This window comes from Mytilus trossulus, chromosome 6 (genome assembly GCF_036588685.1).
Source record: "Mytilus trossulus isolate FHL-02 chromosome 6, PNRI_Mtr1.1.1.hap1, whole genome shotgun sequence".
Lineage (NCBI taxonomy): Eukaryota > Metazoa > Mollusca > Bivalvia > Mytilida > Mytilidae > Mytilus > Mytilus trossulus.
Window position 1 is genome coordinate 64,592,818 of NC_086378.1, and position 72,089 is coordinate 64,664,906.

The 72,089-nt window shown below is 33.8% G+C and overlaps 3 protein-coding genes, 2 long non-coding RNA genes and 1 pseudogene across 5 annotated transcripts in view; 4 read left to right on the forward strand and 2 right to left on the reverse strand.

Annotated features, from left to right (window-relative positions):
* The window catches only part of LOC134721677 (tyrosinase-like protein 1), a 6,148-nt gene extending 3,284 nt beyond the window's left edge, over positions 1-2,864 (forward strand). The window contains exons 3-4 of the mRNA XM_063584834.1: positions 258-367; positions 1,011-2,864. Of these exons, the coding sequence (XP_063440904.1) occupies positions 258-367; positions 1,011-2,517 (1,617 nt within the window). The 3' untranslated portion in view covers positions 2,518-2,864. The remainder of the gene's footprint in view (positions 1-257; positions 368-1,010) is intronic.
* Positions 2,865-12,623: 9,759 nt separating this feature from the next.
* On the forward strand, positions 12,624-13,817 carry LOC134722905 (uncharacterized). The gene has a single exon (XM_063586539.1). It carries the CDS (start codon positions 12,624-12,626, stop codon positions 13,815-13,817), a length of 1,194 nt encoding a protein of 397 aa, XP_063442609.1.
* Positions 13,818-25,193: 11,376 nt separating this feature from the next.
* LOC134723663 (uncharacterized) lies at positions 25,194-30,693 on the forward strand. The gene is made up of 3 exons (XR_010108146.1): positions 25,194-25,398; positions 28,106-28,497; positions 30,591-30,693. It is a non-coding gene; the product is annotated as an uncharacterized LOC134723663 (long non-coding RNA).
* Positions 25,420-28,084, forward strand: LOC134722241 (uncharacterized; annotated as a pseudogene).
* Positions 30,694-33,688: 2,995 nt separating the features above from the next.
* Positions 33,689-34,831, reverse strand: LOC134722906 (uncharacterized). Its single transcript, XM_063586540.1, has one exon. The coding sequence runs from the start codon at positions 34,829-34,831 to the stop codon at positions 33,689-33,691; it is 1,143 nt and encodes a 380-aa protein (XP_063442610.1).
* A 23,119-nt stretch (positions 34,832-57,950) lies between these two features.
* On the reverse strand, positions 57,951-63,399 carry LOC134723664 (uncharacterized). The gene is made up of 2 exons (XR_010108147.1): positions 63,293-63,399; positions 57,951-58,502 (listed from the first exon to the last, which is right to left on the reverse strand). It is a non-coding gene; the product is annotated as an uncharacterized LOC134723664 (long non-coding RNA).
* Between the last annotated feature and the right edge of the window lie 8,690 nt (positions 63,400-72,089).

Below are 72,089 nucleotides of genomic sequence, written 5' to 3' on the forward strand. Positions count from 1 at the left end.
TAGATAGGCAGAAATATACGGGGAAAAAAATGCCCACAAAAATACATGAAAAGATTAGTTATAGTGTCGCTCGGCTATTTATCTTTATTCCGAAAATCGTATATTTTACAAAATCTGGTGTTCAAATTCAGAAAGCATTTCTTCAGAAGCAAAATAAATCAACAAACAGAAATAATATAAAAAAAAAAAACCAACGTGATATGGGCTGACGTACATGAAAGTATACACAAGTTAAATGTTCTGTACTTTTATTTCAGTCGGTTAGACCAAATCGATATGATGCTCTTGGACTTCTTCATCAGCGACTGGTAGACGATATACACCACGGGGCAGCCTTTTTACCTTTTCATAGAGTTTTGCTTGTAGTGTAAGTTTACGTTTATTAAAATATTGTTTTACATTATTAAAGAAAATACCTAGTAATAACATTAACGGTACCAATTTTTCTGCACCAGTAAGTTACTATGCGGTGTGGAATTTGTTCATTGTTGAAGGTCGTACGATGACCTACATTTGTTAAATTCTACGTCCTTTCGTCCCTAGTTGCAAGTTACCTTTTTGATAATTTAACCACATTTTCATACTGTTATATTAAAACTGGAAAATGTTTTTTTCCTGCTCCAGAGTAGACATACTTATCGTGATTATAAAAACTTTAAGAATTATGTTTAAATCTTGTATCGAAATGACATTTTATATTGTTTTTTTTCCTACAAATTTTATCATGTGATAATTTTATAATAGACATATTGACTAACTTGTATACAGTATAGCAAAAAAATGTACAATAGAATCAATAAATTATATAAAAGCTCATTTAAAACATATTTGACGTACTAACTGTCAAACTATTATGATTTTAACTGTTAATCGTCCGACTTTAAGTTTGTGATATGAATTGAAAATCACGTCTTAATATAAAAATCGTATACACCATTTAACCACAATTAAAAATTGTAACGGAAGTATAACTAGTGCAAGTATTATGTTGTTTTCTTTTATTTCTTCAGGTGTGAAAATGCATTGAGGCAAAAAATCCCAGGAGTGACTATCCCTTATTGGGATTCACGATTGGACAAACCACTGCGTGATGCTACTAGATCTATAATGTGGTCTAATTCATTTATGGGGTCAGTTAGAGGACGGGTTAGGAATGGTCCTTTCCGAAATTGGAATACACCGGCAGGTCCCTTAGTAAGAAATGGAGGACAAATAGGGGATTTGTTTGATCACAGCACAATCAGAGCTATACTAACAAGAAGCCGTTTACATGAAATAGCAGAGCCAAATGCAGTTCCACCTTACGATTATGAGATAAGACATGGTGATGTTCATCAATGGGTTGGAGGCCTCATGGAACCTGCCGAAACAGCCGGTTTTGATCCTATATTTTATTTGCATCATAGTTTTGTTGATTATGTTTGGGAATTGTTCCGGAGAAACCAACAGAGGCGTGGTGTCAATCCTACAACTGATTACCCATCGGAATACGGGCCCGCCTCCCAAGGCCCTAGACAACCAATGCGATTGGGAAGACTTAGAAACATTCACGGAATGAGTAGTATGTATACCTCTAGAATTTACTCGTATGAGCCGGCTCCAACTTGTTCGTACACAAACACTAATTGTGGCTCTAAATATCTCCGCTGTATAACAAGGAGTGGCACACCAAGATGTGTATCTGTCGAAATAATTAGTAGGCGTCAATCAAGAAGAACTCGTCGACGAAGAAGACGAACAAGGAGGACTAACAGATCTAGATCTAGACGTCGTGGTAAGCGACAAGCATCAAATGAAACAGCCGTTGCGGAAGTGGACACTTTTTCGGACGGTTATGTTGGACCGATTTATACTGACCAAATGATTAGTCCAGTAAACGATATTTGCCCCTCGACCAATCCGTACAACGTTATTCAGAATATGTATCTGATGAACGGTTTGTCCGATACACGTGTCTGGGTATATGTACCTGTCAAAATTGTGTATAAGCGACAACCAGAACAAATGCAGTTCGACTCCTTTCCTGTGAAACGAGGACAGTTAGACGCATTTCAAGATATTTACGATCCTACTGGCTACAGCAGCTTGATAGATCTATTTCCAGTCAAGGCACAACCTCGAACATGTGGAGAAATGGACAGCATATTTACCAAAGTTGCAGTACATAGTGATGGGCTAAACTACCATGGAAGCTACAGAGAGTTTGCTTTGTTAGACGCACGTCAGCCATTTGATTCATCCATAATGTATGTTGCCGTGAAAAGTCCTCAAATGGGTCCAACAGACGTGGTTTTAACAGCATATGGTCCATGTGGAAACGTGTGTAAACCACATTGTAGAGATTTAATGGGTGGATACAAGCATTGCGATGGTTCAATAAAATTAACTAACCGAGGTCCAAAAGGTTACGGCGAAGACTATGGCGACGCTGTCAGAATGTTATGGAATGCACCAGGTCCAGACCATTTACCTACAATTAATGAGTCCGATATCTTTTTGCATTTTGTATGTGATTAAACAATGGCTACATACAATTCATATTAATTTATTACATAAATCGGGAAATAAATGTGTTATCAATAACAATTTGTTGAAAAAGTACTTTTAAATGTACATTGTGTATATAGAAAAAAATATTCCGATGCCCCGAGGGCCTTTTATTACTTTTTTTACCAGTCTCCAGCAAATTATTGTATTTACAGACTCTTCATATATATACATTATTAAATTGTCTTTTGAAAATGTTTGACAACCGACAATCTTGTGGATGTGGACAATAAATTTCAACATTTTACCTATTTCCTCTTTTATCAGCAATATTTTCTATGTACACCAAAGTTCAATTAAATTTGGAGGTATTTTTACGTATTGCTATTTTTCTATTGGTTTACACATGCATGGTTTTTGTCAGTTCAAAAAACTCAAACATCAAAACAGTATTTAAAGTTCCTAATCAAATGGCAAAACATCAAACGAATGGAGAAGACCTGTCATATTCTTGATTTGGTACAGGCATTATAAAGTGTAGAATATGGTTAATTGAACCTGGTTTTAACACGCTAAACCTCTCACTTGTATGACATGCGCTTCAAATTTCATTATATTTACAACGATGCGTGAACAAAATGACATAAAAGGTTAAATTGTCAAAATGGGATACAGCAGTCAAACGGATCCAGTTACCGCTCGATTCCGTCTATCTGTCTTGACTTCTATGAGAAGGAACGGTTTTATATTTAATCTGTTTATTGTTTTACTCAAACCATATCATGTTTTTATTAGAAATTTACAATTTTACAAAGTAAAACGCAAATCATTCAAAACATTTACAACATTAAAGATAACGATTTCCAATTTTCAGAATTGATTAGATAATAGGAGTCACAGCAGTTTCTGCAAAACTAAACATTGATTTGCTATCTATCTCTCTTTCTCTCTGGAATTAAAAAATTCTCTGAAACTGACATTATTAAATTGCTCGATTTCTCGATTAACAGCTTATTTGTTACGTTTGGAGGACGTGTTTTTCAACAGACTATTGGAACTCCAATAGGAACCAATTGTGTACCTCTTCTTGTCGACTTGTTTCTTTATTATTATGAGGCTGACTTCGTACAGGAACTTCTTAGAAAGAAAGCAATATTCTTTAACTTTACGATTAGCCATGTAGATGATGACTGTGCTCTCACTAAATAATACAGCATACTATGGATACAGTTGTCTGCCTCATATCTTGACTTACATCTAGTAATTTACAATATGGGTCGGTTGAAAACAAAACTATACGACAAAGATATGATTTCAACTTCCCAATTGGGACCTTTCCATTTTTATGTAGCAACATTCCAGCAACGCCTGCATACGGAGTATGTATCTTCCGATTTATTCGATATTCCTAGGCTTGTTTTTTCTAAAACGATTTCCTTGTTAGAGGACAAGGTAGTAATCAATAAACCAAGATTTCCAAATGGTGAAGTTGAAATCATACTTTCGTAAATTTTACGGACGCCATCACGAGTTGGTTGACCGTTATAGAATAACCCTACGTTAAACAGAAGATATCTGATATGTTCCTTTTGTCGTTACTACAATACCCTTCCTTTTTTCACGAATGTGACCAGACCTACCGAATAAGACTATTTACCGGATTTGTCATAACATAAGCAACACGACGGGTGCCGCATGCGTAGCAGGATTTGCTTACACGTCCTGAGCACCAAGTTTTTGGTGGGGTTCTTGTTGCTTAGTATTTATTTTTGTTGTTGTGTCTTCTGAACTATTATTTGTCTGTCAGTTTTTATACGCCCGTCAAAATTTTGACGGGACGTATTATGTTATACAAATGTCCAGTGTCCGTCCGTTTGTTTGTCCGGCGGAAACATGTCGCACCGTAACTTGAGAACGACATATCCAAATTTCATGAAACTAATTATAGTTGTTTCTTATGATGGTCAAATGATATGTATACTTTTTGATGAAAATAAGATAACAAATTTTTAAGTTACGGCACTTTGTAACTTAAACAGGGGTGTGTTTTTTTCACATGTCGCACCATATATCAAAAACAAGTTTTGATAATGGCTTAAAACTTTACACACTTCTTTATATTAATCTTAAGATCTGTATACTTTTTGGTGATGATTCAAAATTTTATTTCTTAGTTTTTCAGTATTTTGTAAAAAAGGGGGAGGATTTTTTAACATGTCGCACCGTATCTCAAAAACAATTTATGATTATTGCTTAAACCTTTACACACTTCCTTGTTTTATTAATCTAAAGATCTGTTTACTTTTTGGTTGAAATACAAAATTTTTTTTTAGTGATATTTAGTTGGTTTTTTTTTTTAAAAAGAGGGGGGTCATATGTCCTTCCGTATCTCAAAAACAATATATGGTTATCGCTTAAAACTTTCTCAGAAACTTTTTATGAATATTGAATAAATCTTTCACCCAAGACGACGGGCATTTCATGCCTTCATGGCGCAGCTGTTTATTTTAAATTTTGGCCATGGCGTTGTCAGTTTATTTTCGATTTATGAGTTTGAGTGTCCCTCTGGTATCTTTCGTCCCTCTTGTCTATTTGTTAATATTGTAATGCTGGCCTCCCCCTTTTTACCCACATATTTTGTGTGTATTGTTCTTAAACCTAATAAGGTGGAATAATTGCTAGTGAGATTTAATAACATGTATTTTAGTTCATATGACTTGAGGATTGTACAATAATTGATTGTTTTGGGTGGTAAAAATATTGTGTCTAGTTCGTACAACGTTGTTTTGGTAGCCGGGACAGAACGGGTTTATCTGTACTTCCCACAAGAGCTTGAAATCGGTCTTTTATATAATTCTGGGGGGATAAACAGTTTGTTGGACAATTATAGCATTGATAAGTATAATAATATTAAGTCCTTTATTTTGTAAGGATAAGGATTTACTTGCGGTGACAACTTGCCAATTGGTCACCGTAGTGTTGATATCGATATTTTGGTTGTTAATTTAGAATAATAACCTTTGTGGTTCAAGTATTATGTTATACAATAGGTGTAGATATCACCAAGAGTATAAAACATGTTGGTTCTAGTTATTATTCCGCTGGAAAACATCTTTATTCTTTGAAAACATCGTGTGTTTACATTCTCAGTTGTTCTGAAGGGAATTTCCCTAATCAGAAACATGGCTGCTGATTGGTCGTTCGTTAGTAAGAACGTTAGTGATTGGCTGATATTGGTATAAAACTAAAATCAATAACAAAGGGAGGTAGTCACTAGATAGATTGTTAAGTAGAGTGGCAAATTCAAAAGTAGAAAAAGAATGTCCGAAAACACAGTAGATTTAGGAAAAGTTAGTAAATACTAAATTGCACCCTTATTGGTGCAAACTTTAGGTGCCAAATCGGGAGCAAATCCTTGGTGCAAATATTTATTGGTGCAAACTTTAGGTGCCAAATCGGGAGCAAATCCTTGGTGCAAATATTTATTGGTGCAAACTTTAGGTGCCAAATCGGGAGCAAATCCTTGGTGCAAATATTTATTGGTGCAAACTTTAGGTGCCAAATCGGGAGCAAATCCTTGGTGCAAATATTTATTGGTGCAAACTTTAGGTGCCAAATCGGGAGCAAATCCTTGGTGCAAATATTTATTGGTGCAAACTTTAGGTGCCAAATCGGGAGCAAATCCTTGGTGCAAATATTTATTGGTGCAAACTTTAGGTGCCAAATCGGGAGCAAATCCTTGGTGCAAATATTTATTGGTGCAAACTTTAGGTGCCAAATGGGAGCAAATCCTTGGTGCAAATATTTATTGGTGCAAACTTTAGGTGCCAAATGGGAGCAAATCCTTGGTGCAAATATTTATTGGTGCAATTGATGGTTTAGGTGTAATTCCTGGGTGTAAATATATTGCTTGGTGCAAATAAATATATAGTTTTGGGCAACTTGTTTTGTTAGGTGAAATTCCTAGGTGACAACCTTTAAGAAAGTCAAGTATTTAATATTTATTACGGAAGCTTTATGGTAGGAACGATTTTGTGATTACCTATAAAGAATTGTTGATTGTTGATTGTATTTATTATGTCTTAAGGAATTGAGACTTATTATAAACTGTGGGTTAGTGAATCTGGTTGATTTACTTTAATGTGATCGAGTTTAGCGCTACACATTGGTAGTTTAATAATATTTAGATAGTGACAGAGTAAAGTCTCTGTTTAGGTTAGTTATAGATAAGACCAACCATACTAGGAACCGGACTAGGCCAGGAACAGAGCTGTACCACTACCAGTCCAGCATTTTTATAAATAATAATAAAGCATCTAAACTGTTCTATTTCATGTATTTTATTTCACGAATATTTAGTAAATATACAGTAATAACAAAACAAATATAAAATCAATATCGGTAGAGTGTTTTGGTCGACGGTAAACCAACTAGACGTCGACCCTAATATTTTATCCTAATATACATACACACAATAAAAAGATCCCTTTACTTTATGTTCATTGTGTTCTCTGGTGTCCGACTCTAGCACCCGAGAGGCAGTGTTACAATTGGTGGCAGCGGTGGGATAAATTTATAGAGTCAGATTAAGTTGAATATATAAGATCATAGATAGAAAATAATGGACGATTCAAACGTAGTTACGTTTGGCCCACACTTGAATGAGACACATGGTGATGCTGAAGCAACTATTCATGAAAATGAAATAGACGCTCAAGGTACTGAAATTTTTAGAAGGACAGAGAGAATGATGGCCGAAGCTAGGGCAGAAATTAGGCTTCGGATGGACAGATGTTTTTCCGACTTTTCAAGTGATATGAGTAAGATGTTTGAAAAGTTTGAAAAGCACACTGTTGACACTAGGTCTACCCCAATTTTAGGACGGGGCAATGGAAGTTCCATAGATAATAATATGGGACCCGATGTTAGACATAATAAGGATGATCAGAATAATAGTCATTTTTCTGAGGGCCGACGGTCAAAATCTGAAATTTCTTGTAAGATTAAGCCACAAATCTATGACGGCTCTGATGATTTGGAAGAGTATTTGACTCAATTTGATTTGTTGGCCGAACTTAATGTTTGGGACTCAAAAACAAAAGCACTGCTTTTGGCAAGCAGTTTATCAGGGAACGCCAGGGCAATACTTAATGAAATTACAAATGGGGAAAGACATGATTTTGATTGTTTAGTCACCGCACTGAAAAGTAGATTTGGCTCAATTAATAGATCAGAGGTATTTAGGGCAGAGTTACAAACAAGAGTAAGATTCAGACAGGAATCACTACCAGAGCTTGCCCAAGCCATTAAGAAACTTACCCGTAAGGCTTATCCGGGTACTTCATCTTTGGTCAGGGACACGTTGGCCCTTGACTATTTTATAGATGCCATTCCTGAGTCTGATATACGCCTCCGACTGAGAGAAGTAGGGCCAAAGACAATAGGTGAGGCAGAAAATATTTCTGTCCGTCTAGAAGCTCTAAGACTGGCAGATAAACAAAAGGGGAGATCCATAAGAACGGCTGTGGTCGAATCTAGTGATGACACTTTAAAATCTGATCTCAGAGAGTTAAAAGATGGCATGAAAACTTTGCAAAATGAAGTTAACTCTATTAATAGAAATTACAATAGTCAGCAGAATAGGGGTGGAAATTTTCAAAGAAATCAAGATAATAATGGTTTCGGTAGAAATCAAAACAATAGAAATTTTCAAAGGTCTGGAAATCAGAATGGAAATTTTGATCACAATAGAAGGGGTAATCAGAGATCGGAAAACGAGCAAGTGTCGGGAGCGCAGGCCAACCCCCGACAGCGGTAAGAAGGCCTAATACCATAATTTCAAATGTAACTTGGGGGCAACAAAATGGTTGTTTTGTTTTGGGTACAATTAATTCATTATCTATACCTTTTCTCATAGATTCTGGAGCAAGTGTATCTATTTTAAGAAAAGATATTTTTGATAGTATTCCTTTAGAATTAAGACCCCAAGTTATACCTGTTCGCATGAATCTTCTTACAGCGACAGGTGCTGCTTCTGAATTCAGTGGGAAAGTAGATTTAGAAATAAAATTAGGAAACCATGTGTGTAAACATGAGTTTCTATTAGCAGAAATTAAAGACGCTGCTATTATAGGCACAGATTTCATGAGTAGATTTCACATTGATATACTATTTACTAAAGGCAGTTTACGAATAGGAAATGATTTCATTCCTTATTTTACAAATCAAGGCGAAGTTTCATGTTGTAAAGTTTCTATAGCCGAGACAGTTGAGGTTCCACCTCACAGCGAAATGATAATAAAAGGACATGCCTTCGGGCGGATAAAATACAATTCAATTGGAATTGTGGAGACAAATAAAGAGTTTATTGAGAAAACAGGGCTTTTGTTAGCTAGGTCTGTAATCCAACAAAACTCGAACACAATCCCGTTAAGAGTTATAAATTTTAGTGAAGACCCTATAAAAGTTCACAAGAACACTGTTGCTGGTTTGTTTGAACCAGTTGATGTGCAACAAGTAGTTTCTGTTGATAAACCTAAAGAGTCAGTGAACTGCATTAAAGTTGCAACTGAAAAAGAAATGCCAGAGCATTTGATTGAAGTGTTTGAAAAGGGATCAGATGGACTCTGCAAGGAGAATAAAAATCAGTTGAAGGATTTTTTATGTTCTTATGCTGATGTATTTTCTACATCATCCTCTGATATAGGGCATACAGAACTGATTAAGCATAAGATAAATACTGGGAACGCACCCCCTATAAAGCAAAGGCCTTATAGGTTACCCTTAGCAAAGCGGGAAGCGGCCGAAAAAGAGATAGAAACTATGGCTTCCCGGGGTATAATTGAACCATCAAGCAGTGCTTGGTGTTCCCCAGTAGTAATGGTAAAGAAAACTGATGAGAGTATACGATTTTGTTGTGATTTTAGAAAACTTAACTCTATTACCCTAAATGATTGTCAGCCCTTACCGAGAATAGATGATACACTTGATGCTTTGAGTGGAAATAAATGGTTTTCGACTCTTGATATGAGGTCAGGTTATTGGCAATGTGACCTGGAGGAAAGCGATCGCGAAAAGACTGCTTTTGCTATTCCAGGGAGTGGTCTGTGGCAGTTCAAGGTGTTATGCTTTGGATTAAGTGGAGCACCTGCCACCTTTGAACGATTAGTAGAAAGAATATTTTCAGGCCTGACATGGAAAATTTGTTTAGTCTATCTTGACGACATAATTGTCTATTCTAAAGATTTTGAGGAACATCTTAGAAATCTAAGAGAAGTTTGTGATCGCTTGAGGCAATCAAATTTAAAATTACATCCAGGCAAATGTGTACTTACACGCAGCGAAGTTACGTTTTTAGGTCATAGGGTAACTCAAGATGGATACGTACGGACGAGGCAAAAATCAGCGCTGTGCGTGATTGGCCTGTCCCGAAAAACGTTAAAGACACCAGAAGTTTTATCGGATTTTGTTCCTATTATAGACGTTTTGTCAAAGATTTTGCCATAGTTGCAAAACCTCTTCATAAATTAACTGAGAAAGGTAGCAAATTTAATTGGTCCGTTGATTGCCAAGAGGCCTTCACTAAGTTGAAAGAATTATTGATAACTGCCCCAGTGCTTGGTTATCCATTAGATAAGGGAGAATTCACCCTTGACTGTGACGCAAGTTTCTATGGGATGGGAGCTGTGTTGTCTCAAATGCAAGATGGTATTGAAAAACCGATTGCATATTATAGCAAAACCTTTTCAAAATGTGAGAAAAATTATTGTGTAACCCGGAAAGAACTTCTTGCTATTGTCCTAGCCGTAAAGAATTTCCACCATTATCTTTATGGGCGCAAGTTTATTGTAAGAAGTGACCATGGGTCCCTCAGGTGGCTTATGAATTTTAAAAACCCAGAGGGTCAACTTGCCCGTTGGTTAGAAGTTCTTGGTGGTTATCAGTTCACAATAATACATCGTCCAGGGCGCATTCATTGTAATGCCGATGCTCTGAGTCGACGACCTTGCCCGGAAAATTGTTCGCATTGCTCAAAGAAAGAAACTCAAGCGAGTGCATCTCTTGTCGGAGTTTTAGCTCATGACGCAGAAGCAGGAGTTGCTACCGAGCAATTGAAGAATGTCAAAAAAAGTCAAGGCACCGGTAAACCCGGGTTTGGAAGACGTTAATACTATACACAACGAGGCATTTACAAATGATAAATGCGTGTATGGTAAAACCTTAGTTTGTCCAAACCCAGGTACACCTATGGAAGCAATTTCAAATAAGGAATGCATGGGTGAAAAACTGGACAGTAATCAAATAAACCCCTCATGTCAAGGTCCAATGACGTACCAGATGCTTATGCCAACCGGAGAAACATTAACCGATGTTTGTTGGTCTGACTCGAGTACTAAAGGTCAAATGGACTTTGATGTGAGAGCGGTTCAAACAAGAAGTATGAAAAAAACAACACCAGAAATTCTCCCCAATGGGCTTATTTCTTCCAAGGAGTCTGACGATTTTGACAAAAGTCTTGACCTTCAAAAAGAGCAAGAGCAAGATAACATATTAGGACTAGTTCGGCAGTGGTTGGTTAATTCCACTAAGCCAGAGTGGTCCGAAATCTCCAAATATGGTCCAGGGGTAAAGTTCCATTGGACTCGACTTGAATCTTTTGATATAAAAGATGGGGTGTTATATAGAAAATGGGAGAGTGACGATGGCAGCACTATTTCTTGGCTAATAGTATTACCAGAGATTTTTAAAGATCTTGTTCTCAAACATTTGCATGACAGTGCAATGGGTGGTGGACATCTAGGGGTAAAGAAAACCCTGAGCAAAGTAAGACAGAGGTATTTCTGGTTTGGGGTAAGAAAATTTGTTGAACGCTGGTGTCACAAATGTGATGTATGTGCCAGTAGGAAATCGCCGGTTTGTAAGGCGAAAGCTCCGATGCGCCAGTACAATGTCGGTGCCCCCCTCGAAAGAGTGGCCATGGACATAATGGGTCCACTTCCAACTTCCGAATATGGAAACAAACATGTACTGGTGATCGGTGATTATTTCACTAAGTTTGTCCATGCGATTCCGATCGTGAATCAAGAGGCACAAACAGTTGCCAGAGCTTTCATTGAAAACTTTGTCACCATCTTTGGTGTCCCTATGCAATTACATACTGACCAGGGAGCAAATTTTGAAGCTCGAGTGTTTCAAGAATTATGTAAAGTGCTTGACATCGATAAGACTCGAACAACAGTCATGAGACCTCAGTCCGATGGTATGGCAGAGCGCTATATGAGAACAGTGGTTAATATGTTGGCGTCTTTTGTCTCCGAACATCAGAGAGACTGGGACCAGTATATTCCACTCGTTATGATGGCCTATCGTTCGTCCGAGCATGAGACGACAGGAGTTACTCCTTGTCAAATGATGTTCGGAAGGGAAATTAATCTCCCTGTAGATCTTGTCATGGGTAGACCTTTCAAAGAGTCAGATGGCTCTAACCCTCAACCAGATGACTATCTGGACAAGCTAGAACAAGCTATAGGCAGGGTTCATGAATTGGCCCGTAGAAAGATGAATCTATCTTCGAATTCAATGAAAAAAACATATGACCATAAGATTCACCATACTAAGTATAACGTTGGTGATCACGTCTGGTACTACCAATACCAGAGGAAAGTCGGAAGAAATCCTAAATTTCAGCGACCCTGGCATGGGCCCTATGTGGTCATCAGTCGTCTAAACGACGTACTATACCGAATAAAGATGACCCCAAAAAGTAAACCTAAGGTTGTTCACCATGACAAGCTCAAACGATATGTTGGAGAGAACAGTCCCACATGGTTTCAACAGTCTTCTGATTAAAGATGACTGCTTAGTTGATATTTGTATATATATATGTACATATTGTGTAGTTAAAAATAGTTATAGTTTGTAATAAAGTAAATATATAAAAATGTATTAGTTATGATGTGACAAGACATTTTAGTTTTCTTGTCAAGTATGACTGATAATCAGAGTTGATTATTAGCCAGTGTTATCCAATTTGTTTTAAAATTATTGTACGTTATATTGATAGGTAAAATAACATAACAAACACTAAAAATATTAAGAGAATAACGAATTATATATTTCTCTTGTAGAATAAATGGATGTGCATCATCTGTGATGACCTGACATTTGATAAAAGATGGAGTGCAGAGCGCCATATACTGGAAAGGCACAGTGACTTCGGGTGGAAGTGCCCGGAGTGTAAAAAGCTGTTTCCCAGGAGGACTCTCACTCATGGTTGCCAGGTGTCGGAGAGAGAAATGATATGTTTCGACAACAAAACAGGTCAACGGGGGAGAGAAGCAGAAGTAGCGTTGGAAAAGTTTAAGAGAGAAGAGTTAGCCACTAAAATGAAATTAGTTGATAAGGAGGGAAAAGAGCTGCAGATTCCAAAAAGAAGGAACTACGCTGCTTCTGAAAGAAGCTTTGCTCCTTCAGAGAGGAGCTATGCTCCATCAGAAAAATGTTCAGTGAGGACAAACGTGTCAAAGAAAGAGGATGCCCGAGATGTGTTAGACAAAAAGAGGAAAGGTGAAGACAAAGAGAACATGCAACCTAAAACAAAGAAAGTAAAGAAAATTGAGACCAGGGAGGAAATGTTGGAAAAGATAAAATCTGTCCTTAAGGATCTCTCCAGTGAGATCGGAGAAGACCTTAGTGTTAGTGTGGAGACTGGAGATGCAAACACTCCAGAGATTGAGTTGACCGTCACAGAGAAGGAGGTGAAGACATTAGAAAAATCAGAAGGGAAGGCATCAGTGAAGAACTCTAGTTCTAGTTCCTCATCATCCTCATCTAGTTCCTCATCCTCATCCTCATCGTCACTAGTAAAATCAAAAACAGAAAGGGAACCAGCAGTTGAAACGACAGAAGATAGTTCAGTGAGGAGCGTCGTTTTGACACCAAACACTGAGGCAATCGACGCCTACCTCCAAGAATTACAAGAATGCCAAGAGAACATGCTCATTTTAAATGTAGGAGGCACTAAATTTGAAACCAGCAAGCCAACTATGAGAGCTGATCCATCATCAATATTCGCTCTTATGCTTAATCCCAATAGTGCTTTTCGCCCTTGCAAAAATGTCTATAGTTTTGACAGGGATCCAGCCCATTTCAAGATCATCCTCAACTATCTAAGGAACAATTGTATCGTAGAGAAAAGATACCTCCCAAGAGAACACCACTATCTCAATGAGCTTGCACAAGAAGCTAAGTTTTATAAACTGTTTGGACTAAAAGCTATTGTAGAGGAAAGGTTAAATGACCTTTGTGCTTGTCGGTTTACTACCTGTTAAGAATGTTATGAGTACAGATTGCAGAAGCTAAATGTGTTGGTGACTACAATAGTGATTATATAGAAGGAGAGAGTTCCTTAGTATGGAAATTGTTAAATTTAACTAATTTGGATTGTTTAAAGTAAAATGTTAGTAGAGAAAAATATTTGTTCTTTGCTAATTAAAAAATCAAAGTAATGGAGTACTGTTAACACAGGTTTTGGTCCAAAAGAAAAACAAAATGATAAGGATGGAATAACAGTTGTTAAATTATTCCTAAATAATAGAATGATCAGTATCAATGTGAATCTCATCAGTCAGTCCTATTTGGGGACCAAATCCTGAAAGATGGGGGCAATGTAATGCTGGCCTCCCCCTTTTTACCCACATATTTTGTGTGTATTGTTCTTAAACCTAATAAGGTGGAATAATTGCTAGTGAGATTTAATAACATGTATTTTAGTTCATATGACTTGAGGATTGTACAATAATTGATTGTTTTGGGTGGTAAAAATATTGTGTCTAGTTCGTACAACGTTGTTTTGGTAGCCGGGACAGAACGGAAGTTTATCTGTACTTCCCACAAGAGCTTGAAATCGGTCTTTTATATAATTCTGGGGGGATAAACAGTTTGTTGGACAATTATAGCATTGATAAGTATAATAATATTAAGTCCTTTATTTTGTAAGGATAAGGATTTACTTGCGGTGACAACTTGCCAATTGGTCACCGTAGTGTTGATATCGATATTTTGGTTGTTAATTTAGAATAATAACCTTTGTGGTTCAAGTATTATGTTATCCAATAGGTGTAGATATCACCAAGAGTATAAAACATGTTGGTTCTAGTTATTATTCCGCTGGAAAACATCTTTATTCTTTGAAAACATCGTGTGTTTACATTCTCAGTTGTTCTGAAGGGAATTTCCCTAATCAGAAACATGGCTGCTGATTGGTCGTTCGTTAGTAAGAACGTTAGTGATTGGCTGATATTGGTATAAAACTAAAATCAATAACAAAGGGAGGCAGTCACTAGATAGATTGTTAAGTAGAGTGGCAAATTCAAAAGTAGAAAAAGAATGTCCGAAAACACAGTAGATTTAGGAAAAGTTAGTAAATACTAAATTGCACCCTTATTGGTGCAAACTTTAGGTGCCAAATCGGGAGCAAATCCTTGGTGCAAATATTTATTGGTGCAAACTTTAGGTGCCAAATCGGGAGCAAATCCTTGGTGCAAATATTTATTGGTGCAAACTTTAGGTGCCAAATCGGGAGCAAATCCTTGGTGCAAATATTTATTGGTGCAAACTTTAGGTGCCAAATCGGGAGCAAATCCTTGGTGCAAATATTTATTGGTGCAAACTTTAGGTGCCAAATCGGGAGCAAATCCTTGGTGCAAATATTTATTGGTGCAAACTTTAGGTGCCAAATGGGAGCAAATCCTTGGTGCAAATATTTATTGGTGCAAACTTTAGATGCCAAATGGGAGCAAATCCTTGGTGCAAATATTTATTGGTGCAATTGATGGTTTAGGTGTAATTCCTGGGTGTAAATATATTGCTTGGTGCAAATAAATATATAGTTTTGGGCAACTTGTTTTGTTAGGTGAAATTCCTAGGTGACAACCTTTAAGAAAGTCAAGTATTTAATATTTATTACGGAAGCTTTATGGTAGGAACGATTTTGTGATTACCTATAAAGAATTGTTGATTGTTGATTGTATTTATTATGTCTTAAGGAATTGAGACTTATTATAAACTGTGGGTTAGTGAATCTGGTTGATTTACTTTAATGTGATCGAGTTTAGCGCTACACATTGGTAGTTTAATAATATTTAGATAGTGACAGAGTAAAGTCTCTGTTTAGGTTAGTTATAGATAAGACCAACCATACTAGGAACCGGACTAGGCCAGGAACAGAGCTGTACCACTACCAGTCCAGCATTTTTATAAATAATAATAAAGCATCTAAACTGTTCTATTTCATGTATTTTATTTCACGAATATTTAGTAAATATACAGTAATAACAAAACAAATATAAAAACAATATCGGTAGAGTGTTTTGGTCGACGGTAAACCAACTAGACGTCGACCCTAATATTTTATCCTAATATACATACACACAATAAAAAGATCCCTTTACTTTATGTTCATTGTGTTCTCTGGTGTCCGACTCTAGCACCCGAGAGGCAGTGTTACAATATATCTTTTGAGGATGATAAGTAGTCGTCAAATACAAATTTTGTATTTTTTTTCAAGTTTTTTTTTATAATTTTTCTCTACAAAAATGCCAAGTCAAGGGGCAAAAATTTAAATTAATCAAAATAAAAGTATGAAAAATAATTATTGTAAGTTTATTTTATCTTTTTAAAAATTATCAAATTCTCAAGTTACTTATGTGTGTATCAAATTTTAGTTAATAATCAATATCAATTCCAAGTTACTTTACTGTTTCTTCACATGTTAAAATATTTTGCTGAATTTCTATAGATGGATTTTTTCAGCAAAGGTTCTTTTCCCTACAGCAATAACTTGAAATTTATTAGGATTTGTCTGCATCTTATTTTCTTTAAACCAATCAATCAGCACTTGAGACTCAGATTCTAATATGGATAAGATTTGGTCATAATTCGGACTACTAAAAGACAGAGTATTGTCGTCCGCATAATTGTATAAAGTACTATGTTTTTAACAAAATAAAAAAATATCATTTATGAAGACATTAAATAAAACATCCGGGTCTAAAAGACAGAGTATTGTCGTCCGCATACTTTAAAGTACAATGTTTTTAACAAAATAAAAAATATCATTTATGAAGACATTAAATAAAAGGGGCGTCCATATAGAACCTATAGGAACTTAACCAACATGGCGGAGTGAGTAGGTCGGTATGCAAGAGCTCCCGCAAAATTTCGACTGAATTGATTGAAAAACATGAATTTGAAACGAATTTTGTTTTCGAAAGTGATATATACTGAACATTTAATATGCATCTTGGTCTAAATGGGGCAAAAGAGAACAAGGAGCACTGGTAGCCAAACAGGTTTTACACCTCCAAACAAAACAAAATCAAATATGGCGTCGCCCTTTCAACAACAACAACAAAGTTTTTCTCAGGTACTGAACCAAGCTCATGACACTCTGCATACTAGCACACCTCATAATATTTTTAACAGAAGTGTGCCCATTCCACCACAATATCAACATAATCCTATGAACCAGACGTTTGAATGTACAAGTATACCAACAGACATTACATATCCTGCATATCACAATCCGCAACCTCCGTTTGCATCCCAACTATTTCCTGTCTCAAGTGATAGTGTACGTACCCATATAACTATGGAAATGTTGTTCTCGTCAATAAATGTGATGAATCAAAGATTTGAAAGGTTTGATTTGGAATTTACTAACCGCTTCTCTCAACTTGACAAAAAATTAGATGAACGTTTCGGAGCAATAGACCAAAATTTAACAGGGATGAGACAAGAGATAGATGAAATTAAGGAGACACAGAAAATGCATGATGACATTTTAAAAACTGAAGAAAAACATCATCACGAAATTTCTGATAGAATGCGAGTGGTAGAAAACTATACACAAGATATAGAAATTGATTCAAACAATGTCAGGGAAGATTTCTTAAAACTTCAGAGTCACTCCATGAAGTATAACCTTATTTTTGGCGGTATTCAACAGACCCTTGATGATGATCACGAAGACACAGAAGCAGTGATTAAAAACTTTATAGAAAAAGAACTGGAAATCCCAAATGCAGATGCTATTCAATTTCAAAACGTGCACAGACTAAGAAAACGTCGTGATGGAAAACCTCGCAATATTATCGCTAGATTTACAAATTACCGTGACCACGAACGTGTACGTAAATCTGTGCCCAATAAACTTAAATCAAAACCACAATTCCCAGTGAACCAACAGTATCCAACCGAAATTAGCAATCGCCGTAAAGCGTTGATCCCTAAACTTAAAGAACTCCAGCGCCGAGGTACAAAAGCTTCCTTAATTTACGACCAAATAATGGTAGACGGACAACCTTACAATCCATCCCGTGACGAGCCTCCTAATCCAATACACAACGGTAGAGGAAATTACAGTTAGGACAACACATCAGACAATCATGGACCTTTAAATTGGACAGTTGACAACTTAAAATTTACCTATCTTAACGTTTGTGGTATTAATTCAAAATTGCTGAATCCAGATTTTGCTACATTAATAAAGAGTTATGACATTCTTATATTTACTGAAACTAAAACTGATGATCTAGATGACTTGAAATTACCACACGATTATACTTTTTATGCAAAACATAGAAAAAAATGTAAAAAGAAATCAGGTGGTATTGTTGTTGTTTATAGAAAACACCTGTCGAAATTTTTAAATTTTATAAATTCTGAATCTGAATTTGTTCAGTGGGTAGAAATTTCAAAGAATATATCAAACTTGCGAGAAAACATTTTGCTAGGTTGTATTTATATACCCCCCGAAAATACACGATATACTTCTGAAGAGTCGTTTTTGGAAATTGAAGATGAATTACTAAAATACTCAACTGATACAAAAAATATTGCATTAATTGGTGATTTTAACGCCAGAACTTCTACTGTCTCAGATTACATTATTCCTGACGAAAACTTATTAGAAATTTTAGATGTCAATGATTTTTATGATAATGATGATAATATTTTTTCATACCTTCATCTTAAAGATAAAGATATCCCTCTTGAGAGGTGTAGTAAAGATCGTGGTAGAGTAAATAAATATGGTAATATGTTAATAGAACTTTGTAAAAGAAGTGGTATTTATATTTGTAATGGCAGATTATTTGCTGATAAACATATTGGTTGTACAACTTGTAAAGATGCAAGTTTAGTAGATTATTTAATTATGTCTCCATGTATGTTTGATATAACATCAGATTTCGGTATTGTTGATTTTAATCCTATGTTTTCTGATGTTCACAATAGATTATATTTTTCATTTTCGTTTCCCTCGAGCAATTCATTAAACAATTCGCATAATCATACAATAAACAGTAATACTTACATCAGGTGCACTGGTATTAAAGAGATAATCGTAACTTCAATTACGATTATCCCAATATGGCGACGGCAGATATAGGTAAAATCTTTACAGTCATTTTACTCAAATGTAGCATGTTTTTGTCACTAGTTACTCAGCTGCAAGGTTCTTCTATACCATTACATCATATTTGAATCGTAACGGTGCACTGAAATTGTCTTAGCGCTTTGAAAATTGCCGTTGAAAAATTCGGGATGATAATCGTAACTCTATGGATTTTTTCTTGTTTGATAATCGTAATTTCTTTATCGGATAATAGTAACTGAAAAATATTAAATGTGTCTTTCAGCATTTCAATGGTATTGTGTGTATTGAAATGCAAATGTACAGTTAATTGATGACATTAACGGAAAATAAAAATAAATGAAGAAACTTACAGGTTAATATTTAAAACAAATTCACTAATTTATCTCACGATTTAGTAGCATTTTTTCTACAAAACCGTGATTTCTTGTCCCAGCCACTTTTAAAAAAAATGAGTTTCATCTTTACAAGTAATTTTTTGTGCAGTCAGTACATGGAATAAGATTTAACATTTTTTAAGCATTACTTTTTTACTGTATTGTTTACCATAGTGACAAATTTTTAAAAAGTAAATAGAAACAAACAAAATTGCTATTTTCTTCTCAATTACGATGTGTTTTATTTCAAAAACACCATTTGCATAAGTTTTCAATTTATCTAGTACATAATTAAGCAGAACAATTAGATATCAAGTCGACGACATGGGTATCTTTCAAGTTGGATGACGAAAATGCATAACCTCTGATTTTTTGGAAAAAATTACCATGAACGGAAAACATATCAATATATTAGTTCAGTCATTTTCGTGTCTGCCCTTCCATTATATGACTGAAGAAAAAATCCCAAAAATAGGTAACAATTGTATCGAAAAGAGAAAATCGAGTGCACCTTTTTATGTTAGGGCGCGTTTGAGTTGAGTATTTTGTCTTGATATCGTACAAAGTAATAATATTTCATACATCTTCTCGCTTCAAATTCTATCATTTCTTTATATTAAAGCTACAGGTTGACTTTATAACACACAAAAAAATAACAGTACTAAAAGATGAAATATATGGGTCAGTGAAATACCTATCTAATGAGTCACAAAAACAGAGAAGGTATGTTCGAATAGCTATATTTTTACTGTAAGTACTTGACGACAGTCTTACAAGTTGGATGATGGAAATGCATATCTTCGAAAAATTCTAATTTTTTGTGTGTGATAACTTGGGTCTATAGTCTTCATACACTAAAAAAATCTAGTCTGTCCTTCCTCGAAATATTTAATTAGATATTTTTTAAATATTTATGAATTTTCGAAAATTCCACCAGACAACCGATCAGACAATAGTTTTAAGTTGAATCAATGCAGACAAGATCATTTACTGATGCTCATTAGCTAGTTGATACATTTGTCTTTTAAAATATAATTGACATATAAGGATCGTTATGGTGCAATGTGGATACATTTATCGGTTTCCAAGAGCAAAATTGGTAGCGCATCATCCTTACAATTGCTTCCATTTCTACGATTGTGAAAATGAACTGGCGTAATGGGGAGATAATTTTGACGAAGTAGAATCCTGACTGTATATACATGTTGAAGGCCGTATATTGACCTATAATGGTTTACCTTTTTTAAAATTGTTGTTTGGATGGAGAGTTGTCTCATTGGCACTCACACGGCATCTTCCTATATCTATGTACCTGTTCAAGATATATGAAGGAGCTGTCGGATTAGGTATTGTGGTAAGTAGATATTATAATTGTTTTCAAAGTTTCAACGTTATGTGCGCCTTTAAGCTGGTTTTTTTTGGTAGAAAAAGGAGGGGGATTAGCAATATCTAATATCCCAAAAGTGCAAAACTGTTGTTCTTAATTTCTCGTCAAACTGTCTCTGGCGAATACTAAACGTCTTTCCTACTTCATTATGGCATAACAGGAATGGACTGGAATTGAACCAGCAGTCGCTTTCGGGGGGGGGGGGGGATAGCACACATAGCCACCTGCATTAAATGATTTAATACAATATTTACCATATTTGCTATGTTTTTATTTAGGATAAATCAATGTTATTTAACAGTCTTAGGGCCAGCTGAAGGACGCATCCGGGTGCGGGAATTTCTCGCGACATTGAAGACCTGTCGGTGACCTTCTGTTGTTGTTTTTTTCTATGGTCGGGTTGTTGTCTCTCTGATACATTCCCCATTTCCATTCTCAATTTTATTAATCACAAATCTGATGTAGGGTGACACATGCGTTTCCCCTGACAAGTATTGCCATATATCATAACTTCCTTTAAAATTGCCTCTTCGCTCATTCCCATATTTTATGACATTCCTAGTGATTGTTTTCTGTATTTTTACATAGTTCGTGTTTTTCCCATATCAGAATTTCTTGAAGTTGTTCACTCTTCCAATTTAATGATATAATATTATGTAGCTGTTTTCATTTATAGAACCATTATTAATATATGTACAAAAATATATGTCATAAGATGTTGAAACGTGATTAATGCATCACCATAATTTCATCATATGCTATCAGATATACGTTTTTAGTGTCAATATCAATAAAACACTATCCAGTTACGATTATCTTCTCATTTTTTAATCCCATAATTACGATTATCTTTTATTCCGAGTTACGATTATCATCCCGAATTTTTCAACGGCAATTTTCAAAGCGCTTAGACAATTCCAGTGCACCGTTACGATTCAAATATGATGTAATGGTATTGAAGAACCTTGCAGCTGAGTAACTAGTGACAAAAACATGCTACATTTGAGTAAAATGACTGTAAAGATTTAACCTATATCTGCCGTCGCCATATTGGGATAATCGTAATTGCAGCTACGATTATCTCTTTAATACCAGTGAGGTGGGACAGTACAAAACAGACGATTTCGCTCAGGTGTTGACAAACGATACAGGTAGCTCATTACAACAGTTAAATGATATTTTGAATAGTATTGAAATTGACACAGCCACCAGTGAAAGTGTTAACGGTCTAGTAAATGACCTAGGTCGTGTACTTTTAGACACGGCTGAGACTGTATTTGGTAAATCAAAAAAGAAACTACACAACCCCGACCATGAAAACAAACCATGGTTCAATAAAGAATGTCGAATCAAACGAGATGAATTTCATAAAAGCAAGAGTATATACAATAAAGCAAAATCAGATGCAAACAAAACCGTATTAATTCACACAGCTCGAGAATATAAAAAAATTCTACAAGTTAATTATCACAAATATAAAGACAAATGTTCAAATGAGCTGAGAACATTGTCAAAGCATGACACAAAAGGATTTTGGAAAACACTAAAAAAAATGTCTTACACTAAAAAAGAATCTCCACCAATAGATATAAATACATTTTACGATTATTTTAAGGATTTAAACGCGGGTGAAGAGGAAGATATACATGCACCCGATCTTGACATTAATCAGATATCTAGTAACCCCATTTATGATGAAATATTGAATGGAAGTATTACTGAACTGGAAGTCTTGGAAGCCATGAAAAATTAAAAAAAAAACAAGGCACCTGGTTCTGATAAAATACTTAATGAATTTTTGAAAAATTCACCACCTGTCTTTATGTCATTGTATTGTAAATTATTTAATATTGTATTAGATACTGGAATTATTCCAGACTCTTGGACAAATGGCATTATTAAACCTGTGTTCAAAAATAAAGGCAATCCTACAGATCCTGATAATTTTAGAGCTATTACTCTTATCAGCTGTTTGGGAAAATTATTCACTTCTATTATTAATACTAGACTAAATTTTTTTGGGAATGAAATTTCGCTTATATCAGAAAATCAAGCTGGTTTTAGGAAAGGATATGCAACTACAGATAATATTTTTGTGTTATATGCACTTGTAGAATTATATTTTTCATTTGGAAAAAAACTTTTTTGTACATTTATTGACTTTAGAAAAGCTTTTGACACTGTTTTAAGAACTTGATTATGGCAAAAACTACATCTTAGTGAAATCAAGGGGAAATGTTTCAAAGTTATCTTTAATATGTATCAAGGTATTAAATCTTGTGTTCAATATAATAGTGAACAATCAGAATTTTTTCCATGTCTGATTGGTGTTAGGCAAGGGGAAAACTTGTCTCATTTTTTATTTTCTATTTTCTTGAACGATTTGGAACAATATTTTAGAAATTTAGATGGTATTCCTTTAGAACTTTTAAAGGAAAAATTTGAAAACGAACTTCATATATTTTTTGAATTGTTCGTAATTCTGTATGCTGATGATACAGTAATCTTTTCAGAAACTAAAGAAGGCTTGCAACATTCCTTAGATATTTTCCAGTTGTACTGTGAAAATTGGAAACTGAAGGTGAATGTTAAGAAAACCAAAGTTATGGTATTTAGCAAGAGGAAAACTAAACAAAATCTAAAATTTACACTGCAGAATGATGTACTTGAAATTGTTGATACATATTCGTATTTGGGTGTCATTTTCAAATATAATGGTACATTTTTTGATACCAAGAAGAAACTTGTAGATCAAGCCCAAAAGGCACTGTTTTATATTTACAAAATTATACGGAATGAATCTTTACCAATTGATCTACAATTTAAACTCTTTGATTCTATGATAGAACCTATCTTACTGTATGGTTCTGAAGTTTGGGGCTTTTCCTGAAGTCCTATCTTTTCAAGTCCAATTTTCTTTCCCATCACTAGGAGAGAAATACCACCATCTGCTTCTAATTGAATTTCAATCATTATTTTACTACCATTTATAATTTCTCCTGTAAAATGTCCTATTTTCATTGATGTTTGTGTTTTTGATATTACAAAATAGTCTTCAGGGAGAAGAGTTTGAATGTCAATAAATAATATACTAGGCTGACTTATTGTGTCCTGTTTCCATGACAAACCATAGTATCTTTGTGTAGATTTACACCAGTTTTCTTTTGAGCGACCTGATTTTATTTTTACATGGTTGAAAACTTTTTTAATAACATTACCCACAGCAGAACTTGTTACTTCAAATTCACATTTTTTCTTAATTTCAATGAGATCTACAAATTCAGATTCATTGCATGGTTGTAAATTTTCTACAACCCAAGTGAAAATGGGTGTTTTGTTCGTTGCCATCTCTATTTACTACTTTTTTTCCACAGTTTAAGATTTTTTTCACAGTTGAAAATTTCCGCCAAATAAACCATTTGTAATTCTCTTACCTTTTCGTTCAGTATATTGTTTCTCGGAACTCATCTAATTTCCCGCGTTTTCAGGTGGAGTTATCCTTCTTGAGCTGAAGACCACACAGATGTCGTTGTTTTGTGGCTTCCGTTGATCGAAGTTGAATGGACAAAAAAACCGCAACACCGCCAGCGAAAAACTGAATTAAAAGTGTTTAAACAGTAATATATTATGTCTGGATATTGATATTCGATAAGGATAATTATATGGGAACAGCAAGTACTCGTTGATTAGACCGGTAAGTGACATTTTATTAGATTTTAAAACATTTTTTCCTGACCAATGCCCCAATTTCTTGAAACGAAGTTGGCAACCTTTCGCTTCGCTCTATAGTCGAGATTCACGTTGATAGTAAACATGCATATTTAGAGTATAAATATGGTATATTAGTATATATATGGTACAAATATGTGATATATATCGAAAAATCTGAGATTTATGTTAAAAAAAAAAAAAAAAAAAAAAGGGGGGAGGGACTATATGGGGCTCATACAGGATCCTGTCCTCAAGCACCTGTGTTTTCAATGTGTTCGCTTCAACCATTTTTTTTTTTAAATTTCCCTGGACTTTTTCACGAATAAAATTACACCAGTCTGTCGGTAATAGACCACTTTCGAGTTCATCCGTCACCGGAAAAAACTCGTCAATTATACGCGCCTTTATCACCGTCATTTGTGCGTTTAGGGGCGTCGTCACTTCCCTTCCAATGTTGAGCGAGTGGTTGGAAAACTATTATTCTATATTGTACGAATTATTCGGCAAATTGAATTCTCAAAATTGACAATCAACACTGCTGTCATTAGGGAATTGTCAGTAAGTACATACAGAGCAATCATTATTTCTAGTTTATCCTGCACAAAGACGATCACTAAGACGCTTGATGAACGTAAATAGTGCAGGGATACAGGCGAGCCCCTCTATCTGGTAAATGACGTCATAAAGGCGTGTATAATTGACGAGTTTTTGCCGGTGACGGATGAACTCGAAAGTGGTCTATTGATTTATCTTGACAATAAAACAACTTTCACGTACCTTGAGAATACTCCTCAAACAGTATAACACACTTGAGATGACAATTATTTACATTTTTCCAGACCATTGAATTTGTAAGGACTTAACTTCCGGTAAATTTTCGGTTTTTAGGATGTAAATGTAACTGTGGCATCTGATTGGTCAAGATTTTTCTGGTTTCCTGTTTTCTGTTTACAAGTTACCAGATCAAATACCAAAGCGAAAGTTGACATAAACACAGCAAGGTAAACATGAGTTTAACAAATTTACAAGGTGAAGCCCTTAATAAGGTACTAGAAGGACATTCTCTGTTAATATTAGGTCAGAGTGGTACTGGTAAAAGCTTTATATTAAAAGACGCAGCCCACAAATTGATGAAAATAGGAAAATCTGTTCAAAAACGGCTTCGACAGGAATTGCATCTATAAATATCAACGGTAAAACAATTCATTCGTGGTCTGGGATAGGCGATGGTCGTTACTCAAATGAAGTTTTTCGAGAAAAAATAGAAAACAATGAGCACTATGCAAAATATAAGCAAAATATTCTTAATACTGATGTATTGATTATTGATGAGATATCAATGTTGTCAAAAAAATTGTTTGAACAGTTGGGAGTTCATTTGCAGAAAAATAAGAAATTCTAACTTAATGTTTGGGGGTATTCAAGTGATAGCGGTTGGGGATTTCTTCCAACTCCCTCCAGTACCTGATAACTTAAAATTAGATGCAGGAGAGTATTATTAAGTCTGAAGTGTTTGTTCAATTATTTCAACACAAATTTGTACTTCAACGAGTAATGCGTCAAAATCAGGTAGACTTTATTAATGCTATTAATAATATTTCAAGGGGTGACCTACCTGAAGATACCAATAACTTACTGATGAGACTTTCTCGTAAATTACCACCAGGAAAAGATCCAATTAGATTATGTTCTCGAAATTTTGACTGTGACATTCACAAACATGTAAACTGATAGATATGGAAGGTGAGGTATCAGTTTTTACATCAATTGATGAGGGAGAAAATTCAAAGTTGAAAAATATTCAAGCTCCAAAACATTTACATTTGAAAAAAGGTTGCCCTGTTATGTTGCTTAAAAATCTCAGTGATAAATTGGTGAATGGTTTGAGAGGAAATGTAACTGCTGTTTCTACTAAAATTATAACTACATTTTAACAATGATATAGTAGTAGACCTGAAACGAGAAACTTTTACTGTATATAGTTCTTTAGATAACAAAATTGTTGCATCCCGACAGCAATTTCCCTTATGTCTTGCATTTGCAATAACAATTCATAAGTCACAAGGTCTCACTCTTGATCGTGTTGAAGTTGATGCAAATCATATCTTTGCTGCAGGCCAATTAGGAGTAGCAGTGGGAAGGGCAAAAGAAAAAAAAAGGACTGCGTATTTTGGGTTTCAATTCAAAATCAGTCATGCGTCATGATGAAAGCTTGTATAAATTTTATTCAGAAAGTTCAATCACAGTTTATGAAAAACAATTATCCTGCTGCAAAAAGGATTTTGAAGTATCACTGAATAATATTGCTTTAAATGATGCAGAACAAGAAATTGATATTGATGACTTATCAGATTTTTGTGTTGAAGAAATTGATTTTTTGTTGTCTGATGATTTAGAAATTTGTGATCCTCCTGAGACATCTCCTATTAGTTTGGAAACTAACAATGACATAAATTTAGATGCAATTTCTGAATTATTCTCAGGTCAGAAAATTTCTCCTCTTGACCAAAAAAGTTCGTCTTCTTATCTTTTGCTTTCTAAAGATAATGTTCAACAGTTTGTTTATCAGTTGTATTCCAAAATTAAAGATTTATTTAAAACAACTTGTGGTGATGTGTCAAATAAAAACAATGACTCAAAGACATGGACAAATTTTTACTCCAAACTGTATTCATATGCCACCTGTAATGATTATATTCTTCTTGTAAAATCTTTGTTCAAATCTGAACCAAATGAGGTGGATTTTGAAATTTGTTCAAAAATATTTGACTATATTAAGACTGAAGTTTTGAAAAAACCAATGGACATCCTAGTGAAAAAACATGACACAAACAGTGAGTCAAAGATGAGTCTGTCTGATGGGGGAAAAGGTAAAATAAGATATATTGCTGGACGGTGTGTAGCAAAATGTAGGTTTCACCATATGTGTCATGCGAAAAATAATTTGTACAAAAAGGATAAAATCAAAAGTGTTGCTAAGTTCTTTTTGAAAGTGAAAATGAGGGACCATCTGACTAAAAGTAGTTCTGATTTAGAAAATAATTCTTAGTACAAAAGTACACTTTATGAGACAAAAAGAAAACAGAACCTTTATCAGGGGTTAACAAATATATGCGACTCTATGTTTGAATTCATCTTAGCTGTGGAGGAAAAAAGGAAACTTGTTCAACATGATAAAGTTTTTCATTTACTTGGTTCAAATTTTTTGAAATATTGTCACTTCATTTCTACAAGACTCAAATTTGTTTACTTTATGGAGAAATTTATTTGCCATATTTGAAAATCTTAATGACAGTAGTTATTTGCCAAATGATAAGGAATCAACAGAGAGCTGTTTAATAGAACTTTATAATGATATTATTGAAAGGTTTTGTAGAATTGCAGACAACCAATTTAGAAAAGATTTCCTTGTAACTTATGGTAAACAGAAAACAGAAAGATTAAGAAAAAGATTTGATTCTAAAACTAATTCTTCATCAGTTCTTACAATGAAGTGTATAAATCAAGACAAATCAAAATCTAAAAAAAGTTCTCACCATAAATTACAAGCAGTTATAATTGACCATGGTGCAGCTGGTCTAATTGATTTTTCTAAAAAGGCATTATTAAATATATGTAAAGCATATGGAATTGAAATACAATGTAATTCCAAGAAAAGTGTTATTAAAGATAAACTCTGTGAATTAATTCCCTCACAAATTTCTATAGTTTTCCAAGAGCATTTGGAAAAAAGTGACCAAATACATGTTACAACTGAACCTGTAAGCACTGACCAGACTTCTACCTCAGGAGTTCAATGTTCTAAAGCTAGTTTACAAACAACACCATGCACCACCAAAGTAAGAAGGAAGCGAAAATCTACCTTTATGAGCAAGAAGAAGATATCTAAGAAAGTGGTAATACAGGAGGACGCATTGACTAAATGTTCAATATGTAATATTATTTATGAGGATGGAGATGAGCATAATGAGTGGATAGCATGTGATTTGTGCGATTTATGGTACAACAGACAGTGTTCACAAATAAGTGATGAATTGTGGGAAAAGATTGGTGACAGTGACTGGTATTGTCCAAAATGTTTCCAATAGAAAAAATTGAAGGTTAGTTATAGATTAATATGCCTTTTATTATATAAGTTTGAACAGAAATCCTTTTATCTATATCAAAAGGTTGAGATAACTCTGTTTTTTGACAAAAACTTAGTTAACTCCTAAATTGATTCTAGAAAGGTTTGACCTTTAATGAATAATACAATGTATATGTAGTATGCTTTTTCATAATGATGTAATATCTCAATTGGTGTAATTCTGATGAAAATTATCTATTAACTTGTAACATTCTACATCGGACTTCTCTTGAATTGAATTTTAAATGTACATATTGTTATGCGTTTACTTTTCTACATTGGCTAGAGGTATAGGGTGAGGGTTGAGATCTCACAAACATGTTTAACCCCGCCACATTTTTGCACCTGTCCCAAGTCAGGAGCCTCTAGAACTGGTCTTTGTTAGTCTTGTTTTATTTTAATGTTAGTTTCTTGTGTACAATTTGGAAATTAGTATGGCGTTCATTATCACTGAACTGGTATATATTTGTTAAGGGGTCAGCCGAAGGACGCCTCCAGGTGCGGGAATTTCTCGTTACATTTAAGACCTGTTGGTGACCTTCTGTTGTTGTTTTATTCTATGGTCGGGTTGTTGTCTCTTTGATACATTCCCCATTTCCATTCTCAATTTTACATATATATTATAATGAACTATGCAAAATAAATGTACATGTAAGGGGTTTGCAGTGGTTGAACCATCATGCATGTAGTTGTATTAGGGAAAGGAAATTCAAAATCAAGTTGATATACCAGGCTTTTATTTAGACTTCAAAATATATGTTTTCCATGCTGTTGTTTTTTTTTATGGTTGGGTTGTTGTCTCTTTGACACATCCCAATTTCCATTCTCAATTTTATTTCCATTATGGAATTTTGTTGAGTAACCTGCCTGTAGTTGATCTTTATTATAAATGCTACATTGAATGTGCCCCACACAACACTTTTCATACTTCAGATATATAAAATCTATAAGGATCTTGAGGTACAAAAACTTTCCATGCAACATGTAAATCATACTTTTTATAGAGGCATCAGATTTGAATCCTCCAAATTAATTTTTCAACATTTCAAAATTTTAATTAATTACAAGTTTAAATGATAGCCTGTTATTGTATCTAGCTGACAATGGAGTATAAACATTGCTAAAGCAAAATCGCAAATAAAAACTTTTAGGGAAAATTCAAAACGGAAAGCCCATTTATAATCAAATAGCTAAATCAAAAGAAAAAATACAACAACTGTGATATTCCTGACTTGGCATTTTCTAATGTAGAAATTGGTTGATTGAACCTGGTTTTATAGCTATATAATTAATGTCTCACTTGTATGACAGTCACTTCTAATTCCACTATATTGATAACAATGTGTGAACAAACTACCAGACAAATTACATGTACTGTAGATGAAGGGTTACTATGACCTAAAGTCGATAATTTTGGTGTCATTGGTCTCTTGTGGAGAGGTGAGTCATTGGCATTCATATATACAACATCTTTTTTAAATATATATATGTATATGCTAACCCAAACTTGAAGAACTTAGACATTGTTGAGCTAGATATTTTCTCTAAAAAATGGGTTTGTAAACATCATTTGGTGTCAGTAATTGGACTTTATTTACATACATGTGGATTGATTTAATTGTTAATACTATATCAGGAAGTGCATTTTCTTGGGAGGAGGTCCAAGAGCAAATGGTTCTGCTTTAACCCCACCAGCATTTGATTTCCTAGACGTCGTTGCCTGCCCTAAAATAATGCTGTTGATACCTGTCCTATACTAATTATAATTAGGGTTTGTGTTTGCTCCATGGTATAGGGAACGCTCTTGGCAAAATATGTTCTCGGCAATATCACTATTAATTCTTGCCGGAGTTAACTCACTTTTTAGTTCTGTTATCATTATATGTGTAAGAGACATAAACCCAAGGTATAGGAAGTCTAGATCCTCTCTTGTTTCCATGGTCATTAAGGTTTTATACCTCTTATGTTCATCGTCGGTACTACCTACATTTGACTTTCCCCATGATTTGAACCAATTATAAGCCTCAGAAAATAATCTTAACCGTTCATCATTTATGTCTTTTACAGGTCTGAAATCTTTGAAGAATGAAACCAGTAAGCTTGTATGTTGTAAGAACTGAAGAACGCCTTTCATTTCCTCCTGACATGCTGCATTTAGACTACTAGTATATTGTTGCATAAGATTTAACATTTCAGAATCTGAGACGTCAAACGCTAATTTGTTGCGCATTTTTTGTGCGTCGCTTGGAAATATGTGTTCTTCTGATAATTTATGATGAATGTGGAAACTGTTTGTTGTGCGATCCCAGTTGTAGGCATCAATCCACATTTTCCAGATTATGACAGATTCATTTATGGTAAGTAACCGTTGATGTGATTCTAAAAAGCCACTGCTTAAAATGCTGTTCCTAATTTTTTTCAAAAGATGACAGGGGTCCATAAAAAGAACTATTGTTCTACCTGGATATTTAAAACATTTTGTAATCATATTTGTACAAAGACTATTACCATCAGGAAAATGCATCTTGAGAAATGCTCTGTTGTTTGCTGACCCATCCATACAGCAGTAAATTGGCCTAAAGCCCCATCTATACAATTCATCTATGCACATCCAACTTGTAACAAATATTTCCGAAGGAGAAGCCTGGGTGTTCGGAAAATTTGCAAAAGGCCACCTAAAACCTGTTAAGCAATTAAAAACATATTGTTGCACATGGTTTGCAATATGGGATTGTAATTTTCCCTCATTTAAAGCCGTCATCATTTTTACGTCATTTCCACTATCTGACAATCCAAACAATGCGGAGCATTCTTCAGTATTGACCAGTTGGAGGTCCTCTTGGATTGCCATCTCATCAAGTATCAGGCCACCATAATACCCTTCATCTAATTTGATTTGTCGTTTACCCTCATTCGCCATCCAAAGCATCATTTCAGGTATGATACCTGGTCCCTGACGGACAGCATTTTTGTATATTTTAAGCATTTGTTCAGATGGCAACTGAAGCCATTTATTAAGTGTCATATCTCTGTATGCTGCAGGATTTTGATTAAATAATACCAATGCCATACATATAACATTTTTATCCCATCTAACACTTGTTTTGTTCTTTGTGTTAGATGCAACTATCTTAGATAAAATTAATGTTAATTGATTCTCATGTAAATTTGGAGCAATGCTCTTAATTAATTGTTTAATTTCTTCTTTTGAAACCTTAGAATTGTTACAAATGTTTTCTTTATTTTCATGTTTTTGCAAAGTTTGCTTCCTATTTTGAATAAATAGGAATCGAAATATGATCACGGCGTTATAAATATTGTATTTAAAAAAAACAATTGTTTGACTTTCAAAGAGATTAACGGGAAATATGTCAAAATAGAAAGCACGAGTGATCTGACCAAAATGTTTTACTTGCGAGAAATGATTGACAGGTGTGAATTGATGTAGAGGCTCCGACGGGGAAAGTTGTATCAAAAGGAAAATTACTTTATTCACAATGCCTATACATATTTTATAAATACGATATGTTGGCCTTATACTTAAAATTGTGTTTCTAATAATAACATATAAAGGAACAGGACGTTAAAAGGGAGAAACAATATAACCATCAATGAAAACTCGTATAATTTACGGGATTGATGTCTCAACAATTTGATTTAAACTTCGATTGAAAACAGTCTTGGTTGTTATTAGGCTTATTATTTTGAATTAGATGAAATATTTACGGTTTACAAATACAAATGCAAATACAAAATAGTTTATTGGCACAAAACTATTATTATAATTGGCAACACAATATATTGTTAAAAATTGTCTTTATTTCATTTTCAAATTATAAAAAAAAATCACACATTCATGATATTTAATTTTAATTTTAATTCTAAATATTTAATTTTAATTCTAAATATTTAATTTTAATTCTAAATATTTAATTTTTAATTTTAATTTCAATTCTTTCTCTTTGAATACAAAACAATATTTTACATTTATCTATTCTCCATAAATACAATTATATCTGTACAGGTAAAATTTAATTCTAATCAAGCTGGTACAGATTGATTTACGACCTTCCTCTTGGATATTGCACAGCAGGTGTTTATTACTCTGGGACAACTGTCCGACCAGTCTGACATCTAGACGGATTAAGGCTTCCATAAAAATAAGTCCCTACCTGTACTGTAAATGTCCTTACAGTGGCAGAAATGAAAAAATTCTCCCAGGGTCAAAATTTAAATTCTTAATGTATGAAACAGATGGCACAATGGTCTTGAGAAAAAGTAGTCCTTATTATGACCAAATTCAAGGTCAACTCTTTTTGTGTAAAAGGAAGTATTGCTTTTTTGTTGTTTACACCTTTGTTGATTTGTTTGTGCAAAAAATTGAAATAAATCATGACTATTGTGTTGGATGCTTAATACCCAAATTACAGTTGTTCTACACCAGACATTTCAGACCCTACATTGCCACTTTGTTGTGAGTTAGTCACATTTTCTTAAATTCATAAAAGCGGAATTTTATAAATTGAAATAATGCACTTCTTGACATTTTTATTAATTAAACAACAAAATTGTATTTAAATAAAAACATTCATTAAAGTCTGATTTTTCAACATTTTAAATATCTGAAAGAAAAGTTTTATTATTTAGTTGTAATATGTTATTAAGGAAATTTAAATTGTAGATCATAAACTGGTAAAAAACACATTTTGTAAATACTGTATATATACAGAAGTTAATTTATTGCTAACAAAAGAAGAAATATAATATATATCTGTAAAAGTTATTATTGTGAATGCTTCTTACTTAAGGTGGGACTCAACACTTTGACTTAAATTTATTTGGCTCGTTTAATTTTCATAAAATTTTGACAAAATATTTACTCTAACCCTTTGACAAAAATATAAAATATTCAATAAATTTGAACCAACCAATTTATCAGAAAAATTACACTGCTTATATATATAAGTTTGATAAACACTAATTTTGATCATTAAGAAGCTTAATATTCCCTTAACATCTCAACACAATTATAACGTTTAGCTGATTTTACAGAGTTATCTCCCTGTAGTGTTAGGTACCACCTTAAATGTAAAAGAAAATTGTATTTTTATGTATAATGTAGGGAAAAGACCTATTGTACATGTTGTATCAGTAATGTGATTTCCTTATGCTAATTTATCCACAATGGCATTCTTGAAATTCAATAAAGCAAAGCATACAAATACAATTCTGTTACTTAGAGGAAATTTACTACTTGATAGTTCAGATTTTAAAATTTTAAATCTCTTGCTTAATCCAATGACTCGCTCAATGTGGATACGCTTGGATGCCACTCTACGGTCTTTTATAATTTCCTCTGGTTCTAATTGGGACTTCCCTTTTAGCATGGTTGGTGTATTCACGAATACATTTTCGTTTGCAAAAAGATCTTGCACCATGATACCCCTATCTGCCATAATGCTGTCACCAGAATCAAAGATTTCATTTTCAAGCAGGTGTGAATTTTCAATAATTTGTCTGTCACTGACTGACCCACCATAACAGTCTGAAACATAAGACGCAGCACCTCTTGAGGTACAACCAACCATAGTTTTGATGGTATTTCTATGCTTGTATGACGACCATGTAACACTCTGGTTGTTAACATCAGATGGTTTTTGGATTGGAATTTCTGTTGCATCTAAAATAACCCTTGTAGTTGGGAATTTCCTTCCAAAATCAACAGGCATATAATCATCGACAACTTGTCTTGAAGGCCAAATATCAAGATCTTTCAATTGAAAATATAAAAAGTTTATCCAAGTATTAATGGTTCTGGATACTGTAGACTCGGAAATATTAAAAAGTAAAGAAAGCTCGAAATCTTCCTTTCCACATCTAATTTTCATCAAAGTAAGAAACAATTGATCTTTTGGATTAAGTTTCACACATTTATAGTTCAATTCATAAGCAGCAGGGCCAAGTGAATGAAACAAGAATATGAAATGATCATAACAACTAAATCCTGTGTAATAGGATACTGCTTTGGGGTTATTAATGTAATTTTCAATGGAGTAGTCACCTAACAATTGACACTGAACATTCTTATCCTCAGCAACCTTGCCTATGTCTGACTCATCTGTTACTTCAATAGGATGCTCATTACTTGTTGTCTCAATTTCAACCTCATACTGTATGCCATTTTCAATACCTTCCATAGACTTGTCTTTACGGACCAAATCTCCATGATCCCTGGATTTCATCCTCAATGCTCTTGGGCTAACAATAGCTTCTTGACGAAAAGGAAAGACCGAGGGTACAACATCCATCTTGAGTCTACTCTTGTCACCTAATAAAAATAAACCTATTAAGTATACTAGTTGTATGAACTTATTTATTTTATTATACTAGTATCATACTTGTAAGCCCCAAATTAACATATGCTGTACATGTATGAAGTTTTACACATTTATATTTTAATTTATAAGCAGAAGGGTCAAGTGAATTGTATTGATAATCCAAAATTTTTCTGATTTAGAAAATAAGATCAGACCTAAAAAAAAAAATTGTTTGTTTGCCATATCCTGACTGAAAGAATCATTCGACTAAGAAAATTTTATTGTCAAAACTATTTCAAATATTGTTTTATTCATTTCAAATTTTGATGCTTGCCAGATGGACAGATATTGTTCCAGCTTCTTGGAAAAATAAAGTTATTTCCCTACCTTGGGAGTGTCAGATTGGGGAAACAAACAATATATTAATTTAGGCCTGATTTTATTTTCTAAATCAGAAAAATGTTGGATAATCAATACGTTTAACCCCGCCACATTATATATGAATGTGCCTCTAATTCAGTGGTCGACGTTTTTTTATGTGTTACATATTTGGCTTTTGTTCTTTTTTTATATAAGTAAGGCCGTTAGTCTTTTCGTTTGAATTAGATGTCTTTTATAGGTGACTATGTGATATAAGCTTTGCTTATTGTTGAAGGTTGTACAATGACCTGTAGTTGTTAATTTCTGTGTCATTTTGGTCTCTTGTGGACAGTTGTCTCATTGGCAATCATACCACATCTTCCTTTTTATGCTAACTGACATTAAATCTTTACTCTTGATACAAACGTGGACACCTACAGTGCAAGGTATTTTTTTCTGATAAATTTAGTTAACAAATCTTCAAAAGCATAGATATTGATAAAACATGAATGATTGATTAATAAAATTTATTTGTATCAATCCAGTATATGAAAAAAAGATGTATGAATCTCAACAAGTATTTTCTATATGTACTAAAAATACAAGAACTATTGTGACTCTAGTGTATCCTATAACTGGAATAATTTTGTTTGGTACTTATTTATTGTCATTGTTTTTCACTCGTTTTCTTTGTGTTTTATTATATACTAGTACATAAAGAATACTAGGTAGTTTCGTTTTTGATAATGACTATATCATGTGGAATATCTAGACGAGCCCATTAGGGCGAGTTTAGATATTCCATATGATATAGACCGTATCAAAAACGAAACTACCTAGTATTCTGTTTATAGGCAATTATGACGTCACACAATGTTTTGCCTAATATTTTCAGTGATACAGCCAGTAGGTTGATACTCTAAAATATTAAGCAGTGAGATCAAAGGGAAAATATATGAATTACTGTTAAATATGTATACATGTATTTGTTTAATTATGATAAATGATAAGTTTTAGAAAAATGTGCACAATAATTAGCTGAAAAAATTGTTTTGTTGTGTATTCAATTGAAGTACAACTATTGATAGGTAAAAAAACAGATTTCTTAACATGCATACCTGTTTTAAAACTGTATAATATTACAATGTATAATACTTAACTTCAGTGTAACACATTGAAGCTTATATTCATGTTGTATCAATTTCATGACCATTAACTAAATGTACATGTACAAGTTCTCAGTATTAAATTCTGTTGATGTATGTAACTTTAAAACTGTTCTCATTCTTTTTCCTATCTTCCTGAAATGGAAAAATATAACCACAAAGCAACACGAACAATGAAAACATCATGCAGTTCTAACAAAACCATTGAAACAATTTTTTTTTTATTTAAACAATTAAAACATTTCTCTGCTGTTGTCAAGATGAAACTATTTATAAAGTCAACCGAAATTTTTGGGGTTTAAAAAAGACAACAGAAAATTATATTAAAATATGGCAAATATCAATCACAAAATGACCAGTCACTTGAATGTTTGACTTTTAATTACAGATAGATGATGACGACAGAAGGCTGTTAAATGTCCACATAAAAATAATGCATAATCACTCAGGATGAAACATGTTTTTGCAAAAAAAACATCAAATAAACCTAGACTTTGTTCTACATAGTTATAGGAAGATGTGGTATGAGTGCCAATGAGACAAATCTCCATCCAAATAACAATTAATAAAGGTAAACCATTATAGGTCAAATTAAATCATAGTTTATTGTTTGTGAGGTGTCCATGCAGTAAGACATGTCACCATACATGCCATACCACCCCAAATATAATTTTACTCAGTCAACCAGTTTATTGTATTTGCTGTTTAATTAATGATTATCAAGAAAAAGAGTTATTTTGTTTTTAGAAACAAAATGTAACACTGACAATATGTTTGTTTATGCCAATTTCGTCCTTTAAATTTTTCATTGGGTAGCAGCTACTAGATATATCTTTAAAAAATACTTTATCAGACTTTATGACATTTTATCCGACGAGCATGCATCAATTTAAATTGTAACAAAAGTTTTAAAAATACAAACACATTTTGTAATAAACGAGGGTAAACTAACCTAATAATGTGTTCTTGTAATCCGAGATTGTGAAATGATTATGACACACAATATCATGTTTTCCCGGTCTCCAAAGTCCTCTCGTCTCGTTTGTTCTCCGTATTGCCACTCTCCACTTTAAATTTAGTTCCTTGTCACTCGGGAATTTATGACCTCCACTTTCCTTGCAACCGGGGACACAACAATACGACGGCATCTGTAATTTTCACGACGAAATCACCTTGAAATACTGTTGTTTACCTTGGATTCAAGCGTTTCAGTGAAAAACAATCGCCCAGGTAACCACCGACGTTACACAAGCGCCGCTAGCGTGAAAAAGGGTGAATGTAATCCATTGTTATACGATGATGACTGATGTATCCATATTTTGACTATTTTATTAATTGTGACTGTTTATTTAACGCATCATGTAAATGTAGCGGAATTTGATGAGACTGTTATTAAAGTGAGAGGGTTAGCGCTATAGAACCAGGTTTAATCCACCATTTTCTACATTTGAAAATGCCTGTACCCAGTCAGGAATATGACAGTTCTTGTCCATTCGTTTTTGATGCGTTTTGTTATTTGATTTTGCCATGTGATTATGGACTTTCAAAATTGATTTTCCTCTGAGTTCAGTATTTTTGTGATTTTACTTTTCTTTTCACACTAGTCATCTTGGGGCTCTTTCTAGCTTGCTCTTCGTTGTCATCAAAGGCTCCGTGTTGAAAGCCGTACTTTGATCGTTAAATTATTGTTTGACTGTGATGAAGAGATGTCTCATTGGTTCTAGTACCACATCTTCTTGTATCTATAATAGGTATAAAAGAAAAAGGATAAATGAATCAACACGTTTAATAATCTTATACACTATAAAACAAACAACAATGGCATATGGAAACTTTATAGGTAAAACATATACTCAAAAAACAAACACAAACATACACAAATTACCCAGGCGCAGTAACTTCTTCTTTTCTGTATCTTCCTCCTGCTAATGAGGAGCACATCCAAACGGATTATAAGAATAAATTGGCTTATTTACACGGGCACAAATATCAATATAGAATGTGAGGCTTATGTTACACGGCACAATATAATCCATTTTAAAAGTATTCCATATAAAACGTTATTTTAAAACTTCTATCATAAGTTTTAAATGTTAATATATACAGATTAAAAATTTCAGACTGAAATCTTTAAAAGTTAAAAAGGTATCATATAAATGGTTTTGTAATCAGCATAACACAGCAAGACAAGGCCACTATATTTGCTACTGTTATTCTAGCAAGCAAGCCAAGCCATACAGATTAAGCCATTCAATAATGCTATAGTTAAGCAATCTAAAGTAACACAATGACGGGATTGATAAATACCGAGCCACGTTGAAATAATATTAACAAAATTGGACAAAAAGTATAAAAGTTCAAATATGCGGGGACACTTTAAAAGAACAATGTATACACGTGAATTAAAGGTCTTGACCGAAAATGTACCTAGCATTTTAACTACTGAAGGCATTTTGTTGTGTGAAAGGTTTCATTGCGCAACCGCAGATGTAATAAATATGTAAAGTTGGCAACTTTTTGTTTATTCTTTACATGTATAATCTTCTGTTTATGCACCAACTTCATTTACATAACTTTTTGAATATAATCAGAGTAAATTTCTTCACAGCGTTTCCCTTAAAGCCGTTCTCGAATATTTCGGATATTACATATCTATGTTATGGATCTTTAATATGCTATTTATGGTAATCCGTTCAATGCTTAGATACATACCTCCCTCCTAGCTTCATTCTCCTGTGGTATCTTAGACTTGAGAATGGTCAAGAAATTTGGGATCTCCTTCGAAAATAGGCTTTCATTATCAGTTGTTAGTGGCTTTGGACTAGCAGTCAGATAACTGCGAGTATTCTGATATCTTTGTGTGTCGGGATGTACAAGTACCCGGCTACGTTCACATGTATATTTGTCCATCTGAGTTGAGCCTTTTTCTACTGATTTTTATAGTTCGTTCTTATGTTGTACTATTATAGCACTGTCCCTGGTTTAGGGGAGGGTTGGAACCCCGATAACATGTTTAACCTCGCCACATTATTCAAGTATGTGCCTGTCACAAGTCAGGAGCCTGTAATTCAGTGGTTGTCGTTTGTTTATGTGTTACATATTTGCTTTCGTTCATTTTTTTATATAAATTAGGCCGTTGGTTTTCTCGTTTGAATTGTTTTACATTGTCTTATCGAGGCCTTTTATAGCTGACTATGTGGTATGGGCTTTGCTCATTGTTGAAGGCCGTACGGTGACATAGTTGTTAATGTCTGTGTCATTATGGTCTCTTGTGGACAGTTGTCTCATTGCCAATCAAACCACATCTTCAATCTTATATTTCTTCCAACATCTGTTGCTTAAAATATATGTGAACTTTTGACTAAAGGTATTGTATCGTCTGTAAATATTCGGGACAGTAGAGTTAATCTCATCGTGTTCGGCGTTAATTGAAAACAAAATAGTGGAGGCCCAAGTACTGAGCCTTTGTGTATCCCCATCTCAATGTCAAAACGAGATGAGCTTTTTCCTCCATAACAACTACTAGCATCTGATAAGACGATCCACTTATTGGATCCATAGTTTGGCTTGATCTCTGATGGGCAAATTTGACACGCGATAAAGATAAAATTATAATGTGAAAATGTTCATCAGGTCAAGATCGATTAGTCCTAATATTTCCAGACGCGTCAGACAACTCGTTGCTGCCCCTTCATCTATAAATTTAAGTTTTGTTTTATTATCATTAATATTATATAATAGATAGATGACAGGAAACAACTAAATTGACACGTATGTAAGCCTTTAATATGACCCCGCCCATCAACCAAGCTGGTCGCCAGGGTTAAATATAGAACACGGGTGTTACATTTATACATTTCAACACAGTTCTCTGGCATGCTATTCTATTATTCAAATAACAAACTCTTCTTAAGGGAAACAAGCTCTGTCCCTTTCAATTTTAATTTATATTTTGCAGTGCATCGTTTCTTTAGTGTCAAAGTTAACGAATTATTTTCAATTGCCAATATTTCTCCCTTTTCTAAAGAATCATTTAAATCTTGGCCTATATCAAGAACGACATTGACAGCACATTGTCCCTCTTCATCTTTATTTCTAAGCATTTATTATATTTCCTTTTTTTGTATGACTTGTCCACTTTTAAAATTGGGAAAAGTGTATTGGGACGACAAAAAGCTATCAATATTTTAAAAAAATTCAGATCTTGACTTAGATTTATTTAAAAAAAAAAAAATGCATCAACTGAATTTAAAATTGAAGATCTAGCTGTACTTTTATCCGAAATTGAAGATAGCCACTGGACACATGCATATTTCCCTTCAGTCTTTTAATGGTCGATTATATCCTTTATTGTTATAACACATGCCATTGTTTCAGGGAATATTTATTATTTATATATAGGTAATCAAAGTCTGAACACATTTACTATTCCGATTTTCATCATTTGTACATACATATCCAGTATAAATATTATGAAGTCTAAAATGTAAGGGCATTGGGAAGTTACTGACCTGCACGCCTTTATTTAACCTATAATTTCCAGAGTAAGTCTTTCCTGTGGAAAAGCCACTTCAAGCGTATCGTAAGCTTATGTAGCTTCTTGTATGGTAGAAGTGTTTTCAACAAGTTCTTCAGTATAATTTGACGTAGACGTTATCTTCAGAAATATTGTGCGTGAAAATTGTTTGAGTGCTAAAAGTATTGTTAATGAAAAAAGCTTTGATCACAGAAAGTACTTTTGCTGGATATACTATGAAGCTGTACATAAATCCAAGACAACATATAGTACAACTGCAAAGGGTCATCCTTAAAAAAAGTTTGGTTTGCTGTCTATCGACTTGTAACTTTTGACGGATCTATTGTCATCGCTATTCTAACGTCGTCATCCAACGTACTATACTCACACACACCGTAGCGCTACTGGTAAGGGGGCTCGCGGGTCTAAATCTTTTTTTTTTTAAATTTATATATGATTTCGCTCTATTTTTCTATAAATGAACTTTATTTTATATTTTTCTATAAATGAACTTTATCTTATATTTTTCTATAAATGAACTTTATCTTACATTTAAAAAAAAAATGAAATAAAAAATTAGGTTACCGCTCATTTACGCTCACAATTTGCTTTCGAAAGAAGCATACATTTTTGTAAATGTCCTTTATTCTGTTGAACTAATAGGAGAAATAGCGGTAATATCGAAATTAAAAAAGAACTGCAATGTAAATTTTACAATTATAATTTAGTTTATGAACAGCTTATTCGAAAACAACAATAAAAAATATTAGTCACCAATGAGTTTAAAAAAGACATTTTTAATTTCAATGCCAAAAAAATTGCAATTTTGCACCAAAGGGAGATAATTTGGAGCTTTTCAATGATATCTACATTTAAAGTTAAATGTTAAAGTAACAACTACTAAGTGTATTAAAAAAAATTTGTAATGAAACATATATGTATAGATTATAACATGCCTTTTTCCATATTGGCCCTGGTATCATCCCGAGACTCCCATATCGGCATCGAGGCTTTAGCCGAGGGCCGATATGGGTCGAGGGATGATACCCGGGCCAATATGGAAAAGACATGTTATAATCTTTTTATCACATATTTAAGTTCTGCAGAAAAGAGAAAAAAGGTCAATTATAACAATTTAATGATACATAAAAGGTAAAATCTTAAACAATTTATTTAAAACGTGTCGTTCAGGATGCAATGACGTCACGTCATTAGGTACAGGGCACAATATGGATATCTCTTTTTTGCCCCGGGCAATTTTGAGGTTATTGCATATGCAAAACCTAAGGTATTCATAACAAATATGTGATAAGTTATTATTATTCCTAATCTTAGACCTCTCACTGGTACATTATATGTCAGCCTCCTTTATTCCCATTAATATCACATTAACACAAACAGACATTAGGGATTCATAAGTGTTTATCGTTTTTTGTTCATATACCGTTAGTTTTCCTATTTGAATGATTCATACTAGTCATTTATGAGCACTCGTCTGTACAGCTTGCTCCTCGGTGTGATGCAAGGCTTCGTGTTGAAAGCCGTGCTTTAATCGTTATACAATTGTCGACAGCCAACTATGGGGGTTTGTTTCAAAAAATTCGATGCAAATTCATGTCATTTGAGCTCTTTGGGAGGCTATACAATGAGGTTATTGTAATATATATTTTCCCGAGGGTAATGAAAAATATAGGAAAGAGCTGAATGAATCTCAATTTTTTTTTATAATTGCATAAGATCAAGAAAAAGTATGTAAGACTTCATCTGAAGAGAAGTTATATCTCTGTTGCTGTACTACAACTCATCCTCAATATATAATTTCTCCGCAAACATATACACATCTGCATGATCTGGTTCAATTAAGGGCATCCGATACAGTTTCTCGATATAATGTCATTTTTATAGTTTTGAAATATGTTGTAGGCCTTGGCGAGTTATAAAATAAAACACAAAATAAAACATAGGTCACCGTGCTCGTTTTCGCAAAAAATGAGGCTGAAAATTGGGGAGTTGTGCAATTTTAAAAAAAAGGGAGGCAATGTTATAAAAATTTTGGAGCAAACATTCTTCGTCGTAAACTATTCAGATCGGGTTCAATTTGAAGCTGTGATAAGTGACAGTAAGGGAAAAAATAAATCCCTCCACGAATGACTATACAATTATTCTAGCCTTGCTTGACATTGCGGAGCAGATGCTCAAAGTGATATTTTTTTAATCCCCAAAACATGGAAATAAAGTGTTTCTGAAAATGTCATTTTTATCATTTTTCTGCAGAAACTGCATTTTGTCATGCTTTATCCAAATCTCAAATAAAAAAATATATGTCACCGTGCTGGATTCTATGCTAAACGCGATTTATCCTAAAAATTGCGTCCACCCCTTTGTAACCTCAACGTTAGCGTTAAAGTGCACGACGTCGCTGGCAGACTTTTTTGACGTTATCGCTGCAAATTACCGGCGACATTTTTCAGATGTATTAATATTGCTTGAAAAGAGCTACCTAACATGCTAAAAATTGGTAATATTGTTTTTGGAAATAAAAACATGTAAATCATAAATACATCTCTTTGTTTGTGGTCTAAGTGAGAAACATCTCAAGAAAAGTGATTACGGACTGTTGATAAATTTTACGGCTTTTAAAATTAAAGACTCGGCAATTTAGAACTTGACATACAGGTACACGTACTGTACACACTCGTGTATCAACTGATGTATTAATTTATACCATAATTATGTTGACCTCTAGATGTTTTTTTTGTGTTTTGTTTTGTTTAGTGGACTGCTGTTTCATTACAATACTCCGTTAAATCCCTCTATTAACATTTTAATCACTTTTTAGAATTTCACATTAACTCATTAAATTAAACTTTTATTCGGGTCAATGATAATAATTGAAGAAAATGGGAGGCTTCTAAACAGATATTATAGCTGACTATGCGGTATGGGCTTTGCTCATTGTTGAAGACTGCCGTACGGTGACCTATAGTTGTTAATTTCTGTGTCATGTTTGTCTCTTGTGGAGAGTTGTCTCATTGGCGATTATACCACATCTTCTTTTTTATGTTGTCAGAAAACAAAATCTTATAGAGGAGAATCTTCAATATACTAAAGGATGCTTTTGTCCAGACAGAGACAGAGAAACTATGCCATAATTTTGAAATTTTGATTTGGCAAAAACGATTGAATTAATAGCGAGAGGACTGGACATTTTACCTATGCGTAATTTCATTTGTAAATAACTATATATATTTTTTCACCACAGCGCGACGCATTGCGGGGTACATAAAATACCACACGTGCATTTCTCTGTCTGTCCTTACGGTCCTTATGGTTAATAAGATTTTTCAAGTGTAAATTTCTTGCCAAATTTCTGTTAAACTGATAATGTATGAACACGTTCGAAAATCAGTGCATATCAACTTTTCTTAAAAAGAGTTATGCATCCCATTCGGAAATATTAATTATATTGGAAATTGCATCGTATTTTCTGTCATTCCGTCATTTCTCTAATATATTTGTAAAAAAAAATAAAGAACAAACTAAACAGCTGCGCTACGAGCATGATATGCCCGTCGTCTTATGAAAAAAAATAATACATATTTTTAAAATAACACGGGGTTTGTACAGGAAGTCATTCGAAGTATATCCTGACTTATTCTTGCTCAAAAGAAGGTTGTATATCACAACATGTTTTCTAGGATACCAATTTGAAGCTCAATAAAAAATCACTGAGAACGTATGTGAGTTTTTTTATGCAATAATTATCAATATAGTTTCTGACTGGATACGGCGCGACATGTGAAAACCCCCTCTTATTTACATAATCTCAATAACTCTAAAAACAAAATTTGAATCATCCTCAAAAAGTATACATATCTTCAGATTCACATAACTGAGAAGTACACATATAAAGTTTTCAGCAATAATCATAAAACGTTTTTGAGATACAGCGCGGACTGTGAAAAAAAAACTGTTTTAGTTTACGATGGACAGACGAACGCCGGCCATTTGTATACCATAATATAGTCTGTTTCCCGGCCGTTATTGAAATTCTTGACAATACCGTCCGGTATGGGGTAATTTTACTATTTGAAATGAACGATATTTGTATATTCCGAAGTCATACTGACTGTTTTACGGAGGGACAAACCTAACCATCATACGTCCCGTCAAAAGTTTTGCATGAACTATTTGCCACTGGACGTTACGCAACCAACAATCAATCAATGTATAAAACATAGCCTTGGTATTAAGCTGACATTTAAGGTAGCTCCTTCCTAATATCAAAAATGATCATTGACATGCATTATATTAAGGGTCAGTTATCTTGAGATTGCTAATTATACAATATTTTGTTGAAGATCTCACAAAAACAGTTATGTGTTTTATTTCTTATGATTTTATAGACTGTTATCCTGTTAGAATCAAATGCACTTATATTAATGGTGTAGAAGTTAAATGCGGGAGAAACAGAAATTGGAGTATCGAAAAATCCACATTACGTTTCTTATTACGGAAAATTACACGCATTACGTCCCGCAAAAAGTGACGTTTTGCGGGAATTCGAACGCTTAACGTCGCGCCAAGAGTTAACTCCCTTGAAACTGTATCGGATGCCCTTAAGATGTCATTTTGATCCTCATCAGCCATCTCAAATTCTGGAACTTCAGCTTCTTCAATCAATACAATGTTATCAACTGTTGTGTTCTGAAAATTGAGAATAGACAACTTAATTTATTATGTCTTTTAATTAACACATTGGCTCTCATAACACATCTTCTTAATTCTATAATGGGTAACAACAGAGGATAGAGGAATCAACACGTTTTATAATTTTATTTACTATAAACAAACAAATATCAAACAAGGAAAACATAATTGAACATGGAAAAAATTTATAAAAAAAAGTTTGTTTATAAGAAAAAGGCAAATATAACGAATGTGCAGTTATTCAATTACGGGATTGATAAATACCGAGCCAGGTCAAAATAATATTACTGAAAATCGATAAAAAGAAAAAAGTTTAAATTTGAAGACGTCAATTAAAAGAACATTGTACACACAGAAAGAAGATGGTAAATGATCCTATAGTTATATCTACTGAGGGCAGTGTTTTTTTATGAAAGGTTTCAGTGTGCAGTGTGGAAGATGTGGTTTGGGTGCCAATGAGACAACTATCCATCAAAATAACAATTTAAAAAAATGTAAACCATTATAGGTCAATGTACGGCCTTCAACACGGAGCCTTGGCTCACACCAAACAACAAGCTACAAAGGGCCCTAAAATTACTAGTGTAAAACCATTCAAACGGGAAAACCAACGGTCTAATATATATATAAACAAGAGGCTGTCACAACGACAGCAAACTGGATTTGTTAACATTAATTTGTGTCCTGGCAATATCACAAGAACCATTACTGATGAACGGTGAAAGTGAAAATCGTCAATATCAAATTTGACCTCCATTTTGTCATCAGTATCAGCATATTAAAATTTGAAAAACTTAGATTGAATGGTTCATGAGTAAATGCAACAACTTGAATGAAAACGCCATTTTACGATCTTTAAAGAACTCCTGAACAGTATAAGTCAAAATCGTCATTATTGAACTTGACCTCTATTTTGTCATCAGTAACAACATATAAAAATTTCAAAAGCTTTGGTTGAATGGTTCATGAGAAAATCTACGGGCACGACTGGAAACACCATTTTTCAATCTTTCAAGAACCATAACTCCTGAACGGTAAAAGTCAAAATCGCCATTATTGAACTTGACCTTTATTTAGTTGTCGGTAACAACATATTAAAATTTGGTAAGCTTTGGTAGAACAGTTTTTGCGTAAATGCACGGACACGACTGGAAACTCCATTTTTCAATCTTTCAAGAACCACAACTCCTGAACGGTAAAAGTCAAAATCGCCATTATTAAACCTGACCTTCATTTAGTTGTCAGTAACAACATATTAATTTTAAAAGCTTTGGTTGAACGGTTCATTAGTTAATGTACGGACAACATTTGATTGCTGCCCGACCGCCTTCCCGCTGTACATCCCCAAATCAATAACCGACATTTTTGTTACAAAATTCCGGTTAAAAACTAGAAACCCGTATAAAATACATAAACAAACGACAACTACTGTACATCAGATTCCTGACTTAGGACAGGTGCAAACATTTGCAGCGGGATTACACGTTTTAATGGATCTTTATTTCTGAATTTCCTTTAATTGGTTCCAATATTTAGCCACTTCATAATGGTTTTAGTTTAAATGCTGTTACAAATTATTAGAAAAAACATCGCGTCGACATGCATAGATATTTTCGTTGTCTGTCTGCAGGGTCTGTGTCTTTTACATTATTAAACAAGAGGCTCTCAAGAGCATGAATCGCTCACCTTAATTCTTTTGTTTAAATCTCTCATCAATGATTATTTTGGCTTTTCAATTTATTTAAATGTTCTTTGGATCCTCCTATTTTCTTCAAAAGCAAAAAAAAAACATTTTCTCCATTGTTCTATTTTAGCAATAGGAGCTATGTAGGAAATAAAATTTATACTAGATACTCTGAAACTCATTTAGCCTAAGTTTAGCTGCAGTTTCAAAGGAGAAGATTTTTTAAAGTAAGTCAACATGATGAACAAATTGTGAAAACAGTCTTTAAAGGGCAATAACTCCTTAAGGGGTCAATTGACAATTTTGGTAAAATGACTTATTTGTAGATCTTACTTTGCTGAACATTATTGCTGTTTACAGTTTATCTCTATCAATAATAATATTCAAGATAATAACCAAAAACAGCAAAATTTCCTTAAAATTATCAATTCAGGGGCAGCAACCCAACAACAGAATGTCTGATTCATCTTAAAATTTCAGGGCAGATAGATCTTGACCTGATAAACAATATTACCCCCTGTCAGATTTGCTCTAAATGCTTTGTTTTTTTGAGTTATAAGCCAAAAACTGCATTTGACCCCTGTGTTCTATTTTTAGCAATGGCGACCATGTTTGTTGATAGATCAACATTTCGGATACAATTTATAAACTAGATACCCTAAGAAACATTCAGTTAAAGTTTGGAAGTATTTGGCCCAGTAGTTATAGAGGAGAAGATTTTTGTAAAAGATTACTAAGATTTACGAAAAATGGTTAAAAATTGACTACAAAGGGCAATAACTCCTAAAGGGGTCAACTGATCATTTCGGTCACGTGGTCTTATTTGTAAATCTTACTTTGCTGAACATTATTGCCGTTTACAGTTTATCTCTATCTATAATAATATTCAAGATAATAACCAAAAACATCAAAATGTCCTTAAAATTACCAATTCAGGGGCAGCAACCTAACAACAGGATGTCTGATTCATCTGAAAATTTCAGGGCAGATAGATCTTGACCTGATAAACAATATTACATCTTTTCAGATTTGCTCTAAATGCTTTGGTTTTTGAGTTATAAGCCAAAAACTGCATTTGACCCCTATGTTCTATTTTTAGCAATGGCGGCCATGTTTGTTGATAGATCAAAACTTCGGATACAATTTATAAACTAGATACCCTAAGGAACATTCAGATAAAGTTTGGAAGTATTTGGCCCAGTAGTTTCAGAGGAGAAGATTCTTGAAATAGTTTACGACGACAGACGACGACGACAGACGACGGACGACGACGGACGCCAAGTGATGGCATAAGCTCACTTGGCCCTTCGGGCCAGGTGAGCTAAAAATGATGATTATGAATAGAGATCATTGACGAAACAGTCCTTTTGTCTGTTTCATCACAAATACACTCATGATCATTATTGATATTGACTATTGATTACCTGTAACAAGACGAGATTCCAAATATGGTACTGATTTCTGAATTGCATGGATTCGTAGACATGCTATGAAAACAATTTGTAACATTTTCAATACATTACTTAAACAAGCAAATCTAAAAAAATGATAAGAAGGGCAAAAATACGGCTGACGTTCTCCAATGGTGTCTTATCTATTTTGATTGATACCATTACGTCTCTAAAAGCTTTCGGCACGTGCTTGCAACAAATGTGAACTACAATTTTTTAAACTCTATTTATCCATGATATACCATATCAAAACATTACTGCAGGTTACCATGGGTGTAAATGTTTTGTATACACTAATTATCAATGTCTAAAAGTATTCAACTGTTACCTTGCTAAGCATCAGTTTTCTGGCAATCTGTCGGCAATAGATAAAATGCATTTAGGCATATATGAGTGTTGGTGAAATTAGTGTGTCTCTTGGCATTCAAAATTGGCAACGGTGGACAAACTTTAGGTTCTGGCAATACCATCGAATAGTAATACATCCGCAGATTCCCCACTCTTTCGACAACTGTATCTGTTACATCAAAATAAACATCAGAACCATTTTCTGAAGGGTCATGTTTAAAACCATCAATTAACTCTCTGTAAATAGTATAGCTAGAATTAGGATGAATACAATATGCTGGACATAACCTTTAAATATATCGTTAGCCACGTCTTCTGAGTCTTGCATGTTTGCAGCTTTTTCATAAAAGACGTTGTACACTCCTTTTGCATCTATCTAATTTCTGTTGAGCATTAGTTCAGATCGTTAGATATGGTTTCTCTTTTTGCTTGTTTGATATTGTAGACTATAAAAACTTCTTTGCATCGTTTTTTTGTTTTTTCGACAATTACTTATTCAGAAATATCACATTACGTCAATTAATTTTCTGTAAAAGATTTGAAATGAGTAGTTTTTTTCCTCTTCGATTATGTGCTTAACGGTTTGATACTTAAGTGTTATGGAACAGGAGGCATATTTGCTCTCAATTAAATATATATCTGTCAATCCAGGTTGAAATTTTGTAATGATTTTGACGGTTTGATTTATAAAGTTCATGGTTACAAGACAATAATTGTTTTAATTTGCCTTAAAGACATGTGAGAAAGTTAAACAGAGCTGTTTATGTCAAAGTTTAATTCTTACACGTTGATTTTTACATTCCAAAAAGTTCAAGATAAGGGATTTTGGTGAAATTTGACAAAATCACCTGGATTTCAACCAAATAAAGGACCAGGAAACATAGAGCGCAGGCGTCGACAAGCCTAATATTCAAATAAGACATGTTAAATGTCTTCACAAACATCATTTTAAAAGATCTTTGTTGTCGACGTATGCGCTCTATGTTTCCTGTCAAATAATCTTTGGAAATTTACCCATTTTCATTGATTTTTTCGTGAAAAATCAATATGAGTACAACTTGTGACGTCATAATGAAACGCAAAAACGTAAAAATTTCAACAAAATGGCTTATATCCTATCTCGTCAATGTATTAGCTATAATTTATCGTGATATTGGTCAATAAATCCAAATTTGAAATTTACGCAAAAAATGGGGGCCATTTTAGCACCTTATCGAACATACTCCTTTAACTCTTTGTTTGCTCTAATATTGTAGTTCTCTTCAGACATATCACTATTACAGTCTGAGCCGATGTTGACATAAGTTACTGTGAAAACGTTCATTAGTTCCGTCACTGAATTGATTGTTTACATAACCTGTTACAGTTATTTTTCTTTCTTTTTCATACAGCCGATCGCGATTTTAATTCTTTATCACGGTGAAGAATAGTAACGGACATGTCGAGATTTTGTGGGCGTTTCCGCACTAATCGTGTTTGGCAACGGACTTCCAGCGTTTTGTTTGCAGACAGTGTCACAAAATGAGCCACATAGACGAAAAGGCAACGATGATCCAAGGTTGCAAAATTTTTCAGTACCACTCATGGCGTTCATATAATATGAGGCAGGCATAACCTGCAAATAGGGACGAAGTCTGTATGAATTACTTTTTTGTGACTTAAATATTTGTTAAAAATAAAGAAACGGAAATACCGTAACGTTTCCGATTTTGGTTCTGTTGTTAGGGATTTTAGTTGTGACGTTATTTAAGTTATGACGTCATATGCAATGTAAACAAAGACACGCTGTCATCAGGTAACGTTTTTTTAATAACAAACATTTTTTTTAAATGAATTAGTATTAGTTCCTTTCTTAGACTGATAAATATACATTTTATTCAGTCTCATGTAAACAAGACCGGAAACGGAAGTAGATTTTGCGCCGATCCGGAAATTCACAAACCCGACCAAAAAAATTTGAACGATTTTGAGTTCATTAGTATTATGAAAAATTCTGGAAATTTTCCCGATTGTTTTTTTTTTTTTTTTTAAATTTCTACTGCTATAGGGGACTTCGTCCCCTTATTAAAGCTTACTCAAAATTGCTTAGCAGTGGACTAATCGTGTTTCCTTAAAATGACCTGTTTTTTTGGCACCGAACGGATGGGGTTTATTGAGCGCAGGCAAAAAGATCCCGACAAGCGTCTTGCTCAACAAACCACCACGATGATTTGTGTCTGTGTCTTCAACATGATCTGTTGCCATGACATGATATGTTTTCTCTACATATGGGTGCAGTCCTAACCTTGACAAAAGTTAACTTGAGAATGTTTAAGCAGACAAGAAAGTTTACTTCATCGTTGATGCATTTTTAGGACTGCTGCAGACCGGCAGGTTTGCACCAGACAAGACCCATTTCTTTTTTTGACCAGTCCTGAGTACAGGTCTGCCCCAGACCAGACCTGTAGATAGGTGTGCTCCTGACCAGACATTTACTTTTATATAAATATGTATAATAGTCATTTATTTTATTTTTAATTTCTTATTTTATATGACTTACATCTGTAATATTTTTACAATTAGCTACTTTGTCTTGAAGTATATTTTCTGGTAATACATATTTAACATATGTATATTCAGAATATACACCTTGTAAATCAAGGGATTTTGAAGGTTCAAAGGCCTCTTTCAATAATGGGTTGAAAATTATCAATATTTAGTCCAGCAACATTATATCATCATCATATTAAAGCTTTTTCGAAATTGCTTGGCAGTGGACTAATCGTGTGTCCCTAAAATGACGTGGTTTTTTTTGGCTACGCATGGGGTTTATTGAGCGCAGGAAAAAGATCAAGACCAGCGTCTGGATAAACAAACCACATCGATGATCTGTTGCCATGACATTGTATGATTTCTCTACATATGGGTGCGGTCCTAACCTTGCTAAAAGTTAACTTAGAACAAACTTGTTGACTACTTTGTAAGTTAACTTCGTCGTTGGTTGACCAGCCCGACGGTCTGCTTTTTTAGGTCTTTTTGACCAGTCCTGAGGACCGGTCTTCCCCAGACCAGACATATGGACTGGTCTGCTCCTGACCAGACATTTACTTTTAAAGGCAACAGTAGTATACCGCTGCTCAAAACTCATAAATCCATGGACAAAAAACATAATCGGGGTAACAACTAAAACCGAGGGACACGCATTAAATATAAGATGGAGACAAACGACACAACACTGAAATGTAACACACACAGAACATGACCAAGCATCAGACAAAATTCCACGAGAATAACAAATATAATATCAAAACCAAATACATGAATTTGGGATAGACAAGTACCGTGACACGTTTTATCGCAATGTGAATTAACACTAAAAAATAATATAAAACAAACGACGCAACGTTAAAATGTAACACTCACAGAAACGAACAATAATATAACAATGGCCATCTTCCTGACTTGGTACAGGACATTTTTAAAGGAAAAAATGGTGGGTTGAACCTGGTGTTGTGGCATGCCAAACCTCGCACCTTTATTTGGCCTTATTAACTTTCGAATTAAGTTCGAGCGTCACTGATGAGTCTTTTGTAGACGAAACGCGCGTCTGGAGTATATACTAAATTTAGTCCTGGTATCTATGACGAGTTTATATAATGGCAATGTTAAATATAACATTGAAATGACAACATAATTTTACAGGACTACAATACAAATAAAAAGGAGAACATATAAGACAAAGAAACACATGATTAATAGCCTAACAAAAAGCATCCGGTTAAAATTCAATATGCCAAAAACGCGCCTCGTCGACACAAGAATCACCAGTGACGCCCAGATATAAAAGATCGAAAGTGAAAAAAAGTAAATGTTGTACAGCAATGAAGATCAAAAGTTGAAAAAGGTTGTGTATTTATAATAGTCATTTATTTTATTTTAAATTTCTTATTTTAAATGACTTACATCTGCTATATTCTTACAATTGGCCACTTTGTCTTGCAGTCTATTGTCTGGTAATACATTTTTGACATATATAAAAAAGAAGATGTGGTATGATTGCCAATGAGACAACTATCCACAAAAGACCAAAATGACACAGACATTAACAACTATAGGTCACCATTCGACCTTCAATATGGAGCAAAACCCATACCGCATAGTCAGCTATTAAAGGCCCCGATAAGACAATGTAAAACAATTTAAACGAGAAAACTAACGGCCTTATTTTGGTAAAAGAAATGAACGAAAAACAAATATGGAACACATAAACAAACGGCAACCACTGAATTAACAGGCTCCTGACTTGGGACAGACGCATACATAACTAATGTGGCGGGGTTAAACATATGTTAGCGGGATCCAAACCCTCACCTAACCTGGGACAGTGGTATAACGAACTATATAAATCAGTTGAAAAGGGCTCAACTCATCAGATGGACAAAAATACAAGTGGACGTGGCCAGGTACTTATAACATCCCGACACAAAAAGACACAATGAACCGATCTGAGAAAACTCGCAGTTATCCGACAGCTAGTTCAAAGCCACTAACAACCAATAAAAAAATCATGCATCCAAGACTCAACTATCAATCCGTATACTCAGAATATACAACTTGTAAATCAAGGGATTTTGAAAGTTATGACGAAAGAAATATCTTTTTATTTTATTTGACTCTTGTCAAACAGTCTTACACACTTCCTGATGATAGGCAATTAAAATTTATTAATTTGAGGAAATCTATACTTTAATTGATGATGTTGACTTAAGGACATTGTGGTAAGTGCATTTCGTTGACATCGGCGTCCCAGGGTGCAAGTTGTTTTAAAGGGAAGTGAATGCTGCAATATATTGTATTAAAGACAATCGAAAGACTTAGGTATTAGGGCATTTAAGGGATGAACTAATGCATTGGCGGTTTCTTGATACTTGGACTGAATATTCCAAATGGAGGCCTGAATTTAAAAAGGTAATTGAGTTGTAGACTGATTCCTCTGGTTTCAGGTACGGCGCTGCGGTGAAGCTTGAGGCGAATACAATGCTATTAGGGGATTATTGGGATACAAATGATTGTAGGCTAGTTCATGAGAAAGAGGCTGATGTTCTTCTCAAGTCGTTACAGGCTTTAGACAGTTCTTTTTAAGATTCTAGGGTTGATTGGTTTACGAACAACATGGCTGTTTTAGTAGCTTAGAAATTCCAAGGTTGCAAGTCTAGAGCTGTAAGTTGTTTTATGTAAGAAGTATTTAGCAATGTGTCAACATTGCAAATATGTCCCTTCATGTTTAAACTAAGCGGATTTCCCTTAAAGATTAACTCTTACCTCGGATTCAATGTTAAATGAGGAGTCATTGTATAGCCCTCATTCAGTTGACCAAATGTCTTTGGATTATTATGTCATGAAGTCAGCTGCAGGTTCACTTTAACATTTTACTCAATGGCCTACCCTATGTTCCGCAGGGGTGAATTTGTTCTCACAGAACCGGACGAATGAGCAAAGATTGTATGTTTACTCATCTTTTGTACTTGTATTTCCCGTTTTCAGTCGTTGATAGAACAGGGCATTTTTTGTACAATTATTGTCCCTGAAATTCTTCTCCATGGAATCGGAAGGTCTTAGTTGGGGTGACAAAGGTGTGGTCAAGACACCCCCAGAACGGGGATTTATTCTAGATAAAGTCAGGTTACAATGGCCATTGTTTGCATTTAGGGTGTTATTTTTATGAAGCTAGAATATCTACTGTTATATATATATATTTAATGTACAGTAAATATTATATATACAGTGAACTTTCAAATGGTATGTTGTAGGGTGCTGACATTCATGTAGACTGGTAAGCAATACATTATCAAATATCAGATTTAGATGAAAGGACGACTTCTTCTGCCGACTATAAAAGAAAGAACAGTTTGTTTGAAACTTTTCCTTCTTTTTCTTGATAAAAACACCTAACAAACCAATACATGTGGACCAAATGATGAAAGAACATTTTTGGTTTGGACGGAAAAACTACTGCCCACGATGTAAACTGTCAATATTTGGGAATAAAGGGTATGATTCAGATGAAGCAGATAAGCTTTGGCAACAGACGAAGGTGACGTTAACCAATTGGTAAATATATTCGATGATAAAGCTAGGTTTGGGTAGAACGTGGTGCGATGTGGAAAGGAAAGAAAAAACGGACACTTAAAAGATAATTGTCAGTACGTGTAACATGATGAAAAATCTGTTTCAATTGTATATGTTTTGTTGTGTATACATGTATATTGTATTTTGTATGCCTTTTTTTCTTTTCCTGTGCGTTATGTGTGCGACTTTTTAATTTAATTGAAGTTTTTTTTTCAAATGAGACCAAGATTAATATACGCCTCATTTTCCAATGAATTGCTGTTGTGGATCTAACTAAACAATTGTATTACGTTAAGAATGAAAATTAAAATCTAATTTCTAGCTGATACCAAAGGACAAACTAGGACTTTTTTGAAAATAATATTGGTAAACAAATTAAATCATACCGACCTGATTTTCTCAAACTTACTTTCAGAAGGAAAAAGTAAAATTGAAAGACTTTTTTGTCCTTTCTTAACTTTCAAATATCATGAATATGGAACACATATGAAACATACATCCAGAGGACAGACAACATTATTGGTGTTGTATTAGAGGGAAGTGGCGGGCGAGACGAATTTAAAAAAAACCCAAATAACTGACCCCCCGGCCTCCCTTATAATAAAGTGAATAAAAAGATGGGCGATAGGACACCCACACTCCACCCCCTTTTTGAGTCTCTTGTTCATGTAAGGACCTGGTCCAGTAATTGTTGTGGTATGTGAAAGTGTTGATAAATATATAAAACTGTATGTGTATAGATTGATCAGTGGTAACGACATGGGTTGTTACCTCTTTCCACTTTATTATTTTTCTAATGATGTTTACTAATATCGTATTTTTATACGCCCCGCTTTGAAAAAGGGGGATACTATTTTACAGAGTCATCACTCGACAACTTCCTGTTTACCGAACACTTAGATATAGGAAGATGTGATGTGAGTACCAATGAGACAACTCTCCATCCAAATACCAATTTTAAAAAAGTAAACCATTATAGGTCAATTTTTAACATCTGATAGCCAAGTTGAAAATTTTCGTCACATTTTTCTCAGGAACTACAATGCAAGGATTTCTGAAATTTGGTTTCGGGGTTTATATTAGTCAGCGTTTTCAGATTCATCTCTCGACAACCTCTTTTCTCCGAACACTTGTTTTTACACAATTAAATTTCAAATTTTTTTCAATCTTTTCTGTTTTCAAGTCTAATAGTCGCTATATATAGCCCTGGTCACGACGAACCCACGACACAACTATGCAGCGCCACGCAATGACAATTGGTCAAATCGTAGGTCATTTGTGATCATCGTACGACAGTCGCACGATATTTTGAAAAACGAGTTGCTGTTGCGCCAAGGTTTACAATTTAGTAATAAATGGTCATCTCTAATCAAGGTGCATTGCCAAGGTTTACAATTTAGTAATAAATGGTAATCTCTAATCAAGGTGCATTGCCTCAGCAATGTACATAATTTTGCCTTATACGATGCAGAGGCACTGAAAATAGATGCGGTGCGCCAAATCCAAACTTGGAAGCACCGCTAAATTTGCATACCGCTAAAAAAAGGATTAAATGAAGTATACACTACCAATAATTTACCCATACTTTTTTGGTACATTTCTACCCTCGTGCATATCAGTACTGTTAGGAAAGACTGAAAACTTATAATGTTATACTTTCAATGAAATCAGTACTGATTTTGACAGTACTGTTTCAGTACTGATTTTGTCAGTACTGTTTCAGTACTGATTTTGTCAGTACTGTTTCAGTACTGATGTTGACAGTACTATTTCGGTATTGTTATTTTCAGTACTGTTTCAGTAGATTTGGTGTTGTTAATCTTTTTAACTTGAATGTGTATTGTTTCAAAAAATATTTGGAACTGAAAACTTTTAAACTCGGTAAGTATAGTATGCTATATAATAATTTGTGGCATATTTTGTATCTTTTGTAGATATCTCTGATTAAGTGTTTATCATTAGAGAAGTTTTTACAATGTGCATCTCAGTACAATTGGTATCCAAATATAGGTTTGATAATTCTGTGACAATATTATTATTATCCTTTTTTAGCTGGTTACGTTTTTCTCTTAGACTATATCACCCTGCTGCGCAGATTTTTTTTTAGCGACGTGAACATCACCAAGGAAAATTATCAAGCTTACTCTCGTCTATCGAAATACTATTGAAGCGAAGGAGAAAACAACAGAAATGAAGCAAGATAAGCAGTTTATCGGATTTTTCCCATTAGGAGCACCTGAATTCCCTCCCGGTTTTTAATGGAGTTCGTGTTGTCTTTCATGTATTTTTCAAAGTGTTGTTGTAAATGCCCTTTTGTTTTGTGATTCTTTGCTTACTTCTTGATTTTGGTTGTGACTGTTTTTCAGTGTTTATAAAAATAATACGCATTAGGAGCACCTGAATTCACTCTCGGTTTTTAATGGAGTTCGTGTTGTTTTTATATATGTAATTTTCAATGTGTTGTTGTAAATGCCCTTTCGTTTTGTGATTCTTTGCTTACTTCTTGATTTAGATTGTGACTGTCTTTCAGTGTTTATAAAAAAAAAACGCACTCGACATCAGGAAGATTCACACTGTGGTTCAAGGCTGATATTTTACAGTATCAATTTTTATAATAGCGCATAATTTATATATATATCAAACAAGATTAGAATCTTCAATACTGTTCATTTTTTGGTATTTTGCTATTGCTTAAAATATGTTGTAATTAATGCAGTTATATGTTACTATGTTAGGCAATGCATTATAATCAACACAAAACAATCTCTCGATTACCTTATTTTTAATCATAACTGGAATTTCTTTTATTTATCATAACCATTTTTTAATATATAATAAAACATTCAATGTCATACCAACATGTGAAGTTTGTGGCAAAAATCTCTGTCATTTTTACGCCTCTTGGTTATTTTATGACCCTTTAAAGCTCATAAATAAAACAATCAAAGAAACAATTAATTTTGCATGTATCATGTTTCATTGCTCTCCCCCTATGCCATCTTTTCTTTGGAATGCTTTGTTGAATGTCAGTTTCCTGGCTCTTTTCCTCAATTCAGTCCCGGATATAATGTGTCTTTTTACATGTACAGTGGTAATCCAAGAGGACACTTTAGTTCTAATATGAGCTCATTATAAGCATCCACCTTAAATGTTTTGGTACTTGTACGAAACTCAGGATTCAATGGTTCATGATCAAATGTTTTTTTTTTTTTTTCTGATGAGTGCCATATTGTCTAGATACATCATTTTGTTTATAGGTCTTCAATTTTCACATCGAACATTCCCATGTCTGCTCCTGTCTCCATTGCTGTTAATCATTCTGAGGAAAAAAAAATGTAATGAATTTATAAATAATAAAATTGAGAATGGATATGGGGAATGTGTCAAAGAGACAACAACCAAATAAAAAACAACAGCAGAAGGTCACCAACAGGTCTAGGCTACAATAAATTATCTTATGTTAAAACTTTCCTCATTTCTGTGTTATGTAAAAATAAAAAGAATGCACAATTATGGATGGGAATGGTATGACATCAAAATTTACTTATTATTTTATATACTACCATAAGTCCGGTAATCACTAATGGACTGGACTTCTGATACTACATGTATATATAATATTATAATCAATCAAAGTTGAAATTTGTTTCTAAATAAAATAAAAAAAAGGAAGATATGATAATTTAATTCATCATCATCAAAGTATTGGTGTTTGCCAGTGGCAAGTATTTCATACACGTGTAGCTTTAACCATCGGTCTATTTATGTGTTCTTTAAAATAAGATCCGTGAAACAACGACGAAAGACATTAAAATATATACTAACTACTTTATACAAAAGTACATTAATGTTTAATAGATTGAAGTGGACATTTAATTTAATTGAAAATTTATCGTACATAGTCATATATGTAGCACCTAGCCAGATATGTTATACATCTATCTATGGTAGCACACAGAAACGTGTCCGATTCCTCAAAAACGCGTCAATGTGACGTCAATGATTTGATAAACATGTCAAATTGCACTGGCGAAACCACTTCTGCGGGACGCCGGTCGAGCAGTACCCTCATAGACATACATTTTGTAAAAAGACATTTATAGGCATCACCGGATAATATTAAAACAATAGAATTTACTTACTATTTATAAACGATGATTTAAACTTTACAAAACTTATTAAATGCAATGTTAATGGTTTTTTTTTTCTAAATACGCATGACATATTTGCCACTGGACATTAAGTAATCAATAGTTAATTATGTGTTGTAAACTTAGCCTGCAGTTATGCTTGTTATGAATTACCTATGCTGAACAAACTAATGTGTATCAATGACATACAGTAAACGTGGTCAAGCACCGGGAATAAAATACAATATAAAATGTACATGATGTATTAGTTTTCTAAATTGTGAAGTACCTCTGTCTGAACTTTATAATAATAATAATCATATTGATAAAGAAAATCATAAATTAAAGCGCTTCAAATAAAAATAACTTTTTATTGTGCAATTTTTTTTAAAAACCAGACCTATAGTCTGTGTCTGCAAGCAGAAGAAAGCGTGCACAGTGTAGCATACCTCGGACATTTGTCTGTACGGATTACTAAACCTTTCCTCCAGATTTTTTTTTGGCACCTGCTTCGACTTTTTTTTCTAATCATTTGCAATCCAACCGAAAAATACGGGTTCTATCGTATCCCACACCATTAATATTGAATTGCGTTTTTACTTTACAGAGTATCATTGGGGGTATATGAGTTTTGAAATATTCTGGCGTTTTTAACCGGACACATTCTTAAATTATCGGACACGTTTTTGAGATTGTAACAATACAAAAGAGGTTATTGTCTTAAGTCAAGAGTTTGGTATTCTGTAGTTGGTTTTCAAGTTTGAATGGGTTTACACTAGTCACTTTTGGGGCCCTTTACACCTTGATGTTCGGTGAGAGCTCATGCCGGCACGGTGTTGAAGACCGTACTTTGACCTATAATGGTTTACTTCTACAAATTACGACTTATATGAACAGGAGACTTTTCTCATTGGCAGTTATACCACATCTTCCTATATATTAATACAACACTGAGCCACCCAACCCATCCACCCCAATTACTCGTTTGTGAGGGCTGCCTAGAGTCAGAGGTGGATTTAGGGGGGGGCTGGAGACCCGCACCCCCCTTTTTGGAAAAAAATTGGTTGCTTATATAGGGGAATCATTGAAGCGTGACTGGAGCCGGCCCCCTCTTAGGTCAGTCAGTGGCCCCCACTTATGTAAATTTCTGGATCCGCCACTGAGAGTGGTTACACCGGGCCTAAAATGCATCGGACTGAAACAACATACTGGTTGTGTGTACACTGACAATCAAATTAAAATTAAAATAATGTATAAAATATTGTAAAAAATAATTTTTCATTTGAGTGCATTTACGTAACAATAACACAATGTAACCGTAGACATAAATATCATTGTTACACTCGTAAGTATTCTATGTAGTTCCTTAGTCAACCCTAGGTCTGCATTCCGGCGATATAGCCTAAACTTCATTGTAACAATAACTTTTTTACGACTGTTACATTTCAAAGTAACCATAGCCAGTACCAAAATAAAATAGAAATTCAAATATTTCACAGACATCTTTATTTACAATATAAAAATAGGAAGACTGTTGAATGATATTCAGTGGCGGATTCAGAGGGGGGCGTAGAGGGCGTTCGCCCCCCCCCTTTTTGCTCGGACTTTTTTTTTTTGTTTTTTTTTTGTAAAATGATTAATCAGACTAGACTTCGTGAACTTTGCCATTTCCCGAGTATTTAATTTTTATACGACAATTCTTTACTTATAAAGACATTTTTCGCTGGCCGGTATTTACTGATTGTCAAAGTCATGTGATTTGCTATGGTGGAGTTGACCAGTGCGTTGAAAAAACGGCACTCGGTCATTTTGAAATTCAAATTACAGGAATACACATTGCTTAGGCTGAGGTTGTCATGACAATCAGGAAACCTTCAAAGCGACACAGTATTGAACAAGAACGTATTGTCTTCTATTTCATTATTCCACTAAACAGAAAGTAATGGTAAATACTCTATAGACTATTACACTCTCATGAAAAAAAAGTTCCACAATATTATTTACCTACGAAAACATGTTTAACAAATTGAATAATGATCCCCAGTCAGTATAAGCTCTAGAAAGATTTCAAGTCTCAGGTACGAACCATTTGATTTGAGGAGGCAGTCTGAGATATTTGAGAGGAAAAAAAATGACTCTCTGATTCTTGCCTTAAACACAAATTTTGGCCGTATCTGGATTGAAAACAATAGTCTTGTCCACTTTTTTGCTATTAAAAACTAAAATTTCCAACAAAAATATTTAGCGTGAAATGAACATGATGAATAAAAACGGGCGTATTTTTTTGTGGCCGGGGTTTGCATGTCTGACTGGAATGTCTGTTTTGCCGGACTTATATACAAAATGTATATTGAATACTTTTTTCAAGACCAGACTGCATGCAACCTGCCTACTAGGTGTGACTTTTATGTCTCCATTTGTTGACCGTCATTCATAACTTCGTTGTCATTTCAGACACGTTCGTAGTCTTTAATTGTTGGATTTGGAACCCCTCACTTCGGTTCCCTAAGTTATGTTGGGTGAAACATATCAATCAAACATTTTGATAAAAACTGCTTGTTTGTCTTTTTTAACTCGTGTCGGTCGTATTGTAAATTTCATCTAATTTCCATGTCTATTTTTTACTGACAAGTCCTACATCAAATATATCAGTACATAGCTTTGGATCAATACTATCATTTTATGATAGACAATTAATAGGGAGAATACAGCATAAAAAATGTCCAATCCTTACACTTTACAGCAACTATAAAATATGCATGCCCCAAGCCAGAAACCGTTTAAATAGTGCATATAACACTTATTTTATGTTTTTTTAGCCCAAAAAAAATCCGACTCGCTCCGCTCGGCAAAATTTAATATCTTCGCCCCCCTTTCAAAAATCCGGGATCCGCCCCTGATTTTTACCACATCAAATGCACAATGAGCAAACCCATATATCGCATTGCCCAGATCGCATAGTATGCTAAAAAAATATTTAAAAAAACCAGAAGTAACAGAAATATTGTTGTTAAATCATTTCAAACGAGATCACTTATATATAAAAATATACATATATGCAGCAACAACTGAACAGCAACAAACACAGCAGTCAATGTGGCGAGATGAAATAATTTTGTAGGCACCTAGGACTTATATTATATTAAAATGTTTCCCAAATTAAATGAAGCATTGGGCCCTATAAAAAAAAATCCTGTCAAAATAGGAAACACATTTTTAAAAGGGGGTTCCAAATCTGGAGATAGGGTTTCCAAATAGATTTCCCTTTTCAAATTTATGCATTTATCGTTAAAAAGGGGTCCAACCTTCGGACCCCTCCCCCTCCTTACGCCGAGGGGTGTACCGCACCTCCCTTTATCCAATCATATGTTTAGATAGTCAGGCTAATCACAAATATCAATTTGACAAATATTAATACTATAATCTATTTAATAAGGTTTGGCAAAGAAGTAATAATATGTATCCAAAACAACCCGCGATTTTATACCTATTTTGACATTTACAGAAAGTTCTGTACCCAGAGGCGGATCCATCCATTGTTTTAAAAGAGGGTTCCAAACACAGGCACTTGTTTCTATCCATTCCAATTTTTTTTTTGGCACATTGATAGTAAAAAGAAAATATCAGAACAGCAAATAGAAATAGTAAAATAATGCCCCCGAGGTCATAGGACTAGGATAGAAACAAGTGCCTGTAGTTCCAAACACTCTGGATAAAAGGAAAAAGGGGGGTTCCAACTCAGTCCCCTAAAGATTTCATAATTATAGCGAAAAAATGGGGGAAATAAAATATTTTAAGTAGTATTTTATAGAATAAATAATGCATTGAACGTCAAAAAAAATTTGGTGTTCCCACCCCCGGAACCCCAGGGGTCCGCCACTGTGTAACGCGTATTCTGCTGTTTTAACTAACGTAATATGTTTTGAATTAGCCATGCTACACTTTTCGCAGTTTTAAAATATTCAATGTACTACTATACCTTGATCTACCTTCAATCCCATTGTGGTATTCAATCCAGAAGAAGTTTGAACTGTTGAACTGTTGAAATGTCAGTGCGAGTGCAAAAATAACGTTTGTAAACAATGAATTACGTCATGTGTAAATCCAATCACATAAACGTTTTACAATACAGTAGGACAACCGGATGTGCCTTTTCGGCCAAAATGTGATTCGGCGGCGCTCAGTAGTCCTACGCCGAAAATTGGACTATTTTGCGTCGGCCGACGTCAGCTGAAAAATGGCGCGCTTTTGTACAAAATATTCATTCGTTTACAGCAAAGTACCGGCGGTCAATGCTGTTGATTGTAAGCACATTTATAAGAGAAAAATATATGAGTTTACTTATTATTTTCATGTTTGAACAAAAAAATTAAAGAAAATCTTATTTTTTCACATCTGAACATAGAATTTCGGATTTCGATTTTCTGCATTATAGAATAAAATAGTGATATTAAAAAGGGGTACAAAAAAAAGCATATCCTCAAATTACCTCGAATTTTTTACATCGTAATTTCGCTAGTTTTTCACATCGAAATCCGTAAAGAAAAGGGGTGTCCAAAGTAGGGCAAAAAATTGTACCCATTTTAAAGTAGGGGTCTCAATTTTTTATAGGTTTTTCCTAGCATGGCCGGTAGAATTAGAAATTGGGAAAGATTCTGTTTTTAAAGTAAATATTCATTCAACTATCAAGAATAGCTGAATCCTTATATATGTAACCCCTATAAAAATATCAAAATGTGTCAACAAATTGTAAAATTGTAGATTTTTTTTTCGAAATTGAAGAAGGCGCCATTTTCGCCTATTTGTCTATTACGTTTTTTATCAGCTATAATTATTAGCTGATTCTAAAAAATCTCCGCCTCAATTTTTTTTATACTTGCATTTTATAATCTTTGGTACATAATACAGATGTTATAAAAAAATTAGGCACTTCTATCGAGTAGAAATGGAGAACGGTCATCTTTATTTTGTATGTCCCCACTATGGGGGCGTGGTCCTCCTTCCCCCTTGTTTCTGAAGTACACGATAGCTATTCATCTCTCTAAATTAATTATCAACTAAATATCATTGAAACAAAATGAATATATTTTAAAACATCATTAAATTTTAAGTGCTACTGAATTTTTTTTTAAAGAATATGCCGGAATCAACCCCATCCGATGTTGTGTCAATACATAGATCAACGTTGTCAATTTCCGGCGCCGAAAATGTCAACGTAAAATGTCAGTAAAAGAATCTTTTCTTCTTTGTAGACTTTGTATAAATTTTGTTTATCTTAATGTCAGGAAAGTCAGGCAGTATGTTGAAACTATATCAACGTTATACCAAACCAGGCTTTACTTGGTAAACTAACAGTTTAAGGCCTGCATCAACATCATGAGATTGTTGACATCGTACTTTAATAAAGTTGAGAAAATATTCATTTCGTGCATATTGTTACCGGCCGCTGAGTTTTTGAAATGAACAACTTATCTGTTTGGTCATATCGATTTCTTTCATAATTTTCCTCCCATTCATTACTACAGTTATCGTTATGTGTTTTGTTTCTTTTTTTTTTGTCAAAAGGGGGAGGGGGGCTTGCTCTTTTAATTTTATCAAAGGCATGCGTAATTTTTAGGACTTATGGTTCTCAATTTCTGATTTGCAGTGAAGGTTCAGCCTCTTCATGACTTTACATATATATTTCAAATCTGCAGTTTCTTAGGAAAATGATTATTTATGAATACTATATTAGTATTACACATACATGTATCTATGCATAGGGGGGAAAGTGGGCGACCATTTGCTATTCTAGGTGGTGGGAATTCGAAGAGAATCCTGGTGTATTTGTACTAGTATTTGTCTGTCCTAGGTGCTCTCCCTTTATATCCATTCAACAGTAGGCCTATAGGTTCATCTTTTTTTTTTTGTCATTTTGTTTAATGTAAATTATTTGAATGAAGTATGTAAAAGTTTGTTGCCAACTTTTTTTGATAATCCACATAAACTATAACATTGGAGATCTATAGTAGGATTTTTTTCTGGATTGACTATTAATCTGCATCCATTCCATTATATGCTTTTATTTTTAATTAAACATATTTCACTTTTGCACACAGACACAGAATATTCCTTTTCATGTAGTTTTGTGTCATGTTATTTAGGGGTCTTTTATATACATGTAGCTTACTATACGTTATTGGTTCTGCTATAATAAATGTTGAAGGCTGTCAGAGATCTATATTAAGTCATTTAGTATCTGGCGAGGAGTTGTCTCATTGGCAATCATACTCAAACTTCTGATTTTCATATTAGAACTGTAATCAAGCCTTAAGCAGGCAAACTGAAAGGGAACTGTAGTACCTATAGTAAATAACTTATTACAAAAAACTGTTCCACTTTTTAAAAAAAATCAATGAAGTATTTTAAATGATATAATGTAGCTAGCCATATGGAATATGTTTTATATGTTGTGCATCTCTTTTCTCCTTTCAGTCACAGGGGCTATGTTCAAAGCATGGTTGTTTATATCATACATTTGTAACTGGTGGTAGGATATATACATGTAGTAATGCAGTGTTGAATACTGATTCCCCTCTCCCTAAATTGATAGGGATAAAAGAATTAAAATTCTTTCACTGAATCTCAATAATAGGGCAAAAGTGAAGGAAATCAATCTAAGCACACTATTGTTTCTGCTCTGACAGACATGTTTTCTGCTCTTTGATAGGGTTGTCTCTTTAACACCTTGCCCATTTCCATTTTCAATTTAATAGATAATTTAAGTATGTGATATGTGATAAGTATCCAAAAGTTAACTTATTTGATCAAATTCATCCTTGTGATTTAATTCCTGAAAATAGAGTTTTACAACATATGAGTAAAAGGTAAGAGTCTTTTTTAACATGAAAAAAGTCAAATAATTTTGGAATGGTAAAACTTGAATGAGCCAAAAGGTAAAAGTGAGATTTCTTTAAATTACATGCATGCAAAATAAAAGGGAAACACTTGAGTCCAGAGGGATATATTTGTTTTTCAGAAGTATACAATACAAGAGTGCACATGCTGAAATGTCTCGCTTTTTCTTTACTTATCATTGATATTATGTTGATGGTCCTAAATATAAAGCTTTTATTACAACTGTCACACAAACTTAACATTAAACAAGTAAACAAAACATTGACCAATGAACCATGAAAATGAGACAAAGGTCAGATGAACTGTTACAGGCAGTCATGTACAGAAAACAAATCTTCCATACACCAAATATAGTTGACCTATTGCTCATAGTTTAAGAAAACACAAAAAAAAACCAAAAAACTTAACATTGGACAATAAACTGTCAAAATGAGGTCAAGTTAAAATAAAACCTGTGTGATTGACTTATAGATCATAAAATATTTCCATACACCAAATATAGTTGACCAATTGCATATAGTATTAGAAAAAAAGACCAAAAATCAAAAACTTTACTTTTACCACTGAACCATCAAAATGAGGTCAAGGTTAGATGTTAGATGACACCTGCCAGCTAGACATGAACACCTTACAATCGTTCCATACACCAAATACAGTAGACCAATTGTATACAGTATGAGAAAAACAGACCAAAACACAAAAACTTAACTACATGTACATGTATAACCACTGAACCATGAAAATAAGGTCAAGGTCGGATGACACCTGCGAGTTGGACATTTACACCTTACAGTCCCTCCATACACCAACTATTCTAGACCTATTGGTTATACATGTTGTATCTGAGATATGGACTTGACCACCAAAACTTAACCTTGTTCACTGATCCATGAAAAGAGGACAAGTGAAAACTGTCTGACGGGCATGCGGACCTTGCCAGGTATGACATTCCGAATATAGTTATCCTATTACTTATAATGAGAGAGAATTTAACTTTACAAAAAATCTTAACTTTCTTTACAAGAAGTCACTGAACCATGAATATGAGGTCAACGACATTGGACATGTGCCTGAGAGAAACTTCTTAACATGAGGCATCTATATACCAAGGATGAAGCATCCAGGTCTTCAACCCTTTAAAATATAAGTCTTTTGAGTAGTTACCTAACCCCACTTCCATAGTGGCCAGATCACTATCTCTTTGTAGAGTTTTCTGCAACAAAAGTTGCAAGTTGAAAAAAAATGAGGAATCTTATTAAGTATACAACAGTGGTATTGCTTTGAAACTTTTTTTTCATGAAAACAACTGAGTCAATAATCTGATTTTTTTTTTTACTAAATAAGGTGATATTTCACTTGTGCACATTGTAATGTTGATGAATCTTGCATATATTTCAAAATCCTCTTTTTACTACACATTGAGCCCATAGTCAGCTTAAGTTTCATTTATTCAATCCTGCATAAGTTGAACAAAAATGTCTGCTAATAAACAATTGAACCACCTCGGTTACCATTCTGTACATGAATATATCTCATTTTCATTTTCATATTCATTGCTGATTCAAGGTATCAAAATTTTAATCCTCCAGTAAAATTCTTCTTCTGACCATGCTGACAGTGTACTGAAAATGAAAACAATAAATTTGTTATTAAATTAAGTTTGTTGATTCAATTGAAAAGTAATGATAAATGATAAATGATAATTTTAATATATTATATTTCATTGTTATGGGCATCATTGACCCAAATATGGTCTGCTTAAGTCATTCTCTTACATGTATCTGAAAAAATGTTCAAGTTTATTTAAACACTTCTGACATTCTCATGGATATGAATATGATGCACATCATGTAAGAGTTAATTCCCTTATATTGTTTTAAATCTTTATTAATGAATCTTAAATTACTGAACCCTTCATTCTTGAAATTAAGTTTTAAATCCAAATGAAACTATCTTGAAATTATACAGCAGAGATAATACATGTAGCATAAAATCTTTTAACTATTAAAAGTATACCATTTGGTCTTAAAGTCTGTGTAAGATTCTTGGACCTATAAACTATAAATGTTAACTTCCATTCCAGATTTATTCCATTGGCAATTTTCTTGTCTGACTGTTAAATGTAAAATATTTTAAGTCTATTTCATTATCAAAATAGTGTTAATTCATATTTGTCTATCATGTTTTGTTTCATATTTGTGAGATTGAAGTCATAGCGCATTGTAAAATAACCCACTGGTGTTACCCTGAACAGACACATTTGGATTTCTTACCCTAATCATGTTAATATATTCTAGTCATCTTGTTTTCTATTTTTTAAAACAAAATAATTTGACATTCCATTTGATTACTGTTTTCTTGCTGTATCATGTATGTATATCATACCTTTTATACATGTATATGTGCATGTACTGCAATTGTTTTTGTTGATATATAAAAGTCCTCTGTTTAGGATTTTTGATTCATAGTGAACATCTTTCTCCATCCTGTAAATATAAAGCAAATGTACATACAATTACTAAATCTATAATACTAAATTATTCAAAGCAAAATTTAATTAATTTTGCATTGTTATTATCAACACATGAATACAAATTTGCCAAATAAATTACCAAAAAAAACCATATTTTCTTGATCCAATGAAGACCCATTGGTGGCTGTAGACTGTTGTCTGCTCTTTGGTTGGGTTGCTGTTTCTTTGACACATAACCCATTTCCATTAACAATTTTATATATCTATTATTATAAATTTCTGCTCAATACATAAAAGTTACAGGGAAAGAAAACATGTATTATAATAGTGTACAGTGTACATAAATATATGCAAGCTGATTTTTTTTACATTTTCAGGGCACTCACAACCTTGTTTTAATTTGAATCAATGAACCACCACTGTCATGACACCATTATTTTGATAATATTATGATATCAATCAAGTTGGAGTACATTTTTTGAAATAAAATTAATATTGTCAATGGATTATCATTTCTAAGTAGCATGATAATTAGCATGATTAGTTGTATAAATATATATGACTAAAGCCTATAGGAATAATATAACATAATGGATATAAAGAATCTGTACAGCCATATCAAATTTGTAATAATTCCTGGTCATGAGATACATGTACATGTATAAGCTCTGAAATGGGTGGGTGATTCAGTGGTTAATTTCAATGTGTAAATTTCTTTTAAAATATGAGATATGAATTTAGAGGATGCATGGCTATCTATTTTTTTTTGTTTATGGGAAAGAGGAGCCTGTGCCTGTATCGCTTTCCTTTTGTATTTTATGTTTATGAAAGATTTAATTTTTATGAATTTTACATTTTGGTGTACATATGTACATGACATATATATATATGAAATCAGGGACACAAATATTTTTTTCCGAATGAAATATTATACCTGGTATAAAACATCCAGTAAAAGTGGGTCTAGTGGCGGATCCAGAAATTTTCATAGGAGTGGGCCCACTGCCTGACCTACATGTAAGAGGGCTCTAGTCACGCTTCATTGATTCCCTAAATAAGCAACCAAATTTTTTCCCAAAAAGAGGGAGCCTGCACCCCCCCCCCCCCTAAATCCGCCTATGGGCCCAGTATGGGGTCCACTTTTGAGTTGAACCCGAGACGTTCATCAAAATTCATGGTGCCTCAGTAGCCTATATTTTTGCAATGTATGGGGCATTGAAATTACATGTGTACCCCCTTTTTGGAGAACTTGCAATCGGCATGAAACGTGATCATACGTGCTTTCGAATTTGATTCATTTGGGTCCGTATTTTCAGTTAAGAGATTTACAATGTTCTATTATCTGAGCAAAAAGTGAAAGCGTGAATATTTTCCATGGAGATCGTGACGAACACCTTGACCAGTTTAAAAACGGATGTTGACAACTTGTGTGGGTATAATATTTCCGGAGACAAGTGCGGATACCTTAGACCGAAATCCGAAAGTAATTCACCAGTATATAGTTGATTCAATACTAGTATATTATAAGGAAATGATGATATATTGGATTTCAATTTTCATGTTTGATTTTATTTTTGCCGTTTAAATCTTTTCTTTGGATCCGACTTATTTGATAGTAATTAACTAAAATATCTGGTATAAACCATTACCTTTTGTGTTATTCAGCATAAAGATTAAGCATCCAAGAATGTCATAAATACAACTTTTCAGCATGGAATGCCAAATCCAACGTCAAATAATGGCCGCCATTACGTGTTGACAACGTCGACTAGTGAACCGTATCACTGAGCGGCGAAATCCTTACTCAGGCGCTTCCGGTTGTCCTACTGAATAGGCAATTGTATGTTCCATATTGACGCGCTTTTGTGATGACGATAATAACATCAACGGCAAAATTTGAGACAACAGTAGATCAGCCGGGAAGGATAGGATACAGAAATACAGCAGAGAAAATATCGGTTTACCAGCCACTTGCAGAAATTCTTAAAGTTACAGAAAGAGACCATTGTTACGACAAGTCAGAGATGGCGGATCCTTTTCGAATCATCTACGGATTGCTATTGTTCATGTATGTTTTACAAGTCAAATGTATTATGTAGGCTATGTCTTCTACCATCACAAGTTTTATTCCGAGAGTATCCTGTCAGATCATATATTTTGCCGGAATCAACATTCTGTATACTGTGTCAACAGAATACAGAATGTTGATTCTGTATTCTGTTGACACAACATTCTATATTCTGTTGACATTTATACAAAAACAATGTCTTTCCCTTCAAGAATTTAGTTCAAATTTATGTGGTTCATAAGGGAACAGAACATTTGATTTACATATATATATATATATATATATTTGTTTATAAAAAAAGATGCCGTATTATTGCCAACGACACAACAACAACAGCAACAACATATATTTTATTTGCCAATCATGGCACCCAAAATGAGCGGAATAATCACAACTCTCCACAACAGATCAGATGACCAGAAATTAACAAATATAGGTCACCATACGGCCATCAATAATGAGCAAAGCCATATCGCATAGTCAGCTAAAAAAGGCAACAAAATGACAAATGTCAACGAATTCAAACAAGAAAACTAACGTTCTTATTCATGTACAAAAATGAACGAACAATGAATATATGTAACACACCAACAAACAACAACCACTGAATTACAGGCTCCTGACTTCGGACAGGAACATATATACAGAATGTGATGAGGTTAAACATGCTAGGGTCTTCCCCCTAAACCTGGAACAGAGTTGTTACAGTACTACATAACAACAAACTATAAAATTCAGTTGAAAAAGGCTTATTTAACTTTAAATAACAGATGAATGCAAATAGAAATACATCTCAGTAACAAAAACATAATGGACGTTACCGTTACTCAACAAAAAAGGTCACTAAATACAGATCTGAGAGTACTTGCAGTTACTGACAGCTAGTTCAAAGCCACTAACAACTAATAACAAAAAACATGCATCTAACTTCAAAGACTTAGTTCATAGTTTTTTTTATACTTCTGTTGATTATATTTAATCTTAGTTTTTTCCTTCTGTTAAAAAGAGATTAAATAACAGACGCAATGTTCAACAAATTTGTTTAAAGATGGCAAATTTGTGTTACATTCGTTTAATTTATAATAATACACACAAACTAAAGAGACAGAAAGACAAGTTTGTCTCCAACGACAAGCAAGAATAAACCAAGAAACAGAAAACAGACAATTTTCCAATGTCCTATTTGGCTGGCTTTCATATTATTCCCATTGTTGTTATAAAGTAGACAGAAGCAATGAAGAATCGATAATAGTGTGGTGCTTGAATATGAAGAAAAGAGAATAACAGGCAAAATTAATAATAAAAAGTGAAAAATGATATAGAATATTACAGAATACA

Bases quoted from the DNA above. Each gene is read 5' to 3' on its own strand.
- LOC134722905 (XM_063586539.1), top strand. From the start codon at position 12,624: ATGTGCATCATCTGTGATGACCTGACATTTGATAAAAGATGGAGTGCA.
- LOC134722906 (XM_063586540.1), bottom strand. From the start codon at position 34,831: ATGGATGTTGTACCCTCGGTCTTTCCTTTTCGTCAAGAAGCTATTGTT.